General features: G+C 34.9%; 4 protein-coding genes and 1 long non-coding RNA gene across 13 annotated transcripts in view; 3 read left to right on the top strand and 2 right to left on the bottom strand.

Annotated features, from left to right (window-relative positions):
• LOC127882406 (uncharacterized) overlaps window positions 1–69 on the top strand; it is a 4,906-nt gene extending 4,837 nt beyond the window's left edge. Inside the window, exon 2 of the long non-coding RNA XR_008050527.1 lies at window positions 1–69. This exon is cut by the window's left edge and continues 227 nt beyond it. This is a non-coding gene — a long non-coding RNA (uncharacterized LOC127882406).
• The window catches only part of LOC127882402 (uncharacterized), a 10,125-nt gene extending 2,922 nt beyond the window's left edge, over window positions 1–7,203 (bottom strand). For 2 of the 6 annotated variants that reach the window (XM_052431021.1, XM_052431022.1), the window contains exons 1-2: window positions 4,953–5,346; window positions 1,078–1,111 (exon numbers count right to left, since the gene is read on the bottom strand). In XM_052431021.1, the coding sequence (XP_052286981.1) occupies window positions 1,078–1,111; window positions 4,953–5,131 (213 nt within the window). In that variant the 5' untranslated portion in view covers window positions 5,132–5,346. Of the gene's footprint in view, window positions 1–1,077; window positions 1,112–4,952; window positions 5,347–6,218; window positions 6,568–7,165 lie in introns of those variants that run through there. The other 4 variants (XM_052431025.1, XM_052431027.1, XM_052431024.1 and 1 more) reach the window with 4 other exon arrangements.
• Window positions 7,204–13,038: 5,835 nt separating this feature from the next.
• LOC127831675 (phosphoenolpyruvate carboxykinase [GTP], mitochondrial-like) lies at window positions 13,039–17,379 on the top strand. The gene is made up of 6 exons (XM_052356695.1): window positions 13,039–13,274; window positions 13,366–13,728; window positions 14,552–14,742; window positions 15,024–15,442; window positions 15,770–15,969; window positions 16,121–17,379. Exons 1-6 carry the CDS (start codon window positions 13,151–13,153, stop codon window positions 16,576–16,578), a joined length of 1,755 nt encoding a protein of 584 aa, XP_052212655.1. The 5' UTR covers window positions 13,039–13,150; the 3' UTR covers window positions 16,579–17,379.
• A 7,780-nt stretch (window positions 17,380–25,159) lies between these two features.
• On the top strand, window positions 25,160–68,325 carry LOC127882251 (heat shock 70 kDa protein 12A-like). Of its 4 annotated transcripts, none has more exons than XR_008050459.1 (14): window positions 43,464–43,568; window positions 46,593–46,674; window positions 50,139–50,187; window positions 50,411–50,779; window positions 51,113–51,493; window positions 51,703–51,825; window positions 52,223–52,263; window positions 52,528–52,590; window positions 52,694–52,735; window positions 57,888–57,974; window positions 60,095–60,400; window positions 66,259–66,477; window positions 67,114–67,255; window positions 67,448–68,325. XR_008050459.1 is itself a non-coding variant. In XM_052430793.1 (13 exons), the coding sequence occupies exons 3-13, from the start codon at window positions 50,142–50,144 to the stop codon at window positions 68,002–68,004; spliced, it is 2,334 nt and encodes a 777-aa protein (XP_052286753.1). In that variant the 5' UTR covers window positions 25,160–25,227; window positions 46,593–46,674; window positions 50,139–50,141; the 3' UTR covers window positions 68,005–68,325. The 4 variants fall into 4 exon arrangements, 2 of the variants coding, with proteins under 2 accessions (XP_052286753.1, XP_052286752.1); XR_008050460.1 differs by having other exon boundaries at window positions 52,694–52,802; XM_052430793.1 differs by lacking the exons at window positions 43,464–43,568; window positions 52,694–52,735 and adding an exon at window positions 25,160–25,227.
• On the bottom strand, window positions 32,842–38,841 carry LOC127882252 (uncharacterized). The gene is made up of 8 exons (XM_052430794.1): window positions 38,737–38,841; window positions 38,153–38,488; window positions 35,320–35,454; window positions 34,966–35,070; window positions 34,271–34,384; window positions 33,808–34,149; window positions 33,598–33,625; window positions 32,842–33,389 (listed from the first exon to the last, which is right to left on the bottom strand). The coding sequence occupies exons 1-8, from the start codon at window positions 38,807–38,809 to the stop codon at window positions 33,308–33,310; spliced, it is 1,215 nt and encodes a 404-aa protein (XP_052286754.1). The 5' UTR covers window positions 38,810–38,841; the 3' UTR covers window positions 32,842–33,307.
• Window positions 68,326–72,089: the final 3,764 nt, after the last annotated feature.

Genomic DNA, 72,089 nt, shown 5'->3' with positions numbered 1-72,089 from the left:
AATTAAATTGTTAAACAAGAGCTGTCTCCATAGGATGACGTATGCCCCCAATAAATGCTTTGATAGAAATTATGAGCATTTTTCGAACCCTAAACGCGGACCCTAAGGTCAAGGTCATGGGGTAAAAATTTGTGTGGGTATGGAAAGGCCTTGTCCATATACACATGCATATCAAATATGAATGTTACATCTGAAGCGACAAAAGAAGTTATGAGCATTTTTCGAAACCTAAACACAAAGTGTGACGGACAGACAGACATCAGACAAACAGACAGAAGGACAGTTCGATCACTATATGCCCTCCTTCGGCGGCATAAAAAAAGTTAATCCAGAAATGCAAAATAAGTCCCAAACTAGAGAGCGGACACCATTCTTAATCCTTGAAATGCACGTAATGTAAGCAAGTTAGTTCAAATAACAATGTACACAATTTCAATACTTTCTTAAAGTTAGTTCAAATAACAATGAACACAATTTCAATATTTTCTTATCACTTAATCAATAATTATTATTTTAAAAAAAACATCCTGACAGTCCCCTCACATTTATGTGACTGAACTATCAGTCAAAAAAACGTTTGTTAGCTAACAGGGAGATATCTGTTATGGGAGAAGGTTCAAAATATTTTTGCCATTTCTTATATCACACTCAGGGGTGTCAATTGGACAAAATCTAAAATCCTGAAAATAGGCCAATCCTTTTGGGGCCAGAGCAAAAAAAGTTAAATAATTCATGTAACTTTGTTTACTATTGTATATAACTTATGTAACTTTGTTTACTAGTGTATATAACTTTGTAAACATTATGTCAAAGTAAAATAATTTGTGTTTAAGATTACATTTTGTGACAATAATCTTACAATTCCAGAGAAAAATCCTCTGATTTATATCAATATCAAAATTGGTCCTTAAGGGTCAAAATCCTGATTTCAGGCATAATCCTGAACTTTGACGCCTCTGCACACTGCAAGTGTCAGTGCTACTGGCTCTGAGCATTTTCTATTTTTATCAAACCACTAAATTCAATGTATTTTATTCAGAAAACTTTGCAAAAGACAACCTCAGTGTCTGGACTGACCTGATGCACCAAATCGCACAAGTCAGCTACATCTCTGAAATTATTTAAATACAATCATTTTCATTAATAAAAATAGATAACAAGAGCTGTCAGAGGACAGCGCACTCGACTATTCGAGTGCTTGACAGTATAACGTAAGCCATCATGGGGAAATTGTTCATATTAAAAATAAAAAAAGGAAAAAAATAAAAATTTGGGGAGGGGGTAGGGGGGTTGAGAGGGGGGTATAACGTGGGGTGTGATCATTTATTAGACGATCTGACGATCTTTCAAAAATAAAAAAAGGAAAACAAAAAATTTCGGGGGGGGGGGGGGTGGGGCAGGGATTCTGGGTTGGGGCGTGGGGTATTGTGTGCTGCAGCTAGGATTTGAAAAGGGCAGGGGGATTTTTTGTCAAAAGGGCACTTTGGACGCGCAGTATTTTGTCAAAAGGGCACTTTCGAGCGCGCGGGCGTTTCTAGAATGCTTCGTCATGCATGTTAATTTATGTGTTATCAATAATTGTAAGAATAAATTATTCCCATTGTCATTAATCAATTCAAATTTAATTACTACAATGAGGAATAAATTAATTACAATGTATTTTAATAAGAGATTTATTAATCATCATATGTAAAAAAAAAAATTAATTTTTTTATAATTTTTTTTAAGGGCAGGGGGGGCCCTAGGAAGGTCAGGGCGGAGGTTCGGGAGGGCAGGGCGGGGCGCCCTTCGATTTAGGCCTAGCTGGAGCACTGGTATTGCACGGGTGGAATCCATTGTGGTATTCAGGTAAGTGTTGTTTTGTCAAAGTATTAATAAAATCTTATCATAAATAAAGAAGTTATGTGAATTTAAGCAAAATGTCCAATTCTCAAAGTAAAAAAGGGGCCATAATTCTATCAAAATGCTTGATTCAGTGGTCTAATCTTGTTTATAGGTTGGGGTCATGTTGGTAAACAAGTATGCAAAATATAATAGCAATATGTCAAAGGAGGTAGTACGCAAACTTTAACATAGATTTATCAATAATATGCATATTCTGAGTATAAAAGGGGCCGTAATTATATCAAAATGCTTGATTAAGTGGTCTGCTCTTGTTTGTAGGTTAAAGGTCATGTTGGTAAACAAGTATGCAATATAACAAAGCAATATGTTAAAGGACATAGGAAATATTTGGGGTAGTACGCACAATTTAACATAGATTTATCAATAATATGCATATTCTAAGTATAAAAGGGGCAATAATTCTGTCAAAATACTTGATACAGTGGTCTGCTCTTGTTTATAGGTTGGGATCATGTTGGTAAACAAGCATGCAAAATATGAAAGCAATATGTCAATGGACATTGAAAATATTTGAAGTAGTACGCAAACTTTAACATTTGCACGCTCACGGAAACGCCAACGCCGGGGTGAGTAGGATAGCTCCACTATATATATTTCATATATAATAGTCCAGCTAAAATACAGTCAACAATTAAAGAGTTGTTGTCACTGGGAATGTGATCTTGCATATATACACTTCATGTTGACAACATATTATTTTCAATTAAATTGTTAAACAAGATCTGTCTCCATAGGATGACGTATGCCCCCAATAAATGCTTTGATAGAAATTATGAGCATTTTTCGAAATCTAAATGCATTTTTTGAACCCTAAACACGGACCCTAAGGTCAAGGTCATGGGGTAAAAATTTGTGTGCGTATGGAAAGGCCTTGTCCATGTACACATGCATATCAAATATGAATGTTACATCTGAAGCGACAAAAGAAGTTATGAGCATTTTTCGAAACCTAAACACAAAGTGTGACGGACGGACAGACAGACATCAGATAAACAGACGGAAGGACAGTGCGATCACTATATGCCCTCCTTCGGCGGCATAAAAAACGTTAATTTAGAAATGCAAAATAAGTCCCAAACTAGAGAGCGGACACCTTACTTAATCCTTGAAATGCACTAAGTGACCCTGTGACCTAGTTTTTGACCCGGCATGACCCATATTCGAACATGACCTAGATGTTGTCTTGATACAACTTCTGACCAAGTTTGGTAAAGATCAGATGAAAACTACTTCAATTAGAGAGCAGACACCATGCTTAAACCTTAAAATGCACTAAGTGACCCCATGGTCTAGTTTTTGACCCAGCATGGCCCATATTCGAGCTTGACCTAGATATTGCCTAGATACAACTTCTGACCAAGTTTGGTAAAGATCAGATGAAAACTATTTGAATTAGAGAGCGGACAAGAAAAGTGTGACAGACAGACAGACAGTGCGAAAACTATATACCCACTTTTCTTCGAAAGGGGGCATAAAAAATGTGGAGTAAAATATATACAAATGTGTTCTTTTTCTTTGCAGACTGACTTACCTATCAAAATAGTTACATAAACAAATATGTATAATTATATTGTTAATATTATGCACATAAATAAAACATTTGCTATTTCATGTAAAATTAATTGTAGACAGCAAATAATGAAACAAGAAACCGTTTGAGACAGGTGATGCTCCACAAAGGTTTTTTTGTCACAATATTGCACTATATATTCAGATAAAAGGAAACGTCTTGAGGGGCATAACTTTGGACAAAATAATACAATGGATGGTTTAGTAACTTAAAAATTTCAAAGGGCCATAACTCTGTAAATAAATCATCTAATCAGAACCCACTAATAACATGCGCATCTCCTCAAGGTATTTAAGCTTCCCATAAAGCTTCATTGTATTTCAGTCAGTAGTTGGGGAGAAATAGCCCGGACAAGAATCGCACTATATGTACAGTTTATAGAAAATTTCAAAGGGCCATAACTCTGTGAAAAATCATCCGACCATAACCGGCTTATAATATGCACATCTCCTGTTGGTAGTGAAGCTTCCCATAAAATTTCATTGAATTCATGTAATAAGTTGCTGAGAAATAGCTCGGACAAGAATTGCACTATATGTACAATGGAAAATTTCAAATGGCCATAACTGTGGAAAATCATCCGACGAGAACCGGCTGATAATATACACATCTCCTGTTGGTAGTGAAGCTTCCCATAAAGTTTCATTGAATTCCCGTAATAAGTTGCTGAGAAATTGCCTGGACAAGAATTGCTCTATATGTACGATGGAAAATTTCAATGGGCCATAACTCTGTGAAAAATCATTCGACCAGAACCCGCTGATAATATGCACATCTCCTCTTGGTAGTGATGCTTCCCATAAAGTTTCATTGAATTCCAGTCATTAGTTGCTGAGAAATAGCCCGGACAAGAATTGCACTATATGTACAGTAAATGGAAAATTTCAAAGGGCCATAACTCTGTGAAAAATCATCCGACCAAAACCCGCTGATAATATGCACATCTCCTCTTGGTAGTAAATCTTCCCATAAAGTTTCATTGAATTCCGGCCATTAATTGCTGAGAAATAGCCCTGACAAGAATTGCACTATATGTACAGTTAATAGAAAATTTAAAAGGGCCATAACTCTGTGACAAATCATCCGACCAGAACCCGCTGATAATATGCACATTTCCTCTTAATAGTGAAGCTTCCCATTAAGTTTCATTGAATTCCGGCCTTTAGTTGCTGAGAAATAGCCCGGACAAAAATTGTTCACGGACGGACAGACGGACTGACGAAGTGGCGACCATATGCTCCCCCCAAATTTTTGGGGGGAGCATAAAATGTCAAATTAACATGGATAATAGAAAATATTGTGAAATGCTTTATTTATAAATTAGAAACTAGATAACACTTCTAAAATGATTGCAAGTTTCCATGACTCATTGAGGAATAAACCATGTAAAAAATTAGTTTTGCAAATTTATATAGTTATGGGAAACAACTACATTAAATTTAAATATCAAAGCTTTTTTTTATAATTGTATATGTACCGGTAAAACACCGCTTCATTCGTAAGAATGTCATTTGAGCCTAGATGAACATACAGCTGTTGAACATCCATCTTCCGCAAGTCTCTCAACAATGCATGGCGAAAACGATCACAAGAAAATTTGGCACCTTTGAAAACAGAGTTGGCGAATGTCTGTGTAAATAAATCACAAATATACATGAATGAATACACAAGGAAAATTCATGCTTTGCCTCAAGATTAAAATGAAAAGTTTGCAATTACAATTCCCTACAATCTGTAAAATATTCCACACGCTTAAATAAAATATATAACCATGCAAATTAGTTAGAAAACGCAATGATGCCAATCATTGCACATCAGCATAATAAGTTTAACTTTATATTGATGACAAATACTGTAATCATACGAAGCTTAGGACTGTTTAAGTATAAAGAAATGAAATAATTACATCATTTATAGAAACTATGAGTATCACGTTTAAATGGTGGCATTTCGTGTTTTCTCAAAAATGTTTACAAAAACAGTAAACATTTAAACGACTGTTGATATCAACATAATCCATTTTAGTTCATTACGTTACAATGTTGCAAAACTTATTAAAAGCTGTTAAAAAAAGACTGGTATACATTTGTATCATGTGTGCCAGATGGCCCTTATTCACAACAGCGTAAACATAACAAAACACCATGTACGACCTAGACGTCTTGAATATTTGACACACGTCGGCACAAAGTGCTCGGGAAAATTTTCCAGCTATTTGTTGCATGATCATTCCCCGAATTGTCTTGAACATTTGACGCGCGTCAGCACAACGTGCATGAGGAAATTTTTTCCGACATTTATTCATCCGCATTCATTTTTAATTTAATAAACAGATACTCGTTTTTATGTACATCTTGTTAGGTAGAAAACAATAAAAAATTTACACAGGTGTAGTCTTATTGAAGAAATGTGGGATCAATATTTATTTGTCTTTGTTATAAAATACTACGGCATGTAAGTAGAAAATGTGTACCCAATGACTCAACAACGGCAAGAACAGTTGGTTTTAATATGACGTCATTGCCCAAATGGGTTATGATCTGAATATAACTTCTGGAAATAATCATTACTTTCAGTTTGGAAATGCGATGTCAATGACGCTTTTATAACTGACATATGGATACCGTTTAAACGGTAACCTTTTGTTTATTTCATTAATCATTTCGTTTTAACGTTTAGAAAAATGTGCACATGTGATACCATTAATAGAAACAAACCTGAAACTGTTATTACTGTTCTATACCATTGTCATTACATATTCTCATCAGAGATTGGCAGGCATTTGACAGCTATATCGTCAGGAAGAATATCCTTAATCCGATGAGCATTGGAGTCCCCAGCAATACGGTTCACTTTTCTCCTGTCTTGGGCACCTGAAAAAATAAAAGGAAAATGCTTCCTGACACAACACTGCATCCTGTTCAAAAGAGCCTGCGTAATAAATCTACTAATTATAAAAAGACAAGTCTTAACAACCCAAATACTACCTTAACAATACTATTGCAACAAGACTAATAAGGACGACTAAACTTGTCTTATGTGTATCTAACTACACAAAAAGAATATAAACAAAACAGATCAATCACGCTTTAATAAAAATGAAGGTCACACAAGTTAAAAAACACTAGTTTTCAATAATCAATAAGTGTCAAAATTGCAATACACTGGTCAGTGTTCAGTGCAAACATCACTATGAACATGTCAAAAGTGTCAATTATTGCACTAGTGTGTAACACACTGAATGTGTCCAAATGCGCGAAGCACCTGTTTTTTAATAATTAGTATTAAAGTGTCACTCAAAATTGCAATCCACTGGTAAGTGTTCAATCAATGCAAATATCACAGTCACTATAAACACATCAAAAGCGTCAATTATTGCACTAGTGTAAAACACACTGTAAGTGTCCAAATGCGCGAAGCACGTGTTTTTAATAGATCACAAAATGGGTAATAAAACGCACAGTTGAACTTAAGGTGAAAAGTAAACACAAATCCTTCGTTCACTCACACCGAGTTACTAGGACTAGGTCGCGAAAATGAATGCCACTTTGAATTATACACTTTACAACGTCGAAATACACCAAATCACAATTAAAAGATAGCTATTGCAAGTTCAAAAACAAAACTGAAATATATAAGCGCCGAAATGACTTCTTGATCTCAAAACAATGTCACAAACGTATACAATACCGGATCTCAACCGTTTGAAAGCTCGTGTGTAATCAAAAGGGGAGATTATTCCAACGATGTTTTTTCTTGTTTCTCCATTCGGTACACCTCGCACGTTATTTGATTACGCTTTCTTCATATAGGTCACATAACCCCAATCCGGAACTCCTGTTTACAGGGTTACATGCAGTCAATTTGATATATAGCAAACATTGTTCAGTGAATGCTGCCTAGGATTTGTAAAATAGAATGCAAATGGTTGTTTTTGGTATTAATGTGAAGGTATATTTGTAAGCAATAAGAAAAAAAGCCATTTTTGTGCTCTACTTTTTCTGTTGATGGTTCCCGGCTTTGAAAGTAGGTCATACTATTTGAGTAAAAATGGTCGCCTCCACATGTGTCAAAACTGGTGTGCCTATTCTAAGGTAAATATTTTGAGTTACAACACATAGAATTTGATGGCATGCATTTTTTTCAAAAGATTATGCATTTATATCTTTCCAATGATGTATGATGATATAGTGTTGAAACGCTTGGTCATGGTAAAAATTGATATCGAACATCAACTATTTTATATGTAATATAGAAGGAAATTAATTGCGCATGCGTAACCTATATGGTCATATTACACTCATTCATAACGTTTATTTATAGATGTTTGTGTTGTGACATATATGGTTATGATTACCATATAAGGTAAAGACGGCCAGGGACCAGAGTCGCTCTGTTATAAAGGTTAGATATTTTTAAACTAATAGATTTTCTCGGTCAGCTGCTGGAGCGTGCGCGTCGCGACCGAGGCGAGAGTCGCCCGCAGAAGATTTTCTCACCTGTACATATTTCCTTATAGAGGGGAACTTCTGCGGGTGGCTCTGCTAATCCAGCAGAGTCCGTCACCCTCGAGCCGGACGTCTTCCACACTGCTGGGATTGCTGTCTTCTCCAAGATGCAGCGGACTTGTCACCCGCTGTTTATCGTCGAGAGTTCGCCGGCCCGGACCTGCCAGAGGTCCCGTCTGAAGAGGGCCGGGGACGGCGGGACAGCAAGACCACCAGTGTGGGGGACATACGGGACGGACCTGGGTCTTGCGCTTCTGCGCCGGGGGGAACCCAAGAACATCGAGGGGGTGGCTTTAAAGAGGGACCCCGGGGCGGCGGTACCTAGTGCGCTCAACGCGCTGGGGAAACCGTCTCGGGGATGAAGACGACGGCTGATGACAACAAGTGGGCCATAAAGGCGGAGCTGTGTGCTGCAGCGGTGCTGCGTTCAGACATGAATTTGTCTTTTGAGATTGTCTAACTACCAGTGCACATTAAGGTCTCATTGGCCACCGTGCACTGGTCTATTTGGATCTAAATTATTTCTTTGGCGAATACCCGGTACGCCGGGGTAAATTTGACCTACTTTGGCTCTAAATTAATCTTTCTCCCCTGAAAGGTCACAGGGGCAGGTCGGGCTACTATAACCTCGTGAAGAGGCCAGTAGGACCTGTAAATAAACTCTGAAATACACACAACTAATAGATTTTTATTAAGGCACCGCACCAACACTGCAAAGTTTTCTATTTATACCAATGGTACAGCCCAGTAAAATCGGGCTGTCCATTTTATGGCCGTTTTCGGCTTTTTTATGCAGAGCTCTATGTTAAGCAGTGTGCTCGGGCAATGGTTTATAACCGAAGTCCCGAGGGTAAACAATCCCATTAGTTAGTTAGTTGAGGAATCATTGGTAATTTTTATCTTAAAGCTTCACGTTAATGATTATTGAACTACATACTTAAGTTATACAATATCTTTAAATATGGGAGTTGATAAGATGATTACACAGGCAGCTTCTGGCAGCATCAATATGTAAGTAGAAGTTTATTTAATATATTTTACTAAATTCTGTATTGATTTGTTTATTAGTTTACTGTGAATTGTAAGCGTAATTGTATTCTTTTACTGAACTTTCTGTTATGCATAAATATAAATATATTACACGAGTATTCTTTATAATCTTAGGGAATTCATAAATACGTTTGTAACATGGAATATTAAAAAATCGCATAGTAAAAATTGTGTGTTCCGTTCTCCGACGTACTTTGCGACTCTATTGTTACTCAATGTACATTTATTTTCTGTTTAGTTAAACTAGCATTTGTGGTTTAAAAAGTATTAATGTGTCCAAGAGATTATCTTATACAAGATCTTATGCAAAATAGCACACCTTGTAATCTGAATAATTATTAAGTGGTGACATGTTTTTCGGTGTATTAATTTAAATGAAGATCTTAAAATACTCCTTATCTATGTTTATACAGTAAAATACTTTGAAGTCTTTTATAAAGTATCGTCAAAAGAAGAGGTAAAAAGAGAGAAAACGGTCGAGTTGCAAAATTGCATCATTACCGTACAGCGCGACTCAATCAGCTGTTTTTAAGAGATGTGTCATTCTTTCAACCAATGAAATAGCGTTGTGTGTCACACCCTCGCGTTCCGACCTTGACATTTAATACTACCGGCCAATGAAAAAGAGCGCGACCGAAGCACGTTGATGGACTTGTTTGCTAGTTTAGTATAAGTTTTAGTATATAAACCACCCGTTATTTATACGAATTGCTGACCAGATTGCAACCATGTAAACAATTTAAAAGACAACAAAAGTAATTTTATTTTTATAAGTATACAAAAAAGTTATTATTATTATCCAAAAAAATTGAGAGCAATCTAATTTGTGAACTTATCGATACTGGATAAAAAAAAAGAGTTCGTCAATCGGATAATACCGGGGAAACTGTAAACATGGTTGGCGTGTCTCGGATATTATGGTAGCTTAAAATGGCTATTTTAAATCGTCACAATTTAGTGTTTAAAAAAACAATATCATAATTAGATTAGTATTTTACTTGCACGAATGGTGGCGATCACCAGTCAGTCATTATGTTCCGTCTTTCATCCAGTTCCGGCATTTTTTTTAAGTTGTAAGGCTGGTAAGGATAGAGTACGTTCAGAAACAATTTTTTTGCCTGTAATGTCATGTTAATTTATGATTTTTCGTCAATTGGTATTTTACGAATTTCTTGCGTGTGTTGGACTCGGCATAAATGTTTTTGTTTTCAAAGAGCAATGTGTTCAATCGTAACTTCGTTTTGCTTTGACAATGCTCTCGTTGAACTCATGCGTGGGAACCGTTGATCGCATGATTTCATTTATCACATGAATAAATTGTATTTGGAAAAAAACAATTTTAACTGTACATGATTTACGCTTTAAATATGGATAATAGTTGATATGCACTAAGTGGTTAATTGAAATTAGATTAAAATAATTACCACCACAATGTGATTTGAGATTATATTAGTCCAAGATTATATGACATTATAACAGAGCAAACAAGAGCACCGCCTTGCGGGTGCAGACCGCTCATCTATTTTCTTTTTAAAGGTGAAGGGACTCTCATTTTCAATCACAAAGGAGGGAGGGGCGGAGTGAAGAGGGTTGTATAGTGTGGAGGCGTGGACATTTATTACATTATCTTCAAAAAATGAGAAAAAAAATGCAAAAAAAAAATTCGGGGGTGGGGGGGGGGGATTCTTGGGTGCGATGGTTGGACGGTATTTCAAACATAAAATAATAAAAATAAATATTTGTGTTTTTTACCCGTTTCAAAAAAAATGGGGGGGGGGGGTGGGGTGGGGGGGGGGGGGTATAGTGTGAGGGTGTGGTGGTAATTTGTGAGATGATCTTAAAAAAAAATAGGGTAGGGAAGTGGGGGAGTATTCTTGGGTGCGATGGTTGGACGGTATTTCAAACATAAAATAATAAAAATAAATATTTGTGTTTTTTTACCGTTTCAAAAAAAAAGGGGGGGGGGGGTGGGGTTGGGGGGGGGGGGGTATAGTATAGTGTGAGTGTGTGGTGGTCATTTGTGAGATGATCTTAAAAAAAAGGGGGGGGGGGAATTCGGGGTGGGGGGGTGGGGGGGTATTCTTGGGTGCGATGGTTGGACGGTATTTCAAACATAAAATAATAAAAATAAATATTTGTGTTTTTTAACCGTTTCAAAAAAAATAAATTGGGGGGTGGGGTGGGGGGGGGGGGGTATAGTATAGTGTGAGGGTGTGGTGGTCATTTGTGAGATGATCTTAAAATAAAAAAAATAATAAAAAAAAAATTAGGGGGGAGGAGTGGGGATTCGGGGGTGGGGGGTGGGGGGGGTATAGTATAGTGTGAGGCTGTGGTGGTCATTTGTGAGATGATCTTAAAAAAAAAAAAAAAAATTAAGGGGGGAATTCAGGGGGGGGGGGAGGGGGGGTATTATTTGGTGCGACGGTTAGACGGTATTTCAAACATAAAATAATAAAAATAAATATTTGTGTTTTTTAACCGTTTCAAAAAAAAACAATTGGGGGGTGGGGTGGGGGGGGGGTATAGTATAGTGTGAGGGTGTGGTGGTCATTTGTGAGATGATCTTTAAAAAAAAATTCGGGGGGGGGAGGAGGGAGGGCATGGAGGATGGTTTGGGTGGAGTCTATTGTGGTATGTCAGGTAAGAGTAGTTTTGTCAAAGTATCAATCAATTCTAATCATAAATAAAGAAGTTATGGCATTTTTAGCAAAATTTAATAATTTGACCTTGAGAGTCAAGGTCATTCAAAGGTCAAAGTAAAATTCAACTTGCCAGGTACAGTAACCTCATGATAGCATAAAAGTATTTGAAGTTTGAAAGCAATAGCCTTGATACTTTAGAAGAAAAGTGGATCGAAACACAAAATTTAACCATATATTCAAAGTTACTAAGTCAAAAAAGGGCCATAATTCCGTAAAAATGACAACCAGAGTTATGCAACTTGTCCTTTTACTGTACCCTTATGATAGTTTGCGAGTGTTCCAAGTATGAAAGCAATATCTATGATACTATGATACTAAGTGGACCAAAACACAAAACTTAACCAAATTTTCAATTTTCTAAGTTTAAAAAGGGCACATAATTCTGTCAAAATGCCAGTCAGAGTTACATAACTTTGCCTGCACAGTCCCCTTATGATAGTTAATAAGTGTTGCAAGTATGAAAGCAATAGCTTTGATACTGTAGGAATAAAATGGACCTAAACACAAAACTTACACAAAATTTTCAATTTTCTAAGTATAAAAACAGCACATAATTCTGTCAAAATGCACGCCAGAGTTATCTAACTTTGCCTGCCCAGTCCCCTCATGATAGTTAGTAAGTGTACCAAGTTTGAATGCAATAGCATTGATACTTTCTGAGAAAAGTGGACCTAAACGCAAAACTTAACCGGACGCCAACGCCGACGCAGACGCCGACGCCAAGGTGATGACAATAGCTCTTTTTTTTTCTTCAAAAAATAGATGAGCTAAAAATTGTGTGACTAGTTAAGGAGACAAATCCGTACTCTTGCTTTCAAGAGAAGTGCTTCCAAGTGATTGGGCCGCCACATATTCTCTCCCCTAACATTACAAAGTTCATACCGTGACACTCACCCCCTCCTGTCCCTCAGTGGGATATGTTTTTGTCCTCGAATAAATGGATTCCAGTGATATATAATTATCCATGGGTCTCTTAAGAGTATAACCAGGTAATGTCAAGGTCCCACACTGGGTGTCCAATGTCAAAATGCATGAAAATGTGAAACAAGACCGGTCTTAGAACCTGGCATACCTTGCTTTAGGGGAGATTGCTCTCTTAACTGAGCCAACCAGTCCACTCTCAATGTGACCAAGCTCATTCACTGACACATGGTATGCATTGGTTAAAGAGAATTGTACCTATTTTAACTCCGTTTAATGAAGTAGAATTGGGTATATGTAAACAATTATTAACATTTACCTGTTTATATATACTATGAATGACATAAAAGCATGGTATGTTTTTAGGTTTGCCACCCATTACCTTAAAGAGGTAGCATGCTCCTCAAGCAAACTTTAGCCAAAGTCCAACAAAAGAATCATCTATGGCAACTTAAACAGACTGCCAAAGCAGGTTCGATTCTACGTTGAGGAAAATGCCAAAGTGTGTCAACCAGAGGCAATCCACATCTGCGATGGGTCAGAAAAGGAGAAAGATCTCTTGCTTTACATTTTGCAGAAGGAAGGAACTATCAAACCTTTACCTAAATATGAGAACTGGTAGGCTAACATGTTAAATGATTTGTTATGTTTCTTCACACATTAATTAATTCTCATTAGTTAATAATAAATTGCTTTGATTTGTCTAAAGCTAGAGTTGAGAGTAGGACCTTCATTTCAACAGAGGAGAGACAAGACACAATCACACAGACAAAAGGAGGTGTGAAGAGCATGCTTGCCAACTGGATGTCCCCACAAGACATGGAGGAGGCTTTGCACGCTAGGTTTCCTGGCTGCATGATGGGCCGCACGATGTACATGATCCCTTTCAGCATGGGGCCAGTGGGGTCCCCCCTGTCCAAGATCGGTACTGAGCTTACAGACTCCGCGTGCGTGGTTGCCAGCATGGGCATTATGACGCGCATTGGACAGAAAGTGCTGGACACCCTAAAGGAAGGCGAGTGTGTGAAGTGCCTGCACTCTGTTGGCAAGCCAGTGACAAGTACAGGTGTTGGTAAGTTTCTCTTCTTATGTTTTTTAGCTGAAGATAATAATCAGGGTAATACTGTAGAGTAATATTAAATTCTGGAATATAGGGTAGTTACTTCCAGATGCATAGTATTGGGTATAAGGTTGTACAAAATGCATTTACTGGTTTATAATAAGTCTCTTCTTAAAAAAATCCAGTTAGTTTAAGCGAAAAGTGTCGTCCCTGATAAGCCTGTGCATACTGCACTGGCTGATCTGGGACAACACTTTACGCACATGTATTAAACCCCCTTTTCACAGAGCTCAACCCAATATGTATTTAAGTTTCTTATGCATTCATTTGCAATTATCTGATTGCAGGCATGCAATATACATTAATGAAACTATTTCATGTCTTTCATTTGTATGAAATGTAATTATAGCGGTTGTAGTTTGCTTGTGGTTTGATGTACATTAAATATTTGTCAAAGATTAATCAGTGCTGGGTCTGCTATTGTGTTATCGACTGGTTGTATTTATCCCCAGGCTCTATATTGCATCATTAGTTGCTCTTAGTTGCTGAGTTATGGAAATAGGCCTTTAAATCATCAGATTTTACATATGTTGAACTTTAAACAATAATGGTAATGAAACCTGGGCTGTAGTGGTAACATCTTGAAAGAAGTAAATTGTGATGTATGTACAATACAGACTAAACAATTTGCTTTGTTCAAGAACAAACTTTAAGTTAATAACGCAATATAATTATGATAGAAGTAATACTATAAATTTATAAAAAAAAATTGTTTAATCATTATGTTTGACATTAAAATAACTTAATTAATTAAATTCATTTTGTTTCCTTGCAGCTGATGGTATCAAAGAATCCTGGCCGTGCAATCCCAAGGATGTCATGATTGCACACTTACCTGAGAGAAACGAGATTTGCTCTTTCGGCAGTGGCTATGGTGGAAACTCGTTGCTAGGAAAGAAATGCTTTGCTCTCAGACTTGGTTCCATCCTTGCCCGAAGAGAAGGCTGGTTAGCAGAACACATGCTGGTGAGTAACAGGAGCGTACATTGGGGATTTGTTGCATGATTTTAACATGTCTAGCGGTTAAAATGCTTCATGGCCTTCCAGTATAAATACGAGAATGCTGGTAATAGGGTTGTGACCTTTGGTTCAAAAGGGATGATTAATGATTTTTATTAAATTATGTAATTATTTATATAATTCAATGTTTTGATTTATATTTCTTGAGTAAAATTTGGTTGTTACATTCATTCATGATTTTTTGAGAACTTAATCTGTGAAATCTCAATCATATTTCTGTTTTCCAGATTATGGGAGTTGAAAACCCCAAGGGTGAGAAGAAATACTTTGCAGCTGCTTTCCCGAGTGCTTGTGGCAAGACTAACCTGGCCATGATGGAACCAACATTGCCTGGGTACAAAGTCACTTGTGTGGGGGACGACATTGCCTGGATGAGGTTTGACAAGAATGGACAACTGCGAGCAATCAACCCGGAGGCAGGATTCTTTGGGGTGGCCCCTGGAACGTCCATGACGACCAATCCTAATGCCATGAGGAAAGTAATGAAAAACACGATCTTTACGAATGTTGCTGAGACAAGCGATGGAGGGGTGTACTGGGAGGGGATGGAGGATGAACTTCCGGACAACGCAACGATCACATCATGGCTTGGAGAGGAAGAATGGAGCAAGTCCACGGAGAAACCAGCTGCTCATCCGAACTCTAGGTATATCATAAGCAAAATGTTTAATGAGACGTCTTTATTTCAATTTCACAGTTGTGAATTGTATGGTCCTTACAACAGACTTGATTTAAAATGGTTCGAAACCCCTATTCTTCGTTTGGGATAGACTCCTATTTGGTTTGTTTGTCTTGATTGCAGAGAGAAGTGGCTCAAAATGTATTGAATTAAGCTTGACTTTTGTGTTACTACTGTGCAAACTTTGCTTGTAGCTATTGAATTTATAATTTAAAGACTCGTCATAATGTGTTTGTCTTTAAAATCAACAACATGAATTTCAATGTGTCTATTTACTTCTTGACTTCTTGACAGATTCTGCACCCCTGCAGGTCAGTGTCCCATCATTGATGAGCAGTGGGAGAGTCCTGAGGGAGTCCCAATAGAGGGCATTATCTTTGGTGGGCGTCGCCCAGAAGGCGTGCCCCTTGTGTATGAGGCCTTTGACTGGAATCATGGTGTATTTGTTGGTGCTGCTCTGGAATCTGAAGCCACTGCTGCTGCAGAACACAAAGGTAAATAGAATGTGTTTTGTAAGAAGAAACTGAAGTTGTTGTTTTTAATGCTATTGTCTCTTTTAGGCTGAAATTGTACAGTTGTTATGACAAGGCTGTAGAATATTTGTTTAAGTACTGTATTAATAAGGCGTTTATATCTTAATTTCAGCCAAAGTTGTCATGCATGATCCATTCGCAATGCGGCCTTTCTTTGGCTACAACTTTGGCCACTACTTGGACCACTGGCTTAGCTTCCAGCACAACAATAAGCTGAAGCTGCCAAAGGTGTTCCACGTCAACTGGTTCCGCAAGGGTCCCAAAGGGTTCCTGTGGCCCGGCTTTGGCGAGAACTCCCGTGTCTTGGATTGGATGTTCCGTCGTGTGAATGGCGAAGACTGTGCCATAAAGTCTGCAGTTGGACTCATCCCCGTGCCAGGGTCCATAGATCTGTCCGGCCTTAAGGAAGAGGTGGATATGGACGAGTTGTTTCGACTGCCAAAGAATTTCTGGCAGTCAGAAGTCAGAGAACTGAAAAACTACTTTGAGGAACAGGTCGGTGAAGACCTGCCTGTCAATATCCAGCGGGAGCTTCAAATGTTGGAACAGAGAGTGCAGTCTGAGTTGTAACTTCGACTTGAACAGCAGCACTATCTAGGCTTAATTGGCATAGTCAAGTGAAAAAAAATTGGGGGTACTAAGGGTAGGTTACTTTTTTCCGAGGTTTTTTCTCTCTGACATTGGATTCACATTAATATACATATGTTGCAATATGTTTTTTAAAGAGCTTTTATATTCATATTCAGCCTATGTTTGGTACTTGAAAGGTGGGATGTTCAAAGTGAACTTACAGGTGCTGAGATAATTTTGTTGATTGACCCACATTCACCAGATCGATTTTCATAGATTTGTTATATGAATGATGGGATAAGACGGAGTATCAATTTTATGTGACCAACATATCACATTGCTCAACATTGTTCTTTGTCTAAAATTTCAGACCATAGTTATTTTGGTGATATATCATGTATGGTTGAGTTTTATCTGGACATTTTCATGAACAATGAGAGGATGTAGCCACAATGGCTTTAAATGGCATGTGTGTCTAAGATATTGTACGTCGATCAACAGAATTTCAAAAAGACTTGTGTACTTATGCACTTGTCTTCATAGTTCATGATATTATGTTTTGTGATAACTATGAAACTATTTTTGAAAATCTCTTGGTGTCCTCTCTCTGCATTTAAGAGTTATTTTTTTCTTGTGTGTCTGCTGTCTATTTTACTCCGTGATGAGTGAATTTTTTTAAGCACACCTGTGATGGATTTTACCATTTGTGAAGCGGACTTAAAGCAAGCCTTTTGCCTGCAAGAATTCATTCAAAATGTTATCATAATTAAAATCAGTTTTGATCTATTTGATTGTTAGAAATTTGACATTATTTGCATAATGGTTTAAGAATACTTTGTTTTTACAATGGTAAAAATATATATTTTTTTTATAAATTTAATTGTTCGATTTTGATGATCTCATATTTTTTATATGGATGTATTAGTTGTTAAATATGTAAATAATGTGCACTGTAATGAAATATAGACGTTTATGTATTATATGTTAGTATCACTATACATAATCTCAATGCTTTATGCATGAATCAGCAATACGCTGGCTCTAAACATTTAAATGATGTTGTGTTAGTTATTATACTGACTGGATGTTAAGTGTGTTTGGGTTTAAATTCTATATAATGTAAATGTTTGAAGCTGAGAAGTGTATTGACATTATCAATTCCTTATAGTTTTTTTACATGTGACATTCATTTATAGGTAATATATTTTTGTATTTATCTCAATAGTGTAGTTTATAAATATGTATGGTCAATAATATTTGAAAAACAAAACATGATCTTTTGGTGGTTATTTTGATGTCCTTGTGTTAATTTGGATATTCCCAGCATGATTTTGAATTTGGTAAATTATATTGAAACAAAATGAGCATGCACAAGTCGTTTGCATCTATATAAGCGCGTATTGATCGTATGTTATAACTGTCATTGAGTAAAACTGTACACTGATTGGAAAATCAAAATAACGTGCGGTTGAAATCTGACCATGTGTTACCACAATGGAAGACGGATATAAGTACGTGTAATTAAAAACAATTGCTGGATCTGTTTACGTAATAACGTGTATCGATTTATTTCATGGATGCCAAACAAATGCGCGAATTGTACTTGGTGATCACGTGCGCTTCACACTTACCCATGTAAACAAGTAGATCTATTTATAGTTAATTACTCGGAGCTACCTTTTCCACAATGCAAACTCGTGCATCATGCCGAATAACGTCTATAATTGTCACTACAACTGGGGCTCGAGTCGGCTTTACAAAGCTTATTTTACGGGCGATAGCGTGCCTTTGAATAATGTCCCATACTATGATACAAAACGTACAACTAAATGCGGGAATCAAATGACTTCAGACTTATGTCTAAAGATGTATAATTATCTACGTTTACATGCCTCAGTTAATGTAGATGTACTCTTAATTTATCATATATTGCTTTCATAGTGTATATGACCGTTTATCAAACTCAGTCAGCTGAGAGACAAGAAAATATTGATTCATTCATGATTCATCATCATGCTTTGAAACACGTTGAGTGATGCAATATTGTAACATGTATATATTCCGTTCCTGTTGATATCGACCGACCTGACATGATGTACTCCATACCGTTTCATACAGTTGGTACACGAGCTATCACGCAGATCTTGATTAATATAACACACAGGGTTAATGACATTAAACATCTGCGATTATAAGTTTAAACAATAGATACGGCAAAAAAAATCAACACATATTTATCGATAAGGGGTTGTTCAAAACTAAAAGCCGAATGTTATAGATCTACTGCTTTTAACCGGTATAAAACCAGTTGCTCACTATTGTTTATACAAAGGTCAATAACCAATTGATTCGTGGATCAAGACTTCCGTTGCAGGGCACAAGTTGTAGTTTGTATAAATACATGTGTTGTAAACCCTTTCCCACTTAGAAGCTAAGTGAAAATGTCCAAACAACATAAAACCAGAACAGCCTGCGAGTAACTCGCAGTATGATCAGGGTTTAAGCTGTTTGCTGCTCATCAGTATCAAAGGGTTGGAACTGGAAGCCTTTATACCTTTGGTCTAGTAAGAAAGGCCTTTAATTACTAGTAATTTTAACTTTCTAAGGGGACTTCAAACACGTCAACATAAGCATCTAAGTAGTAAAGGGTTTAAAAGTGAATTAATATTAGTTTTTATTTTTAAACGGTTCCCTTTATCAATTGCACAACTCTTTGTTCGGTTTTATAAACACATAAATCTACTAGTACAGGAACTAGACTACTTCATTACATGCGTATGAACCACGACCCGATTTTCTGTTTGTTAAGGCAGACATATCATGTTAAATACACTTAACACATTATTGTGCGCCCAATAGGTATTCGTTTTGTATAAATGTCTATTTGTTCGTATGAACAACGGAGACGTCGATACAGTGTCCTATATCTAGGCGCAGGTAGGTAGTCGGACTCGATCTAGTATGACTCACTTTGCGCATCGATGAGGTCTCTTAAATGACCACCGATTGAATGCATGGACAAGATCGATTATGACATACTTTCATATCGTCTTATGTGAGAAAGATCAGAATTTGTAAACTTCAACCCGTATGAAATACTTTCAAATACAAGACGTCAAGAGTATCTGGTGTTAGAATTCACTGAATTTGAGACGAAGTTCAGCGTCGTCGTTTGTTGGTTATTGTCTTCTTTTATGTGACATCATGATTATTTATGTATTTGGATAACACCGTCATGATCTGGCTCGAGTTGAATTTGTAGAATCATTGAATACAATGGAGCCCATTACACTTAGGAGCACCACATGAAGACGTCGTGTCGCGCGCACACTTGTGTCCATAGCTTAAAGGTCATTGTTAGGCTCAGATGTCAAAAGTCAATTAAATACTATGTATAGATGTTGTAGGACTTAACAATTGTATTTTATTTGACACTTTAAATAGTATTGGCCACACATAGTCTCGGAGTTGACAAGAAATTAACCCATTTATGCCTAGTGGACTATCCCAATCTGCTAAATTGGATCCATTTATTTCCAAAATTAGGGATGTCTTGTATATTTTTTTTCTATATTAAGAATATTTCTTACATAAATTCGTTTAAGCAAACAGCGCAGACCCAGATGAGACGTCGCATCATGCGGCGTCTCATCTGGGTCTACGCTGTTTGCGAAGGCATTTTTTCTAGACGCTAGGCATAAATGGGTTGAATTAATATCGCACACAAGACATATGGCCATAGCCCTCCAAACATCAGGTAGTTTTAATTCGGTCAAAACTTAACACGAAATCGGGTACCGTTCTGTACACAACAATGACCCTTATGGTACACATTATAAGACAACCATGTCTTGCAAGTGCAATCTAGCACGATGACCGTCAGTGTGGACTGTCTGCCTTAAGCAGCAGTGCCGGGCTCTGAGAGCACCGACTCAACAATAATCTGAATGAAGTGAAACTTACAGTTTATGTGTGAAACGTCGGCATGGGCTATCGGTCTTAACCGGATAGTGCTGGGCTCTGAGAGCACGTAGGTAGGGATTGACCCAATCCCTGTAGGGAGGGTCGAAGATTCGAGCCCCATGGGGACCGATTGTCGAAGGATGGATGTTTGTCATTAGACTTCCGAAATGGCCGGGTCATGAGCCGCGAGCTAGTTTAAAATAAATGGTTACTCGGACTTCTATCCGCCTGGCGCCTGGCATAGTGCTAGGAGTTCGGAGGTACATGGTATACACGCAAAACGTGTCTCATAAGTCATATTGGCTGGCCCTTTAAATAGGGGTGACACTACAATAAATAACTAAATCTCCGCGATATGACCTAATATGTGTTTAAAACAACAAACAATATCCAACAAACGAATGAATTGTCAAACATAGTATGTGGACTGATGTGGCTCTGTAATTTATGTTTGAAAAGTTTATAAAATATGCAAAATGAGAAAGCACGCAGAAGAGCGAGTACCACAGATATGATATAGCTATTATGCTGTTTATATACCATAGTCGCTACAACGTTTACAAATGACAGGTTCGAAATAATTCGTTTTCTTTACACTCATGATCGCGTTGAAAGTTAATAATACACGTTTTAATTCGCAATTTATTTACTGAATCACGACAAATGTCAAATGCAATACAGAAAATGCATAGTTGTTTCATTGATCTATACACATATAATGGATTTAATATAACTTATTTAAAATTAACGTTTTCAAACTATTATTAAATCTTTTCCCAGAATATGCTGTCCTATTTATAGCTGAGCTTCCTATACCTTTATCAATGATAATCAGCGAGGTATGCCGATTAGAAAAATCGAGCTATCTCAATCGGACTGGCTCGGTCTTTGACATAGGTTGCCATTGTGAAGAATTTTTTCATGATATGATAACTTAGACGATGCTTCGCAGCATCGTCAAAAAGAGGAGTGAATGTCACCTCTATGCCACCGTACTTTGTACCTGAAATAGGTCACCCATTATGATAGAAAACGAATTTCGCAGCACTATGTATTTGTTTATGAACACATCTGGAGCCGCATACGGACTTTTTTGAAGTTTTAAACAACATAATAAACAATTTGTATTTTGACATGTTATATAATATAACATATATTTGGTATGCTTTATTTATAATAATTTTGTATTGTATTTGAAAACGATTGTATGCATTTTGAAAATGAACAATGTTTTCTACAATGCGCACTTCTAGCATACACTAAGCTTGTTCTTCCTGTTCGATTTATGAACAATGTATAAAACAACCACATCCAACGGAGGAACAATCGCTTTAATCAACGTCATACGATTGATGTATTCAATTCTGTTTTACTCGAAGATTTCCTGTTTTAATTGTTTTACAGCATTCTCATTCATATGTCAATTCGAGAAAAATTCAAACCATGCGACCTAGTACATAATTTCCGCTTCAGTTGTGCCATTCTAATAATAATTGTAGGCAATTATAAATCGAAATATGTTGCCCTGCCTATAAAGTCATACTAGTTTGAAAATGTAAAGTATTTTTTTATTGCACGAGTAAAACTATTTTCTATCCTAAGATATAACATGAAGCAATACTTCTATTGATACTCCAAGTTTACCTGTTTTATTATAAACATTACTATGCCATATAGACAACGTGTTGACCAATATTATCGCTCTATAGATAATTTAGACGTTTTTATAATTGCCTATATGTGAACAGTTCCGTAAATTGTATACGAACTGAGTAAAGCGGCACTGATTTGATAGTGTTCTACATTTTTACATGAACGCTTATAACGCCGATGCATTTTAGTCAGTTAGTTACCTGTCAGTTAGACACGTGTCAGCCACGTGTCAGCCACGTGTCAGTCACGTGTCAGTCAGTCAATTGGCCACTTGTCACTTGGCCACTTCCTAGTTGCTAAATTTCAAATTTTCAAGTAGGTGATCGCATTTACTGTTATTGTCATTTTAGTGGTATTGTCATGCTATATTCTACTATACAGTTAACAATCAAATTTACATCATGTAATCGTTATTTCATACCTTTTGAGGTCATATTAAGAATTGACCAGTCGCCAAATGCGAGATCGCTCCGCCCACTAAGTTGTGTTTTCATAAAATGCTTTATCCATTACTCCGACAGTCTTTGTTTGTCGGACCATGTGGCCGCAATAAACGAAATCTGATTGATTATTTCGTGAGTTTGATTGACAGCTGGCGACTGGTCAATTGCCTCACAGTGAGGCTTGAACAGTTATATATGTACTTAATGTGCAACAGTACATAATACACATGTGCATTTACTGTTAATGTACTCGTTTGAAATGCGGGTTGAAATTACAATCCGTGTCAACACAGAACTCATTATCAAGCATATGAGGTGAGTTGTTCAAAGCAACCTTTTCAACTCAAATTGCGTGTCTTCGTTTGTGTCCTAAATCGAAAGATTCGCATGAGAAAACTTGTTTCTGTTTCTGGTGTATTATTTATTTTATTTCTAGATGAATCTTACAAGTATTTCCCAAATGTCTTTTTTGAATTGGTCGTTCTTAATCGGTGAAGCATTTTATCAATTTATTATTGTGTTTTCGTCATTATTTTTTACTTTCTAAAATTATCAACTAGATATTTACAAATGTTCGTTTTATTTAAATTTCTATCAATACATTCACGAGTATTTGCTGTTGGGCCTTACCTGTTGGTGTCTTTATTTATACAGTATTGTAGTCGGGTCGATGTGACACTTCTTCATTTAATCTGATATCGATTCCTATTTTCGACCTAGACTATCCGATGAGTAATATAAGTATAGATTTAGTTCGGAACTCGCGCGCTGTGGGGTTTTCCGATTTCTGAGCGCGCGCGGGAGGTACAAACATTGTCATTAATACAGTAATGACCAGTAACGTCGATTACCGACTTGCTTCCCATCCAGTAGCGGATAATAAGTATTTAAACGACTGAAGTGTGTCTTTAAGGAACTGTCAAAATTCAAGTCTTTTGTTGTTATTACTATTACTATTATTATTAATAATTACACATAACAAATTTAACACTGATATACGCGTATGTCAGACGTTTAATACAGGATTAAAGTCTATATACACCGTTCAGACGTACAGCCGCCTATACGAATGGGTCCAGTAGCTAACATCAGTAAAGAAAACATGAAAAACAGACCTTGTCAGCTGTATGGTAATGAAGGAGCCTATACAAACGGCTTGACCTATGCAATATTTCTTCTGAATATCATAATTCATGTTCTTGTTATTTCGGCATGCTTTATAGATATATCAAATACAAGTCATGTATGGTAAAGCTCGTTAGTGATGTGTCTCCTAATCTTAAGGTCTTAGTCTTTAATTTTCTTTACTTTTTAGATTAGATTAAAGAAAGGCATCAAAATAGAGCTATATCAATAAACATATAAATATTCAACTGATAGTAGTTCTAGTACTACGAATGGACTGAGGATGGTAAGGTTTTGTTGTTTCGTACATGTCTGTATGATTTTTAATATATTTCAATAGTATAATATATAAACGATGGGGTCAATGCCTTGGTAGTTTCGTTGACAAACTTCCATTTAAACTGTATGCTCAGGCCTACGCACAGTATATGCAATGAATAGTTACGTGACCGAAGCTGTTTACATGTACATGCAGCATTATATCGTGTTACATAGTATGCTTACAAATTAAACACGATCGAGATTAGTTCATCTAAAGAAAAATGATTTAATCATGGTATTTTTATCAACTAAAACGAACGTTTGAGCAGAAAAAGAGGTTCTTACTTAGTGTTTTTCCCAGGAGGGCAAAGGGGCATGGCGCATTACTTTCAAAAAGGGCATTTTAGCGCGCAGTTTAGGCAAAAAAGGGCAAAAACGTTCCCTGAATACCTGAATTACGGGGAAACATGTAATCGCCTCAGAAGCAGTTGTGGAAAAAATAACATAAACAAGCACATTTAATGGTAATAGATGTATTTAACTTACTATGATTTATATAAATATAATTACCTTGCAATGTACATTTAAGTTCCATGCTGTTTCAATAAACTGTACAGCACGACAAACATAATAGAGCAATATATGCATATGAATCTGATTATACACAGATCCACTAAGATATAAATGAAACCATGTTTGTCTTATCCCATTTTCTAACAATAATCTCGACAGACGTTTAAAATAACATTGCGAGTAAATTGATCGCTAACAATATGCAAACACTCGTTTCCGTGGCATACATTCACTGAGTAGATTACAAATATATAAATAATGTTGTTGCTATCTAAAACATTTTTATGCATCGTTGATTATCACAGACATTTCATTAATTCCTTCTTAATGTATAATCTCCATGGTTAATTCGATCGTTTACGACATTATTTGCCAAGTAAGATTTAGCGATAAGAGAAATTATTGATTCACTCTCTTTTAAAATATGCTAGTCAGCTTTTGTTGATACCTACCGCGCGTGCTCAAATATCGGAAAAACCCAGACTGGGGAGTTCCGAATAACAACTAATGTGCAATCACGGAAAACCAAATTACTTTCGATTTGCAAAATGCTTAAAATAGAGTTCATGAATATTTGCTCACAAGTGTGTTGCTTTATGCGTGTTAAACTTGGATGAAACAAAGCCAAAGCGTAAGTAGTTATTACATTTAATATGCTGCAAAACATAAGTATATGCTCTTTTTAATATCAAGGTAATAAGCACACTTTTAAAACGAAAAGCATATTCTTTGTAACTGTAAGCCGAGCGGTAGGTGTGTTGAAGGTGATAATATTGGAAATCCTTTAGGAAAATCATGCCGTTTCGTTTGTTTGCATGCTCTACGTTTATTAAACATGGTTGCACTTATTATTCAAGAATTAATATGCCGATGGTTATTCACTTGACAAACATTCATTGAAACACGTGAAACTTTTTCATTCTTACGCTATAACAATATCATTTAAAGTTGTGTCACAATAATATACCATGCTTTTTATACTGTCAACCAGATACTGAGAAGTTTCCTTTTATATCATTACTGAGTAATTTTTATTTATACAAGTGTGTTGGTTTGAGTCGTTGCGTCACTTCTTTGTGATCATTCACAATTATGTACAATACTTTAAGGCAGAGTTGACTATGGTTTATTTTATATCTTGAGAATCGTTAATTAAAAAAACACGTTAAGCGTCCTTTTTAGCACACATGAGCACAACGTGCTCATGGTGAGCTTTTGTCCGTCGTCCGTCCTGCGTCAACATTTGCATTGTGAACACTCCAGAGGCCACATTTATTGTCTAATCTTCATGAAACTTGGTCAGAACATTTGTCCCATTGATACATCGACTTAGTTCGAAACTGAGTCATGCTGGGTCAAACACTAGGTCACTAGGTAAAAAAAAGAGAAAAACCGTGTGAACACTGTAGAAGTCACATTTGATGTCTAATATTCATGTAACTTTGTCAAAATGTTTGTCTAAATGATATGTTGGTTGAGTTCAAAAATGGTTCCGGCCCCTTGAAAAACATGGCCGCCAGGGGGCGGGGCAGTATTCCTTATATGGCTTTAGAGAAACCTTGTGAACACTCTAGAAGTCACAAATTTGCCCAATTATCATGAAACTTGGTCAAAACATTGGTTTGGACGAGTTCGAAAATGGTCCAGATCGGTGAAAAAACATGACCGCCAGGTCATATATGTATATAGTGAAAACATGTGAACAATCTGGAAGTCACATTTGTGGTCCAATCTTCATGAAATTGGGTCAGAACATATGTTTTCTAGATATGACGGTTGAGTTTGAAAATGGTTTGAATCGGTAAAAAAGCATGGCCGCCAAGGGGTGGGGGTCATTTTTCTTATATTTATATAAAAAAAAGGTTGTGAACACTCTAGAAGTCACATTTTTACCCTAATCATCATATTTTGTTTGCTAAACATCAATTTATAGATATCTCGGACGAGTTCAAAAATGGTCATGATTGGTGGAAAAACATGGCCGCCAGGGGGTTGGGCAGTTTTTTTATGTATATAGTGAAAACATGTGAACAGTCTAGTTGTGATAAGCCATAATGTTAAAGAAAGATAACCTGTACATACTTTCTAACAGTTAACTCCCTTGTATAAACCTGGGACTTCTTTCATAAAATGTGGTGTACATAAGACGGTAGTTTGCATGCAATTTAATAAACCTATTGTTTGTATGTCATAAAATAACTGTACATGTACTTATGCACTGTAAAGCCTTATCTTTGATCTTTACTGATAAGCCAAGTTAACTTACTGTGTTTTGGTGTATTGATTGAACATCTTCTAAGATCAATTGGATTGAGAAAATCAATAATCTCAGCAGACTACTGTGCTATGAAACTTTTTCCGTGCCAACCTTGTTATTTGGCATTTTCTAAATTAGAAAGACTCTTGATTGAAAAAACTTTTGTAAATTCTTCTTATGTTTTACATTTCAGTCACTGGAGTTTTCCACTCTCCATAAATTGTGTTCTTTAGATTAAGTTAGACTTATTTTATAAACTAAATTTTTGAAGCAACTTCTAGACTTACAGTAGCTTATATTTATATCAGTTTTTTTGATAGATTGTGAACTTCTTTTTACATTCATTACGATATTTGCTGTATTTGTTCATTTTTAACGATGCATATATTCTTTAGACTAAAGTTAGTTTTTTTTCATTTAAGCTGCTTTGGTTTTCACTTATAGATTAATTTTGTGAGTGTATTCAGTCGTATCTGACTGGACGCCTTTAGTTAATTGAATAACAACCAGTCAGTGGTGTCATCCGGACCGGAAACAAGCGTTCTTTAATTAGACTCGATAAATATTTCCGTATTACATAAGTGCTCACAAAGTGACGTAACTCGTTACCGTCCCGTGACCGGTTCACTTGCGTAAGCGAACGAGACCGCACTTCCACAGTTGTTTATAGTGAAACATTGTGAATACTTTTAGTCACACTTTTAGTTCAATCTGAATGACACTTGCTGATCTTCACACATGGTGACAATCTTTATGAGCATAATATTTTTTTCTCATGGTGAACTTTTGTCATCACCTTTTGTCAATTGTCTGTCTTCCGTTGTGAGTCAAGAATATTTGCCTTGTTAACACTGTAGAGGGCACATTTATTTTTGGAGATTCATGAACCTTTTTCAGAAGATTTGTCCCAATAATATCTGGGACGAGTTCAAAAATGGTTCCAATCTGCCATGGGGCCATTTGTTGTTCATTTTTCATGAAACTTGGTTAGAACATTTGTTCTATTGATATCTTGGGCTGCAAAGAACAGGTCATTTCTTATTATCTCAGGTGAGCGACTTTGGGCCTTTCAGGCCCTCTTGTTTCAACTATTTATAACAATAGCAGTTTAAGCATTCATTAACGAATTTAATTAATCCATCGAAATACAAAGTTTTAATATTGTAGATTGTTTCCTACATATTTATGTTTATAACGATTTTGGCATTTTTATGACAGTTACAGAGTTATTTTTAAAAAAAGTTCTGATTCGCGATCAGTGCGATTTACCTACTGTTATATCCAGGGGTGGCGAAATCTCAAAAAACTATACTTGTCCACGGACAACCATTTAGGAAATTTAACTTGTCCGTTGCTGAACTACACTTGTCCGTTAATGTTTATATAAATTATAAACGCATTTATTGATTAATCTTAAATAATGAATAAATCAAAATGAGTACGATTTGCTTGTTTTGTTTATAATTGTATTTCAATGGTACATTCATTATAGCAGTATATTATAAACAATATAAAGACTTTGTCAAACTTTAAATCCTGCGAAGCTAGTGTTATTAAAACATGTGCTGAACATAAGTACATTGTAATCTTAATAAATTAAACTAGTCCAATATGTGGACCTCATCAGACTGCGGCTCTGCTACTGGTAGCAATTTGATTATATAAACTGGTAACCATTGAAAATCTGTTAGCCAAATTTCTTGAAAAGTTCTGGTGCGTTTACTTAGTTTATATTTTTTATCATAATCTTTCTAAGTTTTTTGGGAGGTGGGCTGCTCAAAGCTTCGGGTTTCTGCTCCGTTGTTTAAGATTAAAAAAAAAGTTTCATCTTTACCATTAAAGTCGTCTTAAAAAACAAGGTAGACCGTGTTTTGATTATCTTAGATTGATACTTTTTATTTCCGCCTGATTGTAAAAATAAAGATACCAGTCTGTACACTGTCTAACAGTCAGGCCGAATGTTGAAAATGCGGCATGCTCCCGGTCTCTTATAGAATAAGGGAGATCACTGCGCAGGAAAGTGCACGTATTTTAGCTTGATTGCTCCGCAAATAGCACTGACAATGTAATCGTGTCAACATCCGGTTTTGTAAAACTTAATTACGGCTTTTATACAATGTATTTTTGTATACCTGGACGCGACTTTTAAAAAACTTGTTGTCCACGGACAACTTAATTGAAAAAAGTCAGTTGCCCAGACAAGCAAATGTACGACTCGGGCAACTCGGACATTTGATTTCGCCACCCCTGATATCCCTGTTATTTATATGGTTCATCAAAAGTCCATTACATATTGAAATAAATTATATCTTACACTATATTTCTTATCTTAAGTTAATGCCATAACGCGCGTATCCATAAACAGCTCAAACAAAGAAAGTAAACTAAGTGTATTGTTTCTATTTTAAAACCGTGGTATTCGATATAGATCCATTTATGAAGATTAACACTGTGTGTTATGTTCTATTATTCCATACGTTTTCTCAGGAAATAGATACATAGATTTACGAAAATATGCACGTACAGCTTGATTTAAAGCGGTATTTAGATTGTTGTTGGACACACATTCCATACGACAGTAATAGTGAACATTTACCATGCTCTCACATATCCATTAAAGGAATCTTTTGACGATTTAAAAACGTGAAAATTTTAAAGCGTTACAAACGCGAAACGATTAAATAATTTGGAGAGTTTTGAGATCCATTCCATTCGATTTCTCATTAAATAGCTAAATAGATTTACGAAAATATACACGTACAGCTTGATTTAAAGCGGTATTCAGATTGTTGTTTGATATATGATATGCAAATGTGCGCATAAGCGTGTTAACTATTATTGTCTTGCTCCAGGTATTTTGCAACAAAGGATGTTAATCCAATCGTGAAATGTGAATCGTGAAATGTGATTAGTGCATGGGTTATGACAAGCCAGTTCTATCGTGGCACTCCTGCGCTACATAATTTCAAATTATACCTATGAATTGTTTCCTTTATTCCATATCTGCGTTGAGTGTGTGTTAATGTATTTGGTTAAATCGTTAAAAAACGCGATACATATTGTGGTACGGTTTCCTTATTTGTTTGTTAAGAACATTATTCAGAACACTCGACTTACATTTAATTTTGTCTAGATTACCTTACTTGTTTATTGGACTATTACTACACCACTCGGCCATCCGTGCTGATACATTGACTGGTATACAAAACTCTCCGAATTATTTAATCGTTTCGCGTTTGAAAGTTTTTACAATTTTCTGGTTTTTAATTCGTCAAAATGTGCATTTAATGGATATTTGAGAGCATGGTAAATGTTCAGCATTACTGTTTGCTCGCAAATATCATTACTAAAACGAAAATTTACGAATCTTAAACATTTAGTTTTTCAATAGTGTCAATTGACCAAAACGTGAAAAGTTCCCTTTAAAGGGCTTTATGCGGATACCCGTTAGACCAATGTATGATTACAAACTTATACTGACATTTATACATGGGACATTTTACATAACTAGATCAAAGCCTTTTGTATAATTTTTGGTTTAAATTATGAAAATTAAACTTGTCAGGCAAAGTAACTGCATGTGTTTGGTTCGTATTCTTTGGTAAATTGACACCACGGAAAAGCCGATTACATTTCCAATGAGGTGTATAATACGGATTCGGGTATAAAAGCCTAATAGATTGCACCTATAGGTCTGTTTATTTACATTTAACATAAATGAAACATATAGTCTCTGTAAATAGAATGTATTTCGAGGGTTTTAATTAAAAACATTTATAAAGCAATTACACAACATTTTTTTGACAACCATCGCTCCAATCCATTGTATTTGTTTGATGCCGATGTCAACGCGATTACTGCTATGTATATTCAATCATAGTAAAGTAACACAATACCATACCATAATATTGAGCATTTGTTTTGTTGTGGTATTGATATTTGAATGAAATCAACTCGTAGACTGAGATTGTAGGTATTGCTTTCATGCTGCATACTGGCTTTCAACCCCGATGCACATATTTACCTATTTTAATAAGATAAGACCATGGTTTAATCATTTTGTTTTAAATGTTGTCTCCTATGTGATGGTTTGTATCATACGCTTAGAAATAATATAGTCGATTCTAATCTTGTTTTTATTTCGTTGTGCCACAGAGAGTGAAAGTTACCTTTCTGGAGCTCTGGTATTTTAATATTATTTGTGTAGATAAATAGTAATTTATTCGGCATGTATCATTTTATTGCTTTTTAATATAAAGTTCAGTGTTATGTGGTTAAAGTAATTTATACTTTAAAGTGGGTATGCATGAGTTTGTCAAATATGTATGAATTTAAATAAAATGTGTAAAAAACTTATAAAACATATATTGCAAAATAAATTAAAATAAAAGTTAAGAAGAACATGTGTCGAAAAATGCGAAATAAGCCAGATATTTAATTCTGAAATCGAAAATGTCTGTACAGTCGAATTCGCCAGCATGCATGTATGATGTGAATCTAAATTTAATTTTTGTGCAGATGCGTTCATACGACACAAAGACACAATTTTGTTTGACGGATCATTTTAATTACCTGCAACGATATATATTCATACGACACACGAACACTTACTCCGATCCTTATAAAAAGACGAATGCGTCGGTTATTGTAGGAAAATATGTACGAAATATCTTCGTCACAATCGGCTCGGGGCGCTTATTTGTCTTTGCTGCGTTTTATGAAATTTGTCTTCAATGTATAATTTTTCTTGCCTATTGTGTGTTATTGTAACATATTGTGATCAATATATTACAATTTACCACATATAAAAATCGCGCATACTCACTTTAATGTGTAATGAATAATGTTGGACCAACTATTAACTATAACTATTTAATTACATATTATTGTGGCATGCGTGTACTATTTTGTTTTTTTCGCAGTCGTTATAAATAATGCGTTAATTTTATTTTAATGTTCATAGACGACTCGCCGTACCTACTATACGTGTATGTGTATTTTTCAATCACTTTTTGAAGATATTCATTCTTGTTCGTTTGAACATTAGTTTCAGAAAAATCCCTATATATAACATCGGATGATGGTCAAATAATAATTAAAATATATAAACATGTGATCTGCGTTCATCAAATCAAATTATCGCAGAACACGAACACCGAAAGTAATATTTCTCTCCTGCTGTTGCAGCTTAAGTTCTGCGTTATGTGTATTTGTGTTAAAGTAATGTTTCGTCTTCTAAATAAAGTGTAAACTTTTTACAGAAATTCACTTTTAAATATGGCGCCTACTTATATCATATAGCAAATCAATATTTGAAGTACGTTTATAATTCGGGACTGAATTGTATTCTTCATTCAAATTTTGTTTTGTTGACGTACTTGTGACGGCTCTTGTGTTTTCAACTAGGCATTAAGTAACGTAATTTAGTATTATGTTGAAACAAATATATTTACATTTAGTATTGCTTTAAGTAAGTATAGGGTTTATGTTCGCGAGATATTAAGGAACCGTTCAAACCGTTTAAACGATAGGTATTGTGTTGTAATTTTGAAGGTACGTCATCCATTATTGCATTAAACGCATCAGCCACCTATATTATTATTTAAGTGTATATATTTATAAGTGAATTATTAATGTATACTATGAAGAACAAGTAAGAGTCGTGTACATGCTATCATGTCATGTTTTGAATATTGAACATGCTTGGAATAAATATAAGGCTTATAAAAATAACTAATATTGACAGGGTGTTTCATGTTTGACTTTTTGCGCATATTTTACTTCAATACTCAATTCGTTCTTAACGATAACGCTATTTCGTTTTCCAGTATTACATCTTTTCACTTGTTGTCATTTTATCGACATATTGCTTGCATCTCATACCATGGCGATTGACTATATACGTTTATAACACATTAAAAGACGCCCGATCACATTTGATTTATTTGCAAGTATAATGTATAATTTTCCAATAATTTATGTCTAAAACAAAATTATCACTGCCCGAATCGCACAATGAGAATCAATTACACACGTGTAAGTAGTAAGTCAGATAATTAAGACATATCTTTCAAATAACATGCCGACACGCTCTGCAAAAGAAGAGATACAAAGCTGACCTTAATTTACTAGAAAGTGCACTACAATTTGTACAAAGATAATGTGCTCAACTTAAATATGCTTACTGCGTATTGTTTCAGTCACATTAACACAATTTGAAACAGCCATACACACAGAAGCCACGAGTATTATACTTTGTATTGGGCATTTATAAATATATCAACACATTATGGTCTGCAACATAAATTATATGTCACGGACAATACACAACGATTGACTTGTCGTCAATCCAACCGTAAAAACATTGTTAGATATTTGTGCTTAATTCAAATATCAAATGCGAAACACGCTTTGCTGTGTATGAAGTGTACAAAGAACCACCTGCCCGGATGTTTTATACCGGTTTGCTGTATTGATCTTTATCAGCTCGGAGTGTTGACTCTAAACTTTCGTAAGGGACACTTTTCACGTCCGTCCTACAATATTTTAACGACACAACAAACATTATTTTGTGCATTTATGTGATTTTCGTATCAACCAATAATCATTAGGCACAAATTAAAATGTTATTAAAACCATGTTGATTTCTATAAAAGTGCACACAGACCTTGAGTAAAATAAAGAATGACATTCCTGAAAACAAAAATATTTTTCAGTAAGAAGACAATATAAATGTTAATATACCTATTCAATTGTGATTCAAGCGCAGCAACTGAAAATATATATAAAATAAGTATCTAACATGATGATGAAGTTAAAACAGTAATAGTGTTAGCAATACTATTCCCAATATAATGATTAGTAGTAGTTTGTTAATGCGTGTAATTGTAAGTGAAGTATGTATTTGAGTGAGAGTAAATCAAATGTTTTTCAAAACCCAAACTCCATGCTTACCATCAGACATATTAATCTCGGCTAAAGCCAAAAACGAAATTTGTACAGGCGCAGTTTCGTCCATGTCATCAGTTCCAGACTCTGGTAAAGTCAAATCTGCCCGTCTCAGAATATGAGGAGTTAGTTCCATGGTTTCGTTGTCTTCGAATGTTGGTTCATTTGCATTGTCAGTTCTTGCTTTGCTCGAAGTATTTTTAACAGTAGCAAATTCAACAAATTGTCTCTGTATATCCGATATTTCATGGTAATTCACGTCGTTATACATATCAGGACTAATCAATGGCATCACCACAATGTGTTTAGGTGTAGTATCGTCATTGTCTATCGTCGTATTGTTGATGACTGAAACATTGATAAACAAATATTCAAGAAACCTTTGAAACTGTATTTGAATGTGATAATAATACATAATAAATCCACCTTTTCGCAGGATTAAATATTTAAAAAAAATGTATTTTCTTACCTACTTGGCGAGGTTTATATTTCCAATACACGCAGAAGGACACATTAATTGCAACGAAAATCGCTACTCCCGCTGCTGCTGCTATGATTTTAGTAGAGTCTTTGTTCCATTCTGCTAAAATACATTAAGTACAGCGCTAGTTGTTGAAACAGTATTTCGGTACCATTGTATGAAGTACTTTCTCTTAAAATCCGTATATAATGTTTATTAAAGCACATCCCCCATAGCTTTATTGTGTATTTTGTCCATAACTATAATTACACATTTTGGTTAACGTTATTGATCAATTAAAGTGAATTATGTATTATCAATAATTTAGCACTAACAATTATATAAATTAATATAACTAGTACTGTTTTTAATTTTCGTTTCATATGAATTATCATGATATGATGTTAGTTTTAGTAAGAATACGTGATTTTCCATTAATATTTTGCTGGCCGTTTATCAAGCATTTCACTCATCAGGCAACTATTTAGACATCAAAAATAAAATACAGGCAGACAGGAAAGTATTATTGATAATCCACTCATCATATTAAATTGAATAGTTCTTCCATGGTATTTACCATTTTTATGTCATACATAAAAGGCCCGATGGACTTGTATTATGCATACACGGTTTACAACGAGATTATTCTCAAACAAATATTAAAACGATGTATTATACTCGTAAATAAACTTGTTTATACTTACATTTATCTTGCCCATGCTCAGATTCTACTTTAACTACTGTCTCAGTTTTGACACCAGACGTGGTTGTAAACTTGTTAAATTCTTCTGATGTGACATGGCTGTGACCTTCCTCAGTTAATATATAATAGCATAATACATATATGCCCATAATCAAATAAAGTAATGTAAAGGTAATGTTGGAAGCTTTTAATGTCTTAACCAAGTTTATACATTGGAAACTATTTTATATTTAGAATAATCGCAGCATTCCAATATTGTTCCGGGGAATGTTTGTGAGAACCAATATATGAATGATAACTGCTTTAATATATATATATATATGTATTGAAAATATAAATGTCAAATATGTCTTACCCTCCGCGACTGTTATCACATCTTCTTCTTGTTTAATAGTTTCCGAGACAACGGTTAAACTTGTAATTTTCGCAGGTGTTGTTTCTTCATCGGTCCCTGGCTGCAGACGTGTGATCGTTGTACATTCAATGGTTTCTAAAATGCGCATATTGTAAAATGACAATCTTAACCTACACTTATTACTGAGCCGTTCACTTAAATGGAATATTAAAACATTTGAAAACATTAAGAACCCCACCTACAACGAAAACGCAAAAAGATAGAACAATAATAGTGCTTGCTTCAGCCGGTTTTAAGGAGCTCTTTACCTCATACGTTGCCCAGAGCTATCCATAAAACATATAATTATATAACATTTACCTAATAGGATCACAAACATAGTGTCATCTAATTTAATATTAACAAACGAAAATGTATTACCGAAGTAAAATGTCTACTTCGCCAGCAGGGAAGAACGCTTATAATATCGAGTGCCTCTTTATTTGGGAGATAGGTCAATTGAAAAACATCGTGGCCTAGCAAAAAGCACTAGACACAAGAAACGCACATGCAACAAACTTACGAAAATTAAACTCCACATTGGTGCTGTACTTACATGGCATTATACTTTCCCCACGAAGAAAAATGAATTTGCAGTCATATTTTATCAGTGATAGATGCAGGGACTCTTGCTTGGCACAAGGAGTTGGTGGAAAAACGTTCACATAGCAAGTTGTTGGTGGAAAAGTGTTCCCTATGCGGTGCTTTGTAAATAGTCAGAAATAAGTTTAAGAAACCAAGTGCATTTGCCTCGACCATACAAGCCAATTACAATGGATCATTACCACACATAAAGCAGTTTCTAGACTACAGCGACCTGTCAGATCATATCGAGTCATTATCAATAAAGAAACTTTTTAACTGAACATATTTAATGTTGTTTAAAGCATTTACTTTCCAGACAGAACTTACGACGGAACTAAATATATTAAACAAATCTACTACAAAAAAGGATTCGTCAGTGTCATGCACGTAGTACAATAACATTTATCAAAAACATGTGTGCTAAGAAAGTGCACATATTCAATCCGTTTGAGAAAATATGGAAGCGCAAAACATACTGATCTATGGAAAGAGTGTCGAGACGTTCGGATAACCTGATTAAGTTCCCATCAAAAGGCCATGTTGACCCAATATTGTTTTAAGGCACGGATTCAATCGATAAGAAGCTGCAAGACAGCAGAAATCGGGGCGATGTATAGTATGTTTAAAACAACTTAGTTGACAAGTTTAACACCAGTGTTGACATGTTGTTTCTGAAAAAGCATAGCAGTCCAATAGCAGCACATGAATTATTATTAAATCATCCCTGGATATGTCATTATTTCGTCAACACTAAGTAGATTATTTTAAATTTCATTTAGTCATCCATGATTTAAACAGCACTGGGGCACTAGCTTTATTTAGTCGTCACCTCAAGCATGCGAGCAATGTCCTCATAAGGACTGCACTTATTTGGTCACCTACCTTCAATATGTGTGTCAATTTGCTCCCAAAGATAGAACATGCACTAATAAGAGACGACAAAACACTCAAGATGAGACAAAACACTCAAGATGATTGATGTAAACTGTAAAAAACAAACTCGCATCACTGTCTCATAAAATGCTTCCATCATTTACTTCTGCGGTTGTGCGTTGGTTTATGTATTGGTTTGGTTTGATTTTATTCAGCATACAATAGACAAACGGTCCACGATTATACATGTTCATAACATAGTAAAGTATATGAAGACATGAAAATATTATCAGTATTAATTTCGTAAGTTTGTAAATAAAGTATCAATACATCTTGTGCCAATGGAGATATTTTTGACGCATAGTGTATTTGTTTGAAAATTTAATCGAACAAGTACAATACTTGTAGATGCATAAACGAAAAAAAAATTGGGCTATTCCTACTGTTTGAATAGCTCATTGTATTGAAGCTACATCCGAATTAAGAAATACACTGAATGGTAAAACAAATTACATTACAATTTCCCTTTGCTTGACTTTCAGTGAACATTTTTTCAGACAAATCATTGTTATAAAATATTAATTTATAATATGTTACTTAACCTTTGTATATTCATAATATGAAACTTAATATATTGATATATGTATCTCATTTAAATGATAAAAGTTGTAATTTTCACCATGTGTTACTGTGTTAGTCTATGTGAATAAACTCTGTATGATATAATCAGAACACTCACAATTATTATAGTAATGCTCAATTAAATAGGAACACTCAAATATTACGGCGTTTCTAAGTTCTTTGTTATGGCATAAACCCCCATCACGATTCAAAATCATACATATGGAATGCCTTCTCGAAACTTTTTTTATACTTATTTGGTATGAACTTTTTTTTGAATACGCCCCATCCCCTAAAAGAAAGAGTACGGTAGTAAACCGTTGACATCACTCGTAATTGAGGTAATATTTCTTGTCTTGAAAAAAGCCAATTGCAGCAATGTATCTGAAACCAAACCGCTGTTAATATTTAAGATCGGCAAAATTAATGTAGATTGCGAATGAAGATCGCTAATAAAACTTCTGTTCTGCCAGACCAAACTGCCTTTTCATGACGGGAGGGAATATATAAAACACAGCATTTCAATTTTAATAATCAATTTCGAGTAAACGCTTTGGAACAATCTAAGCTAAACATTCGATTGCTATGTACTTTGAATGGATGTAACAATCACACTTACCATAGACAATTATTCACTGGTTCAAATGAGTACGCTTAATTGTAAACTCAGACATGGTATGTGTATGTGCATATTTCACATGGCTAATACGCTTACCTTGAATGGGAACCGTTACTGGTATGCTAAAATGTGTATTTCCATTTATGAATCTACTACACTGCCATTGGTCACCAGATTTCACAATCATGTCAGCGGATATTTTGCATAAGACACTATTGTCTTCGATGCACGAGCACTGAGTATCAGTAGTTTGCAGGGGAAATAAACGACACTGTTCACTGGAAACAATTTTTACGATATTTTGCTTGTCATCAAAACCATCTTGGGTTCTGTAAAATGTCCAAATTCCATAATTCCCATAACTCATATTGCACGTTACTTCAATGGTCGATCTGCACAATAGTCTAAGGTGGATCAGCGGTATATCGGACTCTGAAACGTATAGTAATTGCTGTTGTATCCTGTGAATCGAATCACATGTATGTAAGATAGCGAGTTACATTTACGAGTGAGATTCTTATCTAAATTGCTTTACAGTTACGTAATATTACTTCAATTCATAGTTGTTTTTTATTTATTACACCATTATTTTATTTCATAACTTACATATCAAATTTATTATTTTAAAGTTGATCTATTTACGTTTTATAATGCAGATATAAGGAGAACGTAGGACTTACGTGCAATAATAGACGAAATTAAAGTGATTGCGCACATTCCAAACACCCGGTTCACGTTCGCCATATTGAACATTGCCTAGTGCAAGCATATAAACTAAGGAGAAGTGAAATTAAAATAAGAATGTATACTTATTTTTTCTTAATTGTTCGGTGAAACCGGCAAAAAGTCTCAAACAATAAATGTGGGAAGTTTGCGGTTTCAAAAATGTTGAATTCAAGGAAGATATATTGAAATTAAAGTTAGTCTTTCCCGTGTTATATGCTGATTATAACTTAAAACTATAAATATGTATATATGTGTGTGTGTGCGTGTGCGTGTGCGTGTGCGTGTGCGTGTGCGTGTGTGTGTGTGTGTGTGTGTGTGTGTGTGTGTGCGTGCGTGCGTGCGTGCGTGTGTGCGTGCGTGCGTGCGTGTGTGGTGTGTGTGAACGTTAAGGTCCGAATTACAAGTTTTGTGTATACTTCAAGGGAGTTCGGCATTAACACTGACAGCATTTTTTTTCTTCAAATATCGACACTCTTTGGAAACACATTGTTATGAGTTTAATCAGGCTACATAAACGTTCCGTTGTTCAATTATATATATCCGTGCGTAACAGCAACTGCACAATAAACGATTCACCAAACAGATAATAGAAATAGTATGTTAGTTCAGCTATCATGGATTTGTTGAGTGAGTCACCATTCTGTTGTGAATTGCACAGGTTACCTACATACTTTAAACCTTCAAATTTGGGCCAAATGTTTTTAATAAGTTTGTTTAGCAGGAGCGAAGTATCATGTTAAAAAATACAAATAAAAATGATGTTGAAGATTTTTTTGGTCTTATCAACACGCGCACAAAAGCGAAAGCACCAATCTGATAAAGTTAATATTAATTTTTGCATTAGAAATTAAGCCAGTCTGAACCCAGCAACACAAATCTGTGAAAACGCGTTAGACATAAGATAATCAACCATAAAAGTAAAGCTCTGTAATGCGAACATACACCATAAGTCACTTAATTCTTCAAAAACATGGCGAGCCCTAGCGTTAATGCAACTCTTAGAAACATTTCTCGCCAATATTGTTGTTATTTATCGCGAATTAAGGAGAGGCATAAAACAGTGTTTAAGTTGTCAAACACGCAGATCAATGGGCTCAATAATTTAAATATTATTATTTAATAAAATTATTTAAATATGTTTAACTGTAAGTTGTAATACTAGTTAGTTACGTAAAAAGTGCTTTGGGGTATGATCCGGTTATGTTGTTCTATTATGGGTGGGTCACAATTTCTTCATATTAAACCATTTATTAATTTATCTCTTATTTATGAAGTGGTTTTGAACTGTTGGCTTTATTAGGCTTATGTTAAGTTGGAAATGCCTATATGATATAATGTAGGGCAATGGCAAGAGTGATATCAATACATAGTATAGTGCAAAGAAGTCTTTGTTCTTACTAACTGCTGTGAATAAATAAAACATTAAACATTAGTTTAACAATGCTAAATCTATAGACAGTGAAGCATGGATACAACTGCTGTACCTCTGCAACACTGACAGGTAAGCATATTGTTTAAATCAACGTGCGCTCTTCGGTAGCGGCGTATATTTTCTGTACTCGTGGTACACTTTGGTACACTTAAAGCGTACCCGGGGTACATTTAAGTAGTACCCGAGCCTACAATGACCAATCGAACTTGAAAAGCTTTTGCGATTAAATAGTATAAACATGTATACATTGTACAGATGCGCTTCGTGCCGAATACGAAAACTATTTTTTTTGGTAATGAATTTTATTTTAGTATAACGAAAAAAAAACAACATATAAATTGCGCGTAATTATAAATCAAGCATACATGCATTTATCTTCACAAGTTTTTTTTCGAACGCATCTTCTTAATATTCATGCTCTACTTTTGCTGTTAATTAATATTAAAACGCAAGCACGCGAAATGGGATTCCCGCTTCGGCTTAAACAAGACGAATGTCATCTTTCAAATTTAGAACTGGGATTTCCAAACAATGCTATTTATAGTAGTATTACGTAATGTTTTAATTAACCGCATATATGATGTAGAGATTTTAATTAATTTTATTTAGTTAAATAATTTTAATCATGCCTGTATCTTACAGGAATATTTTGACTCGTATTGCGAGCGATTTTATGTGAACGAATTTAAGTAATTATTCGATTCAGGTAAATGCCTATTGCTTGCTTATAAATGACTAATTATTGTGTATAATATTGAATGTTTATTTCAACTTACTTAACCATCGTATATCTATGATTATAAATTCATGGATATATATCTTTTTGTAATTTCAAAAACAGCGATGTATATGTATTTAACTGTTTATGTCTATTTCGAAAGTTTCAACTGCTTACTGTTAAAGTCAACAAATTTGGCGATTTTAAAAGCTGTCAGAACCGGATTTTTTTCCTGGGTGCACGATGCGTTGTTGCAAGTGCATAATTTAAATTCTTGTTATCATACCCGTAGCCAGGGGGGGGGGGGGGGGGGGGGGGGGCGGGGGTGCGTTGGGTGCAATCTTTTTTGACGATTAAAATAAATTGTACTATACGATACACCCAACTTTATTTGACGCAAAAATGGTTATTTTCTTTTTCCAGTGAGTCTTTGTATTTTAGCGTTAAAATAATTTTGTATTCAATATGCAAGCAACAGGTCACCATATAATTAATTTCTCGATTAAGTCATTTCCAAGATAGCGCGTGATTTTTATTTACAATTTTAACCGTAGAATTGTTGAAATCAACAGATGTTTTGACAACAAAATTTGGGAAAATCTAAGAAGCCGATCCGCAAAATGGAACTGGAATCTTTGTTATAAATTAATATTTGTTTTCTGTATAATGCAAAATTAAGCTGGCACTCTAATCCGTATAAAATCGATACTTATTTATAGATATTTGTTACTAAATTATTGTTTTGTCACTTTTGTCATCGTTATTAATGTCTGTTAAAGCTATAACTTCAATAGATATCATAACAAAATGATGAAGCCTACCTATTGTGGGTTGAATTTCCAGTCAAATAACCTTTTTTGAAAAATATCTAAATGGCTTGAAAAACAATTTGATTAACTTGAATAAATAATCTTATAAACAGGAAAATATATAATAAATTCATTTTAGATGATTATTAACGGAATTTTATGTCAACTTCCGAAAATGACTGAAATCAAAGGACACCCTTCGACTATTGCCGAAGACTAATGAGTCACTGGTTAATAGCTTTGCATTATACCACGAATTATAACAATGACACATTGTGCACAGCATTTTCGACAGACTGCGTTGTCTTTTTGTTTTATCCCCGTACAACCATTTTCGGATCCCCTAAAGGGTTTTCAAGCAACAAAAATATCAGCTATGCTCAACAGAGTAATTATATGTTGAATGACAAGAAAACAAATCATTTCTACAAAGCAATGTAGCTTTTTATGAAGCTTACCAACACTTTATGGCATCTGTTCTGCTCCAAATACACAACTTTCCACAATGTTATAATTATGTCAAACTTGAAACTAGGAATGTCTTTCTCTTTAACAGTTGTTGTAATGAATTTAAAGCGTTATAACATTTGATCAGGTGGACGTTAACGTTTAATGTCCATTAACTGTGACGGATCTTGAGCATATAATTGGCAAATAAGTACATCTTTATTTTTCAACGTCCTGGTATACCTTGTTAATGACTTTGAGACCATAGGTCCAATAGTTTGTGGTAATAGGGTCTTAATGAAGCCTTAAGTGTTATATGTTTCTGAAATTCGTGTAGAAAAAAGATAACTAATTTGTTAAAAATAGTTAAAAAAAAAATTAAAGTAAACAGTTATGCCATTTTGATTTCTTATTAGTATGATGCATATTAGAGAAGACCCAGTTTGTTAATCAGTGTATGTTGCTCAATACACTATTAGTACGTTTAGAACAATGCTAGGCCTCTGGTACTATCCATAGTGGCAGAAACACAGTTGCTTTCCAAATAATTTGCTCAATGTATGAATTTTAGAATGTTTAAATGGTAAAACACATCAATTTTATCAAGTTTCCAAGATTCCAATAAATAATGATATTTTATACCGTTCTGATTTTACATTCTATAAATGTGTTGTTGCATATGTAAACAAAGTGTGTGCGCGCACACTAGTGTCGGGTTAAACACGGTATAAAATGATGTACATCCGTGAAAGATTTATAAAGGTGGTTATTGAAAAACGTGGTGGGGAATACATGTATTTTATATCATATTCATGTCGATCAATCACTGAGTAAGGTCGATGAAAATGAAATTTCATATAAAAATGCTCTATAACTCCAGTCTCTAAATACAGTTTAAAAGTGACCAGAATGCAGGAGTTTACGTTTCATTTTAACATTTTCTAGGGGGAGGACCTCCAAAACCCCCGATTGCAGGAGGGGGACATCCCCTCCCGCACATACCCCCTTAGCCACTTTTTGCTCAATAACAATCGTCGATTGCAAAAATTCGCACCCCCTTTTCAAAACTAGCTACGGGCCTGGTTATTATAGGCCTATTTTTGTATAATATTGTTTTAGCTAAATCGTTTACAGTAAAAATTAAACTTATTTAATGTTATAAATGATTTATTGTACTTCCGATTTTACGTGCATAATTGAATGTTTACGAGTTTTTCAAGGTTTTCTTAAAATAGCATTAACGTGAAGTTGAAGGTCTGTCTATACATATATCATTAGCAAAACGCCCTTGAGCAAGTGAGCAAGGACAGTTCAGTTAACACAAGGATTTCCTAAGACAAACAGCAAATTTTGTAAAGGCATTCATGAATGGAAAGAAATGTGAGATTGTTTTTTATATTTTTTATTTGTTTATGTGAATTTAGTTTTGTCGGCGTTGATAGACTTAAATCGTAAATAATAAAGTAAGTGAGTTTAGAGGCATTTGCGTTTGCTGTTGCGTTTTTTTATGTGTATTTCTGCGTATCTTTTTGCCTTGAATCGGACTTAATACATATATTCCAAAATTACGGGTGTGATGGATTGTTCAACTTTGTTTTCATCGTTTTACGTACACGAATGATAATATGGCAGCATTTATAGCAGTACTTTCTGATTAATTGTGAAAAAGAAATTAAGCGCATAAATCGAAAGTAGGAATTTCCCAACCGTTTGCAATATAAACACTACAGTATCTACATGATTTATGTTGTTTTAGTTTATTATCAATAGTTTGATATTCAGTATTTTTGTTGTTAAGTTAGCCGATCAAGATTGGTATGTTTAATTGTTAAAATATAGGTACAAAAATGAATTGAAAGGAGGAAACTTCCAGCTATATGCTATATATAAACACTTCATGCAGGACAAACTTCGATATAGCTAAACTTATATGTTATTGTCAATAATGCATTTTGTTTTTAATTTTTGATTTTGTAAATAGTAAGCAAGCCAGATTATATTTTGGTTTATGAAATGTAAAATAACAAATTTATGCTTTATATAACATAAAATAACGTGTACTAATTATTTATTTTTTTCGCATTAACAACAATAGTTCAGTCATATCAAGGAGGTCAGTTAACTAACTCACACTCGTCCTGGTCTAGCTTGTAAAGTTCTGAAAGCATAAACGTATACCAGTATCAAACGACTGTCCGACTTGACTAACAGTTAGGGGGAGATTGGTCATTGACTAATAAGCACACACATTTAATTAACTGGCCTCGCAATAGAACTCGTGATCATCGGATTTCTAGTCAAGCATTCTGGCATGTCAGCTAGCCGGCCTAACTGTATCTGTGTCAATATAAACTTTTTACATACCAAGTACGTAAATTATCACTAAATATGCATACAAAATGTTGATAATAATGTTGAAGAATCAATTGCATTTGGGCAAATAAATTTATATTTCTGCTAAGCACATCGAATAATCACTCGGGTCACAATAGTCGTTTAGCCGAACAAATCTTCAACATTACAAATCCCCGTAAGCCTGCGTGTGCATCCATCCACTTTACAATATAATAAGATAAAGTGGCTCTTTAAATGTGGTTTGCGTAAAATTAACTTTAACTTTTTTACTTCATGTACAGATTGATTAAGTTATTAATGAAAGTGTATTTCTTAATCCTAAGACAATAAGTTGTGTACTTTCGTTTCATTTTTATATTGATTTCCATATCACATGTTCACATGAATTGTCACCGGATGATTGCTTAGGATCGGGACTAGTTCGTGGCAGTCTGTATTGGTATACCGTACCATTTGGGTCAAACGTACAAATAAGCCGACAGCTAAAAATAGATATCACCACGGTGAAAAAATTAATTGTCGTCATCCTTGTGTCCGAAGATTAAAATTACAAAACTCATGGTTTGAACGCCAATGTTCTACAGTTACCTATGGAGGCAGATATCTTGATAACTTCGCAGTAAATATTCGCCGATTTGCCGATTTGCCGTTTTGCAAGACGCTATTTAATTGGTCAGTCTTATTTAGCTCTTATCAAACTCTTTGGGTCAGACAAAGTATCACCGCAGTTATAAATATATCACCGCAGTGATATCTATTTTTAGCTTTGGCGTATATGTACTTTTGACCAGAGGGTACGTAATTATTGGTCCATAGCATGCCATACAACATAGTTGTACCAATAAATCAGTGACATGCTTAAAGTATGTTCACTGATCGAAGAATCGTTCCATAACCTTGCTTAACCGTAGTCGAACGTTCTGATCGATCCGTTTTGTTTCCGATTAAAACAATATTTATCCATACGTTTTTGTAGGTGCGAATTTATTAAGTGTGTTTTCGGTCTGTTACGGCCAATACGTACGCGTGCGGTTTAAACAATTCCTCTCTGATGATGCGGCACGGTGAATTACAATTGGTCTGGGAATAGGACGATCTTATAATGATGACATAAGAATAGATAGCTAGGTTTCTAAAATATATTTAAGTTTAACCTCGGTGGAAACATTTTAAACGAGTCATAGTACTAAGCTTATATTTCAAACAGTTGGCAGTTAATATTTGGAACAGTAGATATATATGTTAGGAACAAAGGGTATATATTGTTTGGAACTGTAGGGATATAATGTATGGAACAGCAAGTAGCTTATGTTTGGAAAAGTAGGTGGCTAATGTTTGGAACAGAAGAAAAGTTATATTTTGAAGAAAACGTATCCAGCGAATGAACAGTCTTCTATCAAATATATTCGTTTGGTTAACATTTTTAATACGAGAATTCATATGCACTTTCGTCAAACAAAATATAATTAACAATACAGTAAAAATCTCGTTGTATGGCCTTTCCGTATTCCCCTTTAACTGAAACACTACCTGCCTGCTCTATTCGCATACTGTGCGCTTGATTTGTTCTTTAAGATACACACACGGAACAATTTTATTCACGGTTACTAGAAGGTCATAATAACGTTGGATTAAAAGAGACACTCATTTAAAGATCAATTTTGGTTAGAAAAATATTAATGGAAATACAACCAGAGCTGAAAGCTTTAGAGATTTTGAGAAATAAGACCGTGGTTTTCATATTTAAAAAGAAACAGGCATATATCTTATTGAAAGCGAGCAATGGTTCAAAGTTAAGTGCGTTCAGAGTATTAACTTAGTATTACATTTTGTTTAACATATACCATTTACTTTTGTTGTAAAATGCCAATGGTTACACATATACTCATTGCAAAGTTAGTCAAGGATTTAATTGTAAAACAAATAAATGTGAAAAATTAGCCAACCATTAATTACTAAGTAAATCTTCTCATTGATTTTGGTGCCAGTGCCGTAAAATGTTTAATACAATGCAGATTGCATAACAGTGTATTCGTTCAATTATTACAGATAAGTCGTGAACATTTTGGTTAGCAGAACTGTTTTCAAGATTCGTCTGAAAGGAGCTACATTGATCTACTGATTAAAGGCGGTAAGTGTGTTGTTCTATATTTTCATACATATTTTGTATATAGTTTGTAGCCCAAAATTAATGATATATCAATTGAAGTTCGCGATGATCATAGTAGTACGAATGCCAACATATTTTCACTCAATTGTTTTCAAATATACGTGTACAACAACGGTATTTACATATTGTGTTATTGCAATTATTATGGGTCATACTTATGAGCAATGTCTTAAAGACCGACTTTCGTGTGGAAAGCTAATTCATTTCAGTTTTCGAAAACACATGCAATGTAAAAAGGATAAATACATCGTCATGTCAAAAAAGTGAACAAAAACAATCAAGACTTAAGATTACTCAACATTTTTCCGTTACAAAACCTGAGTTAAAATCAAAGCGCTGTAGGCGCTGAAGGCATGGGGCTAGGTTTAGTGTGACGTAAAATGCATTTAGGATGTTCGTCTACATAGGCGGTGAAGATATACAACAACAAAAATATGGCCGCAAAAAACTGTTATTGTTGGCGTAAAATAAATCACTTTCAATAGCCTAAAATAGCTTTCTATTACATAATTTACAGATCAGGAAAACACTCATACTTCCTTTGTAATGTGTATACAAAAGAAAATCCACTTAAGCCCAAGTCTCACTTTTGCCGGTAGAGCCCCGATCCATCCCGGTTTGCTAACACCAGTCGACCGGCGAGGACGGGAATGATTCGTAGATGTTTTTTAACGCAGTCACACTATTTCCCGGTGCTGCCCCGGTTGAAGCCGGTCAACAGCCCGGCAGAATCCCGGTCAACCCGGACTGGCTACGGTTTATCCCGGTGAAGCCCCGGTAGTGCCCCGGTGAAAGCCGGCAGCGTCCCGGCAAAGCCCCGGTTGTCGCCGGTAGTGCCCCGGTTGAGCCCCGGTGAAAGCCGGTAGCGTCCCGGCAGAGCCCCGGTATATCGTAACACCGCCGGCACTCATCGTGTCTATACCGGCATCAGACCCCGACAGAGCTACGGCAACGTCCTGGTTTCACCCCGGTTGTCGCTGGTAATGCCCCGGCGGAGCCCCGGTGAATGCCGGTGGCGTTCCGGCAGAGCGCCGGTTTTTTATATTGCGTAGCTATATCGGGACTCTAACGGCATTCACCGGGGCGTTGCCGTAGCTCTGTCGGGATCTGTATGGGCCCCGGTGGAACTACGGTGCCATCCCGGTTGTTCCCGATGCCGTTCCGGTTGTTTCCGGTGCCGCGCCGGTCGTTTCCGGTCCTTCCCGGTGACTCCCGGTTCATTCCGGAGGTATTAAACATTTTAATACTTTCCCGGTAGAGCCCCGGATTTCCCCGGTTCATCCCGGTCATCCCAAATGGAGCCCCGGCTCATCCCGGTAGAATCCCGGTTCATCCCAGTAGATCCCGGATCACGCACCGAGGCTCCGCCGGCATCATAGTGAGACTGGGCCTTTACCCTGATAAAGAACGGTTTACAGATTTTGTACGTTGTCTCACGTAGAACTTTTCGCGCTCGATTTGCGCGCTCGATCTGCGCAGTGAAATATCATTTCCGGTAACTTCGTATATTTCCGAAAATGATCATGAATATTTGTTGTTGTTGTTTTCATTTCCTTTTATCTTTAATGTCTCGTTAACGCAAAATAAAAGAACAGTATCTTAAAATATGTTTATAAATACCAAATGTAATGTCTTAAAAAATGTATCAGACAAAAATTCTTCTTATTTTCTTCCTCACTTCGTTCGTCCAAAAATAAATTAATTCTTTGCTTACTAGCAAACAAATGACAACAAACATTACAACACACACCAAATGTAGAAAGCGGTCCGCTTTTATCGAATTAACAAAGAAGAAACTTAAGTATGTAAATAACGTTAGCCAAACATAAAAAACAATACACATTATCAAATCCCTAAACTTTTTGATACTGTTTATTTATTTTCTACACTGAAATGAACATTCTACTTCCCTGCTGAGCAACGACTGCTCCACAGTCGATGTATTGCTGAAATTCCCCGACAAAACTTCTTGATTTTCCGACATTTTTCCAACACAATATCAAACTTAAAACAAATATATTGAACCACAACGTGTGTTGTCTCCTGTGAGCGGACCTCGAATGACGCTATATCCGCCAGAACTCACGAAAGTCCCGTGCATTAGTAAACACGCTTGTTTATTGAACTGTGACGAAAAGAATAGATATTACTGTCTCCGTAGACACTCGTATCGTTTCGGCCTAGACCGTCAAGTGAGGAACTTATTCTCGCATGAATATGCAAACAATAATAAAAACTATGTCGTAACCAATGCTTAGCAATTTTGCTTCAATAATATTTTTTTACACGTTTTATGACACTGTCATGTTATATAGTGATGTTCTGTATTTACAAGGCGGGTTTTTGAGATCTGCGAATAACTTCTTTGATTGCGCATGAATGACCGCCAAGTGGTTAATCGGACTTTTGGGAATTCATTCATTCGTGGGTTTTGGCAACTGATCGGAGCAATCTCACGGGGGTAATGTGAAAATCGTCAGATTTCCGATTTATCTGACAGATCTCACGATCTGACAATATTCACGCTACACCTGTAGCTATTTCGTTTCCGTAGAGATAGCTTATGTCGTCCGTTTGTAAGCTCAAATTTGATTGGCTGACGGGTTCAATGGCTTATTCTAAAAATAAATGCAGCTCGAGCTGCTCGAGCAGCATTTAAATGCTGCTCGACCAGTATATTGCTGCTCGAGCAGCAATATGCTGCTCAAGCAGCATTTAAACGCTACTCGAGCAGCATTTTTAGTTGCTCGAGCAGAAGTTAAAGTTTCGACCCCTTTGCGAGATAGAAATGTGTATCATTACTATGGGCTTAGGGCTTCGCCGCAGGCCAAAAACAATAAAATTGTTTATTACCTGATGCTTACTCGTCGAAAAAGAAATGTTGCAATGTTTCAAACTGTTACCGGTGAATATGTCGAATTATTATACCTCACTTTTATTAACAATGCTAAACTCCTATAGGCCATCGTGACATAGAAATACTGTCAGACCCAGCGGAATTAAATTTACTGTCCAAAATACACTGTATCCCGCTGCCATAGTAATCACGTGCCACCAGCGGGAAAAAAAAATACTGGCAAAAAAATACTGTATCCCGCTGCCTTAGCAATCACGTGTGGAAGGTGCGAAAATTATACTGTCCCATTCGCGCATGCGCAGTACGCAGTTTTGCATTTCCGTTGTATTTGGATAATTAAAATATCGATTGCAGCTGAAACTGTGCTGTAGAATAGATTAATGCCATTATTTAAGCTTTGACAGGAGTCATGAAAAATCAATTTAGTCACAATTTGCTCTTTTTTCTATTTTTGAAATTTGATCAGGTAATAAAACACGTATTTGATGGATGCTTTGTGGACAGTAAAAACTGATGTCCCTCGGTATCAGGGCATCCCTGACATAACTGTATATCATTACATTTTCAGAATATGTGGACCGCGTTCTTCGGGCTCTTCGTGACTTTCCTTACATTAGGTAAACCACATACATATCAAACTGATCAGACTGATCGGATAGTTTTTGTTACAATGTTTCTTTTTTTAAATGATTACATAAACACTTTTAAGCGCTTATGAAATTAACGTATGCCTGTCAATATTCACTTAATCACTAATAAGACAGTGTTTAACACGAGAAGAACAGCTATCACACAATCACTGAAGTAGAGTAAATCATATGTGTGTTATATTTTTTTCAGAATGTACACCCGTTTCCGGCAACGTCCAGGTCGTTAAAAGAAAGAAAACGGCCATTGAATGTTCCTCAAACTCTGATATCTCATTCAAATTTTATAGCAACGTGTTAAAGAAGTCTTTAACGATTGCAGAATGTGATTTTCACAGAAAATCATGTGCGTTATTGACAACTCTTCATACACATGCATACGATATTTCGTACACTGGGCGTGGTGGTATCCTGGTGATAAGAGATATAGAGGAAGAAATCATTGGAACTTATCAATGCTTTGACACGTATAATCCTCAGAATTTAGTGAGCACGTACATAACACCGTCGGAATATACAGCCACAAAGGACAATAATTTAAGTGTCCCAATTATTACTACTGGTACATACATTTTTATTATAGTAAGGCATGAAATGCATTCAGCGGTGTTTTGTTTGTCAGTTTGTGACTAGTTAATTATGCTGTACTGAATGTTCAAATGGTTCAAACTGTAGAAGTTTACAGTGAACGTGTAAAATGTTATGTTTTTCAATTCGGATGAGACACAGTTTTACATACGTATTGCGCTAACGTTAATAATCAAACCATGTATATCGAAATATGTCAAATAAGTAAATTGTTTACTTGATATTATAATGGTCATCGTCGTTCAAACAGAACAACTTCAAATATTCTTAATCAGTGATTTCTGTAATTTACTTAATTTAATTTCAGAGCCACGGCTTCGGAATGAATCTGGGCATATCGTGTTAGGCGTCTTGAGGGATAAGACCATAGAATGCTCTTCCAATGTGGATATAACTTTTAGATTTATGCATAATACAGCAAACGCCTCAGTAACATTTGCAGAATGTGATTTATCGAAGAAAGCATGCACTATATCGAAAGCAAGTTTTCACAACAAATACAATCTGTCTTACACAGGAATCGGAGGAGTTTTGCATATCAACAGTCTGAACAATGAATCATTTGGAACATATATATGTTGTGCAACGTATAATCCAAGTATCTTCGTCAGTATTGACATGATTGCACATATTATGGAGTCAGCGGATAACACTTATAATGTAACTGTACTGCGCGAGAATAATACAGGTAAATAGTATTCAAGTTATTCGCAAGCGTTATGTATGTTCTTGCTTATTATTTACGTATATATGCTATGCACGATTCGCGGTCACAAGCCTTTAACTATTTAATGAAACAAAACTTTAAATTAACTAAAATTTGATTAAAATATTAATAATCTACAATAATGGTGGTATAGTTGCTAACCTTGTAAAAGTGTAAAACTAATATTTTAGAAATCCATTGGGAGAAAGGCGGAACACATAACTCTTCACCAACATTGACAATTGCCCTTTCTATATGCGGTGCTCTAGTAATTATTGGACTCGTATGCGGCATAGTCTGGTGTAGGAGGAAAGGTACGTTTATGTTTCTTCAATCATCTAAACGCAGGATTCCCGATGTCATTATCTCAATGTGTAATTATGATTGATTAATGTTATAAGGTACTTATAATAATATTACAGAAAACAAGTTATATTTGTGTATTGATACTACAAAGTTTTTGTACAAGTTTTGAGCCCCAATGCAATGCTTGAAAAAGGACGTCCCAAGGCGGAGAACCCAATTGTAGTCATTTGTGTTTTTGTTGTGAATAGTTTAATTCTGTGTCTTAATTTATGGCGTTTAGTCTTTTGCCTTGAAAACATGACCTGTAAGTAATGATTAAAATAATTTTATGGGGTATTCAACTAGAGTTTATGTTTGTTTTTATTTGACATTGGCATTTTTATTTACTATGTTTTTATCTTTCAGCTTTCCTCTTCTTTTTCTCTGACCCAGAAAATATGGAAATGGTAATATACTTCTAAATGAGTCTCGTAGCAATGATGAGTACACGTAAATCTACAACTATTATTATAGTTTTCCGGAGGGCGTTGTTATCATCGATACATTTTACTGTTTCAATTAATATCAATTGCGCATTATTTCAGTTACGTGTTCGGTACGACAATGAAGGTTCAATTAGTTTAAATCATGTTAAATCTGGTATCTAAATGTATTCAGTTCAAACATATGTGTTTATGTCTTAAGCATTTGTACGTGAATTGTTTATGCAGTTTGCTCCAACCAAGTGTTCAAATGCCACAGCTACATATCAGAATGAAGATACTACAAATACTGTAAGTAACACGCTTGGTTTTTCTAAACTGTATATTTGACATTTTAAAGTGATTGTTCTTGGTTATATATATTCCACTTTTCTTGTGTGATGATTTATTACAGAGTTCAGAGACAGCATCAATAACATCACCATATGTATATTAGGTACAATCTACTTTCCTTAAACAAGAACATGTCCATTCTGTCATCCATTCCTCATTGATGACCACAAGTATGTATGAATCCATGTTTGTATCACAATAAAACCACATCTCGTCATTATAATAAACATAAATAACAATTAAGTAAAGTTGAAATAACTTAACTTTTCTCAATCGTTTGTTGTCGTGATAATGTATAAACTAATATATAAAATTGTATGCGCCAAGCTTGCGCCCTACTTAAGAAATCCCCACATATGCAATGTATGTTCCATTTTGGGTCAGCTTTATTTGTTTAATAATATATGAATTCTTAACTAACCATTATGGCTGTAAGGTAGCAACCTACAATAGAGCTCACTATAACGTTTTTCCGCTAATTTTCGTAATTGCGGTATACGCACACGTAGTTGCAGGCAACTACATGCAATTTATATTATTGTGAAAATTAAATAAAATTTGATGTGAAATAAAATGAATAGAATTTTTTCGCAAGACTTTTGGTATTAATGTATCATGCGTGTTGTATTACGTCATTAAATGCACATTTATTATCATATATACTTTTGGAACGACTACAAGCTTAATAATATTCGCTTGTGGTCCCGTCTGTTATAAATATGCCGACCAGTTTTCTTCAGTTGGCTCGGTTCTTATCGTATCTCTCCGGCTGTACCCACGTCCTGCCAATCTACTTGGCGTCTGACTCCAGGTCTCGGCATCAGGAGTCTATTTCTCTTCCATGCATTGTCGTTTTGAATGAAAGCTTGCGAAAAGCGTAGCCTATCCATTTACAGCCTCTCTGAAAGATGTGTTTTTTAATGGTTTACTGATGTGTTCTTCCCCATAATTATATGACGGGGATTTTGTCTTGAGGATCTTACTACAGAAGGTATTAATGAAGACTTGGATTTTCTTCACAGTGGTGACGTTGGTTCTCCACGGTTTTCTTTACTCAATAGAATGGTATTGGCTTCACAATGGTATTAAGGAGCCTGATCGTCGTGCGTTGTGGTGCCTATCTCGTTGGATACCCAGATGTTCTTCAGCTGATTGACGGCTGCTCGTGCTTTACCGATGCAGGTTCTTACGTCTGCATCCGTTTCTCCTTGGTTGTCCAAGATGCGGCCGAGATAAATGAAGATTCTCACCTCTTCCAGCGTTTCTCCTCTTATGATATTTGTTTCGTTAGATGCATTGGTCGGGAACACCTTCCCACTGTTGGTAAGGGCCAGTCAAGCTTAGTTGTCCGAAATGATGTTGGTCTTTTCTTGCAGCTGTTGATGTGAGATAGAAGAGCCATGTCGTCAGCATTGTCGATGTCGTTAAACTGTTTCCAAAGTATCCGCTGGATTCCGTTTCGCTTCAAGTTAGTCGAGGTCTTTATAAACCAGTCTATAACTATCCAGAGCAGAAAAGGTGAGAGTATGCAACCTTGCATCACTTCATTTTTTACCTCGGTGGCGCCGGTGAGCTTTGTGCAAATAACGATTCTGCATCCCTTCAAAATACTTCCTTATGATATTGGTGATCTTTTCTCGCACTCCGTAGTGTCTCAAGAGTCTTCAGAGGGATTTCCGGTCAACGCCGTCGAAAGCCTTTTCATAGTTGATTAAGTTTAAGAAGAGGCGCGAGTTCCACTCCAGGAATTGTTTCAGAGAGTCGCGCTTGGTTGCGATCTGATCTGTACAGGATATCTCCTTTCGTAAGCCGGCTTTTTGCTCACAGAAGAGCTTCTACTTCTGCCCTTCGTCGATTATTATCAATCCTCCATTTTTGTCCTTTACTTGCATCTCTCGTTTGGCAAACTGTCCTGATATTCTCTTGATGATAGAGTACTGCTCGGGTGGGCTGCTTCGTTTGATTCTATTGAGAGCGACAACAGATATTTCTTGATGTCTGCCTTTATACTCCGCTGGAAGGTCGTATTTGCTTATGTTTATTCTTCTTGTGCTTTTGATTTTGCTTCTTTTGTGTTCCATTGTTTAACTCTTTTTAGCGTTTCTGCTGATATCCTTTTCTTGTGTGTGTACGACATTGGGCCCAGTACATGTTTGCATGTTGAAATCACTGCATTTGTCACTTTCTGCAAATTCTGCAAAATCGTCTCTTCTTCAAGCAACTCCTCTAACACATGGAACTTTTTGAGAGACTGACATCCAACTATACTTGCCTTTCGGCGTCTTTCAGCATACCGATATTTTAACGCTGACATAGCTGGACTTCCTTTCTCAATTCTTCTGCAGCTTCAGTTTCTATCGACAAGGAGATGATTTTGCGATGCAACGCCTGCTTATCGCTTTACGCGAAGATCCTGAAGAGAGTTACGACTTTTCCTCTATATGGTTGATCTGGCACTCCTTTAACAGGACTGGTGGCAACAAAATTGTGTATTTCTGTTATTGAAAACATTGTCAGTGTACTTGTGGCGCAAAGGTTAGTGAATCTATCATCTCACAAATCCTTCTTCCTAATTGCCGGTTGCCACTGTCGATTTTCGTTTAGAAATTACCCATTACAATTATGATTTTCCTCTTTGGTCTGTCTTGTATCATGGATGACTTTCTGTTGTCCTTCTCCCCATCCCTGTCGTTCGTCGTGGCGAAGTCCTTGCTTATGTCCATGTTGATCATCTTCTTTCTTGTATGGAAACAGGCTGTTTTGATCTATGGTGCGTGCGCCTCCAACCCAATGAGCGCTATATGTGTCGACTTTGAAAGCATTTCGGCTACTTTCTGGGTGTGTGCTGCACCCTTCTGATCATAACCAGAGAACAGCAGTTACTCGCCGGAAGTGAAAGAGTCTGCCATGAAACTTTCTATCTTGAACTTGCTGAATCCAACTAAAGTGAGGTTGGCCTTACTAATCATACATCCACTGTTTATACTTCCGGTATCGTTCATTGTTTGGACAATCCATGTACCGATGGTAGCGGTGATCTTGGTGGTCATGGTGGATAAGATGGTCTTTGGCCAAACGGTTTCGAGCTGACTTTGTATTTCACCGCCCGGCATCATAAACCTTCCAGCTGAAGGTCCAGAAGTTGGTCATTCGTATCCCAGGTCCGCGACGCCTGTCTAAATGCTGTTTGTGTTTTGGGATCTAGCGGCGTTTTCACAGGATATGGTAGCTAGCCCTACGCTCAACCCTCCTCTTTTCAGCCGGACTTGGGACCGTCCTTTGTAGAGTTTTTAGCGTAATACCTTTCTTTATTTAATGCTTGGTGCTTGGAAAATAATTCCTGATGTAATTTCAGATAAGCCTGACTAAGGACTACTGTTTGAAATTTAAATTGGATTCGAATTAGATTGTATTGTCATATTGATCACATAATATAATCAAATGAGTGAAGACTAATTCCAGTCAATGTTTATGCCAACATTAATGCTCACAAATGCTCATCAAAATTATGAGTAAATTGCAAAACGTTACAAACAATTTTTTAATGCCTCATCACTTCATACGACTTTGACTTCTTAAGTCGTAGTGAACCTAGTGACTTTTAGTCAATGCCTCGAAGGTACTAATCATATTTACAATGCGTTTGGAGCTGGTTATCATTGTGCGAAAGTAATGTTCAAATCTAGAGAAGTTGTATGTATACTTTTAAGATTCAGTGTTAGTAATTTCCAGTCGAAATTCCCGAATTCAGTCTCGTTAACAAATCGGAAAAAATAGAGAAAAACAATTAATACCTATCATTTACCATATTTAGAACAATCGTTCAATGTACAGCTTTGATAGTCGTGCATCTTAAGAAGCATATTTAAATATGTACATTCCGTCATCTCAAACACATAACTATCGCATGGTCTGTTGAACACAGAAAGGTACACACGTCCATTATGTTTTTATTGAGATTAACATGTGTTGATTAATCTTTGACACCAACTCTTTCCGATGTTGAAAAATACAAGATAAAAGCAAGGCGTAACGGCCTTGCGACAATAACGAATTATTTGCCTTCTAGCTGTTTGGCCAGTAGCAGTAGTTTGAAATAAACGGCGCATTCATTGTAATTAAATATGGCGCTGACAAGTGGATTTATTTAACCAAAATACTACGCATACATTAGAAAATGTGAATATATCATTATATTTTTTCTCATTTTCCTTAGAACATAATTCACGGTTATACTCCGAAAGGATACACATATCCTATATTTGTATATCAGTGTTTGATGGAAACGACCGCATGTAGATTAACTGTATTATTCTATGCATACTAAAGTTAAAAATCAATTGTTAAGTATGCATAAGCTTATACAAATGTAAAACAAATGTTGGAAAAATATAAATGTGGTTATATTAAAGGTGTATTTATTATTGATATACATGATTTTATTTGGATTTGAAGGGTACAGATGATCGTACTATATGTTAAAAGACAGGTGCACATTTTTGGGAGCTCGAAAAACTTATTGAGTTAAATATATACTCTAAAATAATACAGACATTTGTTCATACATAAACTTGCCAAACGTGTGTTCATGAAACAGATTTACCTTTTCCAATTATTACTCCACAGTTTCTTAAAGCGAGTGTATACGATTTTGTCAAATATAAATGAATTTATATAAGATGTGTAAAAAACTTATTATATATATCTTTCAATATAAAATAAAATAAAAGTTCAGAAGAACATGTGTTGAAAAATGCGAAATAAGCCAGATATTTAATTTTGAAATCGAAAACGGCTGTACAGTCGAATTCGCCAGCATGTATATCATTCATGTACGATGTGAATCTAAACTAAGTTTAACGGTTCATTTTGAATTTCTGCAACGATATTTATTCATACGACACACGAACACTAACTCTGGTCCTAATAAAAAGACGAATGCTTCAGTTATTGTAGGAAAATATGTTCGTCACAATCGACTCGGGGCGCTAATTTGTCTTTGCTGCATTTTATGAAATTGGTATTTAATGTATATTTTTTCTTGCCTATTTTGTGTTATTGTAACATAAATTATCAATTTATTATAATTAAACACATACTAAAAGTCGTATATACTCGCTTTAAAAATAGAAAATACAAAAAAGTCTACGTCAAATTATAATAAGGTTCACAGCAAGATAAATATATATTAATTGATTTCACTTATGTATCAGTAATTTAAGATTTATTATTTTTCAATGATATTGGAATTTTAGTCCGCGCCATTACTGGAGGTAACTGACAATACACCGAATGGCGACAGCACACATCCAATTACACAACCTGATGACTTGGACCAATTTGTAAGTATTCAAAAATGATAGCTTTCATTTTAGCAGTGCGAAATAAGTTGAAGGGCTATTTATTAGCAATTTCATACTTTTGCGCGTCGATTGAATATTTATTACACGTGTCTTGTGTCATGTTTTGAAGTTAATGACGGTACAATGAGTTTATTATACATCTCATGATGTTCATTGATCAGAATCACGAACACATCCGTTACGATTGCCCGATTCCTCTTACATTCCTGATTAATGTATGTTACTTAAGCTTAAAATAGATTGTAAAAACTTAAAATCAAACGATCTTTTCTCTAAAACTTTAAGGCACAGGGTTTAAATAGTTTTTGTGTAACGCCTTGTAGTGGTCCGCAACTAATATTGTTCAAGCCACCCAAACTTGCTTCGCCCCTGGATCACGCGATTGAAATCGACTTATATTATAACTAAGTTAAACAAACATCTTATATTATAACTAACTTAAACAATCATGTTCTCTGAACTCGCAAGGATCAGCTGATTTATATTTTGTTCCTTATATAGTAATGTAGTCTTCTACTAAGCTTGTTCAAATCATTACCCTAGGGTCAAAACTAGCCTAGACCCGACGTTTCGAATTATCTACTTATCATTATATATACAATATTAAACTAGTATTTTGTCTGAAACCGCAAAGGTCAGATTTTAATATTGGGTGGTAAACATAGAACTTTTGCTATGTACTAAGTTCAAAACTGCCCGCGCCCCATTGACAATCTTGTTTGAGACAGAAAAAAATCGAGGTTTGATGTTTGGTTTGTTATACCGTATAGTGGTTCCATAATATATTTTTTTAAATCATGCCCCTGAGGTAAACACTTTCACCGCTATAATTCACATGAATTATATAATTGTGTAGTAATAACGCAATTAACAGGGTTTAATATTTGGCGTATATTTTTTTTATAGTTTTCATCTACTAAAATTGTTCAATTCAGATGTTATACAGAACACACCTTAAGCATTATACTCTGATCTCTTAACTTAAAATTTGGGTTGTAACATTTGACAGAGATCTAGTACAAAATGTGTCTAGTTTCTTCCCCGAGGGTCAATACTTGTCAGGACCATCTTTTTTGTATAGTGGTATGTTGTAAACAACATAAAAACTATTCTCCTCCAAATAATCGGAGGATTAATATTAAGTTTTATAATATCGTTTAGTTGTCATCTACACAGTTTGTACAAATCATCATCCTGGTATTACTGGCCAGGTCCTGTGCGACATGATTTATATTTAATAATATAGCTAATAACTTAAAACAATGTTATCTGAAACCGCTATTCATAGAGCTTTGATAGTTGGTGTGCAACATCAGATAGTGGTCATTTACAATTGTTGTTCAAGTAATGTCCCTCTGGTCAAAGCATGCCACACACCAGGGTCAATATGATCTTTAAAAACTTGTATTGTTAATTTCAGAAAAAATGTTCTGGTCTGAAAACACAAAACAACTGGTTTAATATTTGGTGTGTAACATTGTATAGTGAACTTGTATAACGCTGTTAAAATATTTCCTCTGGGATCACAACTGTCAAAGCTCCAAGGATTACAATATTGTTATCGACTTACATTGTAAAACAATTGTAAACATATTATCCGAAACAGAAAGACCAATAGATAGCAATTTACCACATAATTATCTCCTTCAAATTAAAAAAAATCCCCCTAGGTTACAATTGGCCCTACCTCGGGCTGTGAGGTTGTTTCATATTAAATGATATAAAACTAGAGTTTAAAACAATTCTCAGAAACCAAAACGCACACAGCTTTGAAATTCGGTATGTTACACCAGATTGTGGTATTTTATAAAGATTGTGGGAATCAAGACTCTTGGTTCGAAACTTGCCATGCCCTAAACCACTAGTGAGCGGTTTTGTGCCATGTTGACATTGAACGTAATAGCTTTATAATTAAAACACCTGATTTAAATTACACCCAATATTCGAAGATAATTAATAATAGTTATTTGAAACCCAGAACAATTATTGTCTGTGTGTTTTGTAACCCGTTCAATGCAATAATATATTGTGAAGATTTAATAGTAATGCAATTCCATATATTTATCAAACGGAAGTGTATGTATTTATGTTATACGCAGCTCACTGATGCAGCGCAAGACGTTAGAGTTGTTGCTGCCATCGAACTTGGTACAACACACAGTGGGTATGCCTATTCGTTCTCTAACGATCCAAACAACGTGGTTATCAACAAGAACTGGTTATCTGGCGGCTTATATAGCTTTACAGCAACTAAAACTCCGACAATTGTTCTTCTTGACAACAATGGTGAATTTCACTCATTTGGATACGATGCGGAAGCACACTTTCTTTCGCTAGCGCATGAAAATAAGCACAGAGGCTGGAGATTGTTCAGTCGTTTTAAAATGGTACTGCATGATTACAAGGTACGATTACTCGGAAAAGGTAGATCATTAGAATAATTCAATTCAACACAGTAACTAAAAAACTTATTCTTTGTCAAAATCTGCATTTCAAAATTCAAATATAGTTTTATATGAACGATTTCATACTGTGTTATATATAGTGTTGTTAAGTTTCGATTGAGACTTGTTGACATATTTTCCCTTCGTTATTTCAACCTTTCTTTATTTGACATCTCCATATAAAGCAACAACAACAAAACACAAAGCTGTAAACACTGCGTAATAGCAACCATCTGTGGTGATCCATATCTTATCAGCCAAGCACACGAACTTCGAGTTACTGTAAAAGGATCATCGATTTACTGCACAAATGAGTGATGACTTTTTTGCTAAATTGAAACTTTACAGTTTACAACTTTTTTGTACCAAAAAATAATCTTTTTGCAATAGCATCGCATTATCTTTATGAGCAAACATGAATGTAGTAGTGACGATTTTAATAATTATTTCAAATGAATAAATTGTCAAAAATTAAACCAGGCTGAGTCAAATTTAATTGAAGGTATAACTATACAGGAAGCCTCAACAGTTTTACAAATATGTCAAATAATAAAAGCCCAGGAAGTTCTTGCTTCAATGCTTTTTATAAAATGTTCTGGAAAAAAAGATGTTTTTGTTTGCAGATTCTTAAATGAAGCTTTTAAGTGTGGAAGTTTATCAATAACACAAACTCAAGGTATTCTAACCTGTATTCCAAAGGGCGATACATCTAGGCTTTGTATACAATATTTGCACCCTATTAGTCTTTTAAATACTGTTTGTTAAATTGCCTCAGGAGAAATAGCTAATTGATTTAACTTATTTATGAACAAGTTAATTGATAACGACCAGACCGGTTTCATGAAAGGGAGATACAAGTGCAAAAATACAAGGTTAATTTATGAAATTATGCACCATACTGATGAAAATGAGATCCCGGGTTTACCTCTCCTAATAGAATTTGAAAAGGGATTCCATTCATTGTCGTGGTCCTTTGTACAAAATACACTTTATGTCTTCTATTTTGGTCCAGACATAATGCGTTGCAGATATTTTATATAACGATTCTAATTCGGCTGTTTCTATGTGTGGTTTCTTATTCACTGTGTTCCCTATTAAAAGAGGCTGCAACATATATATCCCCTCTCATGTTATATTATTATCCTCTGCGCTGAAGATGTGTCACTTCTATTGAGAGATAATAAGAATATAAAAGTTATTACAAAACAGAACAACAATCGTCCCAGTTTGCGGACGACACTTCTCTTGTATTAGACGGCACTGAACAATCCTTAAATGAAAAACTTACTGTTATACAAGATTTTTCAAATATTTCAGGTCTTAATGTTAACTTTGATAGAACAAATGTTGTATGGATTGGCAGAAAAAACCAACAAATATAGTTATTATGCCATAAAAACATAATTGAAATTAAACGTGATACAACTTAGCTTTAAACTATTTGGAATAAATTTCCATGTTGACCCATCAAAAATATTTCAAATAAATTACAATGAAATAATTGTTAAAATAGAACGTATCCTAAAAATGGAAACAAGAATTTCTAACTTCAACCGAAAATATTATTATTGTGCAACCGCTTATTGTGTTATTATACCATTAATTGCTCATATCACTTCCTAACCGACCCGATAACATTTTAAATTTAATAAAATCTTTAATTCTGGCTTTTATTTTGGACGGGCATAGTGAAATAAATGCACTACAACAGAAAAAGAATATTGTGAAGGAAGTTTAACATTGATACATTTTGATGCTTTTTTCCAGCATTGTACCTTACCTGGTTACAAAAATTTCAATCCTTTAGAGAAAATAAGATATATATCGCACACCTATATTTTGATATGTATAAACTATTTAATCGCAGTTATCATGTTGCTCTGAAATTTCAAACACTTTTGGGGTGGATGTTTTGAAAATCTTCTCACTTAATTTTAGTGAAGTAGAAGTAAACGCAGACGAATCGTTGTATTATCCACTTTTTATAATCAAAATATATTGATAGGAAATTAAATGTTTTTCTTCAAGTCATGGTTTGATTCAATAATTCACTGAATATGTGATATATTCAAAAATGGAACCTTTATTTCTATTGATGGAATTGATGTCAAATGCAGATTATATTTACTCAATTATAAAGGGGTGACAAGAGCTATAGATAAATATGTGAAAACAATATTGTTTACATACCTTGTCCTACCGTACAAATAATAAAACCCGTTTTGCTCCCATAATTACAACTTATATTGAACGATGAATTTGTTGCAACAAGACTATACAATAGTGTAAATAAAAACAATTAACTACCTTCAGTTAGAGCAAAACAAAACTCAATGACATAATTCATGAAAATAAATGGAACTGCATTTTGTGACTACCCTTTTTAATAACAAATGATGTAAACGTACAGTGGTTCCAATGCAGAATAATTCACAGGATACTTGGAACAAATAGTCTTTTGAACAAAATGAAAATAACTGATGATCCATTATGTTCATTTTGCAAACAATGTAAGGCAAATTTAGAACTTTTATTCGGGGAATGTAAGGTGTCTAAAACCATAATTGATGAGATATTACCAGGACAATCCTTTCCTTTTATGAATTATTATGAATTATTATGAAAAGAATTTTCCTTGGATATTTATGAAAGCCAGCCAGAGCTGAAAATAATGTTATTTTGTTTCTTACGCTATACTGATACAAGTGTTAAACGAACAAATTCATCCCAAGCAATATAGGAGCCAAAATGCTAACGAATGAATATAAACTTAACAAAAATATCAATTTGAAAAAATCATTTAGAATATTTTGACAATGTATGTGAACATTTAATGCTATTATATAACAAACTTAGTATTTAAATCTAAAGAGTATTATAGGTCTCTACAACTGTGTACAAATAATAATTTTTACTTCAACTAATTTGTAACAAAAACAATAATGTAGGACCTATATGACACAATCATAATTACAGGTACTTATTTTCGATTTTTTCTTTGCCTTATTTTGATCTGAATATGCAGATACTAATTGCTTTATGTAATCTTTACAAACTTTAACTATGTATACATACTGGAGAATGTCTTAATTTTACTTTATTTTTTTATATAACTTTAAAATAAAAGTTTTTCCAACACAAAATTACATGCAACTGTCTTATACTTACATTGTCACTTGATTATATGATGTTTATGGTATCGTGTCGTTAAAAAATAAAGCAGTTTTCAGTGTGCACGAAGTTTGTTAACTTTAAATGTATGTTGACAAGATGGCTGTTTTTTTCCTTGTTAGGCTCTCTATGTAATCTTTAATATTTCCATTTGTATTAGTATAATACATAAATAATATGCATATGTTTTTTGTAAGAATAGTTTAATTAAAAAAACATGTACCAAAACATTATGCATACGCTTAAAAGTATGTGTATAATGTTTTAATCTTGTTCTCTTGTATGGTAAAGGTAGGGATTTTATACACTTTACTACGCCCATTGCTTTGTATGTCATTGCATTTAATTATGTAGTTAACGTAAGACTTTAGATGTGTTGCATATGAATTTATCTAGATATATTTGTTTGTAGTCTTGCTACTTAATGTGTTGGAAAAACAAAACAAAAAACCAAAAACACCTTTTTTACAAAAATACTGGGGCGAATCTGTTGCATGTTAAATATTTTTTTTAAATTTTTGTTTGTGTTTCAGTACAAACTGTTCTAGCAATTTATAAGTGTCTGTTATTCAACATACATTGTAAAAAGGTAAATGAATCTGTTCAGTTAAATAGTAACAGCAGGTTATATTTGATTTTGAAAAATATTAAAACAATTTAAAATTTAATGAACAATAATGCCTCAATAAAATAAATTAAAAATATTAAAAACTAAAAAAAAGAAGTAATAAACACACTCATAATAATTATAGTTATAATAATAATAATAATATTATTATTATTATTATTATTATTAAAAATAATATTAATAATAATAATAAAATAGAATAACAATACAAAATTAATAATAATAATAATAATAATAATTACTATTATTATTATAAGTATAAATTTAATAAAATAATACAAACAATAATAAGTATGGGCTCTTAAATGATTAACTAATATATACAGGATATCGCATTATACTAATACTGTTATAAAATAGCTTAAAAATCCCCGATATCCATTTCTAAGAAACCAAAGAGACAAATATATACGAGATCTGATGGTGAGCACATATACCGTGTATAAGTACCAATATGCAGACTGATACAGTACATAGGGGGAGGATTTTATTCTTCAAACTATGCCTTACTTCAGTTAGTTCACTTAATCAAATATTATGTAACAATCATGTTTAAATAGTGGATAATTTTGACAAGAATTTGTATTTTGCGAAATGTGAACAAGGCCCTTTGAGTTGGAAAAGTTCTCGATGTCAAGTTACTTAAGCGGGATCAGTGGAAAGATGTGTAGCGGCTCGGTAAGCTCAGTCGAGAGAGCACTCGCCCTGTAAGCGAGATGGCCCGTGGCGCTTGCAATATATCAATATAAGTTTTCCAAAGAACCTGTCCTTAGGTCCATCGGGATCAGTTATCCACTGTTCCAGATTTGTCTCGAATTCGAGGACGAATTTCAGCTTGGCAGGGGAGTATATCACGGAACCAAACTTAAGCGGGATGGGTGGACAGATTTGTGGCGGCCAGGTTTGCTCAGTCGGGAGAGCACTCGCCTTCTAAACGAGGTGTCCCGGGTTCGAGTCCCGGACTGGCTGTACACTTTTCATTACCCGGCGACATCGATACATACCGTGTCCTTTTTGTTAAGCTCACTTCTTCAATAACGACAAATTTTCGATACGCAAGGATCAATCAGAATTGGTAGACAAAGTCTAAAAACGTCTATGTGTCTTAACAGTATTTTCTTGGACTAAACGTACATATGCAACGACATAGAAATATGAACAATGATAAGAATAAGCATGTTATAGTTTAAATTGCCCAAATATATGGTTTCCACCGGGATACAATAATAGTTATATTTTACACATAATTTAAATTACACAAACAACTATTACGCTACATTCAGTACATTGAATGTGTAAAACATACATATATTATAAAGAGAAATCAATTATGAGGACAAAAACGTAGGAAATGAAGGTACAATTTTTACCACATTTGTAATTAAACACTTTGTTATCCAACAACTTGTCTGCATAGTATTAATTCATCCCCAATCAATATGTATAGTATCAAGTTTAGAAAGTGTAAAAGGTTGCTAACTATGTGATTTTACAAGCGAATATAATTGACAAGAATAAAAACATATGTAAGATAATATCTTTTACAAACGTTTCATGGTAGATCGAGTAACATATGTTTAAAAATACTTATAACTGTTTGAAAGAGTTTGTTGTAGACATTTTATGTACGTACACCAATAAACGAAATGAGAATGAGTCAGAATAAGTAACCAATGTAATCGCTCAAAAGATAATATAAATCATTTTTTAAGAAAGACATTCGCAATAAGTGTATGGGGGAAACAGGCAGTGTATGTGCAAACATTATTTTTTAAGGCTTAACAATCTTGGTGCATATACATATTGCATAGCAATGAACATCGTCACCATCATGGGAACACATTTTTTTTTAAAGTTCTTCATTGAATAGGGAAATATGACATGGAATAATTGTATGATATGTGTCTTGTTGTTTTTCTCCGCATAGCTTTAGTCTAATAATATCCATGTTTTAAAAGATTGTTTAAAGCTAGTTTCTCTACATTCAATGAGTAACAGTTCATGTTATGTTTTTTTATAGAACTGTTCCGTCGAAACGACTATTGATGACATAGAGGGCCACCCATATCCCGCGATTAAAATATTTACCATGGCACTACACTTTCTGAAAAGACATCTCATTGAAGCTTTAAAATATAAATTACCGACATTAATTGATACCAACATACAGTACATTGTAACTGTACCTGCGATATGGACTGTTGAGGCCATTGCCTTCATGAGGGAGTCTGCTGTTAAGGTGAGTACCTCGTAGAACAGCCTAACTCTGACAAGAGCTTAATTTTAGAAAGTCCCAAAAGCTTATGAGTAAAAACCTTGTAAATGGCACATTCCTTCTAAAATCAATCATGGTTATTCAATTGCATATGTCATTGGTGAAGAAAATTGGTCGCCAATGTATAAACCTACATTATTTAACAAAATGGTTGCGATCGGATAACACCTATTGTATAAATTAGCTTTCCATTGTACGTGTTGTATTGCAGTGGGAATTAACTGTCTTACAACCAGAGGTTGTTTGCGGTTTGATAATTGTTAAATTAAGCACGCTAATAATAATTTTACTATCGATTATTTGTGTTTTTTATGTTATAGTTTGACGTCATGATTAAGTTCCAAAACCATGTTTCAAATCTTCCTACATGTAGCACAATATCGCGTTTGGTTTCAACATTAAAACCGTTTTTCGTGAGACGCCTCCCCCGTACAAACCGTTAATCATACACCTAGTTCTAAATGTTTTAATACTTTTGATTACTGTTGCAACGCAATCCTACGTTTCTAGAATCAGACCGACTGTTAAAGGTTCGTCGGAAGTCATATTTAGTATAACTACACATAAACTTTATGTAATGTATGTTTGTCTCATTTGTAGGCTGGAATAAATAACGAACGTCTTAAATTTGTTGTTGATTCTGTTGCGGCGTCAAACTGGTGGACACGTTTAAACAACACAGACAGTCAAGACATTACTTTACAAACGCCCGGGTCCAAATTTTTGGTTGCAAAAATAGGAGGTAAGAATACATCTATAGAACGGTGTACATATGTCAAAAATTTAATAATTCAATATCATTAAAACACATTTTGCTAGAATTTATTTTGTATTATGAGTCATTATTGCAAAATTTATTTATTGTTATACATGGTTACCTTATGTGTTATGCACTTGTTGTAATATGTGACTTTTTTACTGCTTTAAAACCTAGGTGCAACCGCAAGTATATTAGCATCTCAAGTATTATCTGAAGGCAAAGTCAAAGTAATACATGAAGCGAGCGGGGGGCCTTGGGGTGCTACAAACGTCGATCAGCAGTTTATAAATAACCTAAAGAAAAATCTAGGAGCTAGAAAATTTGACAAACTTCGTAGAAAGCACATTGAAGATTACTACGGACTTTTAAGAAATATTGAAAAAAAAATCCGATCAAAATATGTTTTGCGTGGCGATGATTGTGTTTTGGATCTCCCGCATTCACTCTCGCGGAAAGGCAAACATAAAGTTAAAACAGCCATGGTTAAAACATGGTTTGATTCGGAAATTTTGAGTTTTATTTCGCACATTGAAACTCAATTACATGAAAATCCCAGCTTAAGGGAGATAACCAATATGATTTTAGTCGACAGATTTGCCGAATCGTTGTATGTTCAAAGCAAGTTTACGGAAGTATTTAAAGATCTAAAGCTGAGTGTTCCTCAAGAACCAGGATTGGCAGTTCTGAAAGGAGCCGTTTTATATGGACACAACACTGATACATCAGATTGATATCATATAAGGCAAACTATTCTCATCGATATTTTGGATTTCAGGCAATATGAGGCTAGATGTATCACGCTCGCGATAGATATAGCTGATGCTTGTATTTACTTCATTATACCGTTGTTCAGAACGGTACACAACTGTTTCTTTGTTTAACATTCCACAATTGATTTTTAATATGTAATTACATTGATGTATCATTCTCTTGTATTGCTTTTTAATATATATATATATATATATATATATATATATATATATATATATAGTTTGTGGAATGTACTGTATTTGTGTATGTGTTTCTTTTCTAAATAAAACCCAATTCTAGAATTCGGTTTTTCTCTTAGTAATCTATCTCGAGGTCAATCATTGCAATTTATATATATATATATATATATATATATATATATATATATATTATATTTAACGTGCGTTGACTTACCGTGCTTACCATCTTTAATAAACATTTAATACACACGCCACAAATAACCATAATTCGACAAAGGAATATCAAGCAATATACATTTTTTTATAATGAATATGAATGTTAAATCGGAAATACCTTCAACTTTTTAATACTTACCATAGTCATTATATATTAAAACCCTCTGTATCTGTCTTTCATTATATCGTAAAACGTATACAGATACGTGTACTGAGCATCCGTTATCAATTGTTTCTGCACCGATAACCCTTTCAGCGTGTTTTTCTACAGGAAACTTCAACAATATAATATATATTTTTATGCCCCCGAAGGAATGCAATTAGTGATCGGACTGTCCGTCTGTCTGTCCGTCTGTCCTTCACACTTTGCGTTTAGGTTTCGAAAAATTCTCGTAACTTCTATGTCACTTCAGATAGCAACTAGATATTTGGCATGCATATGTATCTCATGGCTGCACATTTTGAGTGGTAAAAGGTCAAGATCATCCTTCAAAGTCAAAGGTCAAAAAACAAAATCCAAGAGAAGTAACAAGCTTTTAAGGGAGATAATTTATATTTTATATCCTTTGGCAGGTACAGATCATTTTCACATGGGAAGTAATATTTTTTTAAGGGATATATTCAAAAAAAGTTTTTAAATACAAAGCGGCGCATTAGGGGGCATTGTGTTTCTGACAAACACATCTCTTGTTTAGTTCTGAAAGTAAGGTGCCTTGAACATAGTCGTTACACTAATGAGATGTAACATAATTGAAGAATCCATATTGTCACTTAAAAAAGCATTAGGATTTGATTTTTTTACAACGATTTGTACAATTGAAAATATAACCGTTATAAATAGTGAAATTGTTAAACAAAATGAAACTAAAGGTAGCGCATTTTGGCGTGTTCACCATATCGGCAGTCAGTTTGCCTATTTACTATCTTCGTGGGAAAGCATAACCAATTCAAGGGGTTGACGAGTAGAGTGTGCAAACATGTATGCCATACACCGACGAGTGATTCAGAAGTATATGGGGAACGTATCAATATCACAATAAAACCCGTTTTGTGGATGGACTGGGATTAGAATGGTGATGCCCCGTATATATCCGTATACGCAAGAACCACTGAGTTAGCCTCGCTTAACATTTGAAACCATCAATAGGCAAACCAATTTTACATATAACACAAGTATGATGTATCTAATGTATAATTATTCAATATCTTATAGCGATGCATCCATCCTTCAATGCGAACGTAAGTGTTTGCGTCTAAAATTATTTGTTTTCGTCTCAACAATGGTGTGTATTTTGTGCACTATTATATTACAGATACATCTGTTAACGTGCATGCACTGCTGAATGTAATTTATAATCATTAATTTACCGTCGAAAGAAGAGGCTTTAGTTGTAAAATATAAGAGCAACGAACGCTTGTTTTGTTTACTCTTCTAGTATTTTATACCGCCTCTATGGAGTGTAAGCCGAGCTGGCTGAATTAAAGTCTATGACACTATGTGCTTTATATGTCTGGGTCTTCTGTACCAAATACTGATGTTTTTACAAAATAAACATTGACCAATACATGATTCCTTTTTGAACAAATGAATCACGCAATATCTCCGTCCTGTGGTCCCTTGTACTCTCATACAAGATGAAACCCAAGTCTAAAGTGTACGTAAGAGAAAACTCAATTGAACTAGATTCGATGGTGAAAATACATAGGGCATGAATATCCCATTAAATGTGAATGTAACTCCACCAAACATTGTTGAACGCAACAAAGCTGAGTCTTGTCTGTGTTCAATAGATAATGGGATCAGAATTTCATGTGAAATCATAATTAATGTTTAAACCTAGAATAGTTGAGAAAAAATATAAATTAATAAATTGCATGTGCATAGTTCATTTACGTTTTGTTACAAAGTTAACTGTTAACAGCGAGCAGGTGGTTGAGAAGCACTTATTATGGGATCCAATGCGCCTTACACCCATCTGCATCCATGAATTAATAATGAAGATGATATAGCGAAATATAAATACATTTTTTACATTGGACCTATCAACACTATGTGGTTAAGATTGACATTCAATTCTTCCACGATAACAAAAGGGAGGCTACTACTTACGACAATTTGTATCCAGTTGATTGACTTGTTTCCAGCTTGGCGGTTGCCTGCTTAAAAGACATCAATTCGGGAATAATTTTGTCAAAAGTGCATTATAATTATACAGTTTTATATGTTATATTTATTTAGTTTGACAAATTAATATTAAAACAGATACGTGCATATAATATAGCATCATTTAAATTAATTTTATTGCAAAACTGGATTGTTTATTGTTTATTTATGCGCCGTATGTTTAAAATACATTACAAGTGATGAAAATACAATCACTGTTTATGAAAAAGTCCAATGGTTATGGATGGAAAGGCATATTATCGTGCGCTTAGGGGCTATATGCTTGCATATGAGGCGATTTGGAGGTTAAAGTAAAGATATTTTTGTCAGTGGTTAGAATCTAAGGAAAAAGAAATCCCAGTACTTGAACATGAAGTAAGAGAGTTAGAGGTTACTTTTGAAATGAAAAGTCGCTTGAGCAAAGATGATATTCCTGAAGCAAATGATAATCTTCTTGAAGCAGTCAAGGAGAAAAAGATAGGTTAATTACTATATAAATTCGACAAACAGAAAGTAAAGTGAAGAACTTTGCTATCTGGAATTCCTACCTACATTTGGTTGACATCCTTATGAAGTGCATTAAAACCCAAAGAATAGGCGTTTGGGTGTTGCATATTGAAGCCTTTTACGAAATGCTACCGTGGCCAATGGTGCACGACCACATGTCCGTTGGGGTCCTGTATATCTCGCAGACACAAAAGCATTAGACAATTCAGCATCTGAAGTGTTCAAAGAGTTTATTGAAGGTCACTTTGTAGTCAGGCTGAAGGAAAAAGCATTTAACGGGGTACCTGTCGACCTAGCTACTGAGTGGATAAACAGAATGTGTAAAACGACTGGGGTATTATTGGAATAACAAGACAGGACCAGGCAAGAGATAGGTTTTGTATTACGTGGTCAGTAAGATCTGAGATTTCCAATAGTACCATGAAATTGTGCAATCAACATGATGATGACGAAGATATTGTTATATTCAAGAATAGAGCAGATGACACTCGTTCGAAAGTTTTTTTCAGGGGAAGAGTGTATCAAGAAAACGATGCAGCTCTTGGGTGCATATTATATATTCGGAGTGCATGAAGAGGAGAACAGACTTTTCTCAATAGCATCTTAGAACGTTGCAACTAATGATATCAGAGATGATTTATAAACCTGTGGTCGAGTAAAACATTACTCAAGGAATTTGCAGAGAAAAGACTGAAAGAGCAGAATGTTTAAATTGTATGCTCCTATTCAAAAGGTACAGTCCAAAACATTTGCATATCTCTATAAGGAGACAGTCAGTGAAAAGCAGAAAGTGACAAAGATTTTAAAGGCTGACAGAAAGCTAATGCATATACTTTTCAACGAGGCTAATTTAGGGAGAGCCGTAGAAACAGCATTTGTACTTGAACATGAGCCTTCTGATTTGCCATTATCATTTGCAAAGGCTAGTGGGAAAAAGCATGAAACCCAGAAATCATACATACTCCAAGTGCTTACAAAG

This window comes from Dreissena polymorpha, chromosome 5 (assembly GCF_020536995.1).
Source record: "Dreissena polymorpha isolate Duluth1 chromosome 5, UMN_Dpol_1.0, whole genome shotgun sequence".
NCBI classification, from domain to species: Eukaryota; Metazoa; Mollusca; class Bivalvia; order Myida; family Dreissenidae; genus Dreissena; species Dreissena polymorpha.
The sequence above is the reverse complement of the archived record's forward strand: the minus strand, read 5'-3'. Positions and strand labels throughout refer to the sequence as shown.

Coding starts and splice junctions, on each gene's coding strand:
- LOC127831675 (XM_052356695.1), top strand. CDS start 13,151: ATGCCAAAGTGTGTCAACCAGAGGCAATCCACATCTGCGATGGGTCAG. Junction 14,743..15,023: donor GGTTAGCAGAACACATGCTG/GTGAGTAACAGG, acceptor TCTGTTTTCCAG/ATTATGGGAGTTGAAAACCC. Junction 15,970..16,120: donor TGCTGCTGCAGAACACAAAG/GTAAATAGAATG, acceptor TCTTAATTTCAG/CCAAAGTTGTCATGCATGAT.
- LOC127882252 (XM_052430794.1), bottom strand. CDS start 38,809: ATGTTCAATATGGCGAACGTGAACCGGGTGTTTGGAATGTGCGCAATC. Junction 38,489..38,736: donor AATTTCGTCTATTATTGCAC/GTAAGTCCTACG, acceptor TATACGTTTCAG/AGTCCGATATACCGCTGATC. Junction 34,150..34,270: donor ATATAAACCTCGCCAAGTAG/GTAAGAAAATAC, acceptor TCAATGTTTCAG/TCATCAACAATACGACGATA.
- LOC127882251 (XM_052430793.1), top strand. CDS start 50,142: ATGTGGACCGCGTTCTTCGGGCTCTTCGTGACTTTCCTTACATTAG. Junction 50,188..50,410: donor CGTGACTTTCCTTACATTAG/GTAAACCACATA, acceptor TATTTTTTTCAG/AATGTACACCCGTTTCCGGC. Junction 52,264..52,527: donor ACCCAGAAAATATGGAAATG/GTAATATACTTC, acceptor TTGTTTATGCAG/TTTGCTCCAACCAAGTGTTC.